The sequence below is a fragment of the Microcebus murinus genome, chromosome 9, assembly GCF_040939455.1.
Source record: "Microcebus murinus isolate Inina chromosome 9, M.murinus_Inina_mat1.0, whole genome shotgun sequence".
Lineage (NCBI taxonomy): Eukaryota > Metazoa > Chordata > Mammalia > Primates > Cheirogaleidae > Microcebus > Microcebus murinus.
In genome coordinates, this window is record NC_134112.1 from 87,097,285 (window position 1) to 87,169,373 (window position 72,089).

Below are 72,089 nucleotides of genomic sequence, written 5' to 3' on the forward strand. Positions count from 1 at the left end.
GGTTTCTTTTTCATAGTGTTCACTATTGGTATACAAAAATGGTATTGATTTTTGTTTGTTGATTTTGTATCCTGCAACTTTACTGAATTTGTTTATCAGTTCTAACATTTTTTTAACAGTCTTTTGGTTTTTCTAAGATTCTATCATCTGCAAACAAGGCTACTCTGACTTCTTTCTTTTCAATTTTGATGCCCTTTATTTTCTTCTCTTGCCTAATTGCTCTGGCTAGGAATTCTAGCACTATGTAGAATATGAGTGGCGAAAATAGGCATCTTTCTATTGTTTTAATTCCCAGAGGAAAGACTGTCAGCTTTTCCCCATTCAGTATGACGTTAGCCATGTGTTTCTCATATACAGCTTTTATTATGTAGAAGTATTTCCTTCCTTACCTAGTTTGTTGAGTATTTTTATTAGGAAGTGATATTGAATTTTTTATTAGGAAGTGATATTGAATTTTATCAAATGCTTTTTCTACATCTATTGAGATGATCACATGATCTTTGTCCTTCGTTCTGTTGGTGTTACATATCTTGTTTATTGATTTACATATTTTGAACTATCCTTGCATCCCTGGACTAAATCATGCTTGATCATGGGGTATTATCTTTTTGATGTGCTGATGGATTAAGTCTGCTAGTATTTTGTTAAGGATTTTTGTGTCTATGACCATCAGGAATATTGGCCTATAGTTTTATTTTTTATTGTGTCCTTGAATAGTTTTGGTATCAGAATCATGCTAACCTCATTGAATGAGTTAGAGAGAATTCTCTCCTCTTCAAATTTTTGGAATAAGTTGAAGAGAATTGGTATTTGTTCTTCTTTATAAGTTTGGTAAAATTTATCAGTGAAGCCATTTGGTCCTGGGTTTTTGTGGAGTGGGGAGGAGATTTTTTTTACTTATTCAATCTGATTACTCTCTATTGGTCTGTTCATGGTTTCTATATCTACCTGATTAAATCTTGGTAGGTTATGTGTATCCAGGAATTTATCCATTTCCTCTAGATTTTCCAGTTTGTTGGTATATAGTTGTACATGATAATCTATGATGATCTTTTGTATTTCTGTGGTATCAGTTGCAATATCTCCTTTTTTTCTTTCTGATTTTGTTTATTTGGTCCTTTTTCTCTTGGTTAGTCTAGCTAGCAGTTTATTGATTTAGTTTATCTTTTCAGAAAACCAACTTTTCCTTCATTTATCCCTTTTATTCTTTTTTAGTCTCTATTTCATTTAGTTATGTCCTAATTTTTACTATTTCTTTTCTTTTACTAATTTTGGGTTTGATATGTTCTTGCTTTTCAAGTTCCTTGAGGTGCATCATTAGATTACTTATTTGATCTTGATAGGCATTTATTACTATAAAATTTGCCTCTTAGAACTCCTTTTGTTGTAACTCATAGGTTTTGGCATGTTGCATTTTCATTTCCACTTGTTTCTTTTTTTGTCTGATTGGGTTATTTCAAAAAAACTTGTCTTTAAGTTCTGAATATATTTTTGCTGGTTAATCTAGTCTATTGTTAAAGGTCCTTATTATATATTTCATTTCATTCATTGAGTTATTAATTTCCAAGTTTATGTTTTTTAATGGTATGTGTCTGATGAATTTCTCATTTATATCCTAAATTATTTTTCTGATTTCTTTGCACTTTTTCTTTGTGTTCTCTTGTATCTCAGTGAGCTTCTTTAATATCCTTATTTTGAATTATTTTTCAAGCATTTTATAAATTTCTTTATCATTGGAATCTGTCACTAGAGAATTATTGTGTTCCTTTGGAGGTGTCATATTTTCTTGCTTTTTCATGTTTCTTGGGTCCTTACTTTGGTATCTGTAAATCTTCCAATATTTTGAATTGGCTTTTGTAGGGGAAGAATTTTTCTTGAAGGTGTATCTATAGTGTTCTTCAGTAGGGCACTTTAGCCGTGATTCTTGGTGCATGCAGTAGTAATCTCCATATGATTTCTTCAGGTGTAAACAGCATTAATTCTGTCTGTGATTTTCTCAGTGGTTTATGCTGTGGTGTTAGTGGAGGCTATGATGAGGTTTTGCTGGGGTTAGGGATGCCAGATGAACCTATCCTTGAACCCCAGTGGTAGCAGCAGCAGGCCAAGCATGCCTGTCCTTAGGCCCCTGGATGGTGTATGCAGGCACCTTGTGGGCCAATTCTTGGGCCACCAGACAGCTTGCTTGGGTGTGGACAGTGGCAGCAATGGGCTGGGTGGATGGATCCTTGCTTTCCTGGGCAGTATGCATGGTGTGAGTGTCCTCTCTGGAACAATGCAATCATTTGACTCCAGGCAGCTCACTATTCTAGTCTCAGAGCCTGTGAGGGTTGAGGGGTTCTCCCATGGCTAGGATTTCAGGAGTCCACAGTGGGAATGTGGACTGCTGGGAATCTCTCACTTACCCTTTCTCCACACTAGGAAGCCTCTCAGGCTCCCAGCTAATCCCTGCTGAGCCAACTACCTTGCTTCCCTCTCCTTTCATGCCTCAAGTGTTTTCTGTTAGCTTTCTGCTGAATTCAGGTGTTCTTTCTTAGATGCCATATTCAAAGTGTGATTAGCTGTTCACTATTTGTGTTCTTCTTTATGGAGGAGGTGAGTGCTAGATGCCTCTACTGAGCCATTTTGAAGCTAATCCTCTCCAATGTATACTTTTAATAGTTTAAAAATGTTTTTTTTTAAATTTTCTTTTCTTTTTTTTTCCATTTTTTATTTCAGCTTATTATGGGGGTATAAATGTTAAGGTTATGTATATTGCCCATGCCCCCACTCCCCCCTCAAGTCAGAGCTTCAAGCGTGACCAGGTATTATTATTAACCCTTAAAATTCCAATTCATCTTAATGAATAATTCTTTCCCCATTAAGCTATAATATTACTTTTATTAAATAACAAACCCACATGGCTTTAGGATATTCTCTTCTGTTCCATTCCTCTGCCTTCTTATTTCTTGCTATGATATTCATTTAAACATTAATAATTTAAACATTCTTTCTAATAAAGTTTAGAATCATTTTATTAAGTTTCAAGTAGTTATCAGGCATTTTAAGTTGAGTGGTAAGCCTATCAATTTGGATAACTAAAACGTTTCAATAGTTAGTCTTATCAATATAGAAAAATGTCATATCTTTATTGTTTCAGTATCTTTAATATCCCTTGGTTAAGTTTTATAATTTTTATTTATTAAAATATTTCACTACTTTGAAATATGTTATTTTCTAAAAGCTTTTACAATTAGGAGTTGATATCGAGTTTAATAAAATGTTTTGAGACAGCATTTCTTGTTGAACTTCATCTTGCAATGCATAATTTTAGTAGATTTCTAAATATTTAATGTTAAATAATCTTCATATATCTGGATGAAACCCTTTCTAATTATGGTATATAATTCTTTTAATATTGCTGGATTATTATTTTTGGTTCATGTTGACTTAAGATTTATGTCATGAGTTAATATTGATTTAGAATACATGTTTTGTGTGAAAAGTATATGTTTTTTATATATCTTATTCAGATTTTGATTTTATACATGTTATAAAATTATTAGGTAGTTTTTAATATTTTTGTTCTGAAACAGTCCACATAGTAAGGGGATTATCTATGCTTTAAAAATTTTCAAGATTATTGCCATGGAACCATTTGGCCTTTGAGGGGGGTATAGTTTTCTGATATTTTTCACTGTGTCAAGTTTTTTTTTTTTTTTTTTTTTTTGTCTTTACTAGTGTCTGTCTTGTGTTACAGTTTGTTTTATTATTATTGCACAATTACAGAATTCTGATTTGATTTCCTATGATGTTTTAGTACATTGTGTCAATTTCAATATTTTCAAATTTAGTATCATATAATTGCTCAGAACATTTTCCTTTTATTTTTTAGATACCTCTGCTATTTTGCTGTAACCACTGCTCATTTTGTGTTTTATTTTTCTCTTTATTACATTTTGTTTATTTTCTGTGATGTTCATGATGAATATTCATTAGTTACTTTATATTTGTTCTTATTTGAAATAATACATATTGTTAGTAGAAAATTTGATATACATTTCATTAGTTGTTCTAAAAAGATACATTTTTATAAATAATTTTTATAATTTATATATATACACACAAATTTAGCTATCAATATGAAACATGTAATTGGCAAAAGGGGACAAATATATGATCATAATTTTTGTAATCCTCCTTTTGTATATAAAATATTTCAAACTTAGAATTAAATATTCTTTTGGATCAGTAATTTTCATAATTTGGATCAGCAAAAATATCTAATTGCTTGAAAGGTTTCTTATTGTTGAATATTTATTTTGCTTTCAAATTTCTATTAATAGCATTGAGAATGCCCTTGATGGTAAATCATCCATGTGGAACCATGCAGGAGAGTGCCATTTCTAAATCAGTCTTTTTATATTGCCTTAAGCTTAATATGGAGGTTTTTGCTTATCTTCGTGTGTGTGCACACGTGCCCTAGACCAAAAATATCCATTCAAAATCACATTATTTCCCACTAAAGAGCTTTTCAGAACAACAAACGAATTTAAGTGGTAATGTCTATATGGTAATGGATTATCCTATTATTATTACTAAGGATTTCTGTATCAACTAGAAATTATATTACTGCTTTCAATTCTGTAGTTTGCACTGGTAGATAATTATTTATTAATTTAATGCAGACCTAACTTCTATATGATGTTGAACCAGGGGTGGAATGTGTTTGGGTAAGTTCCCTCCAACCATAGGGCAACCCAACCTTCATTCCGATTTGGCCAGCCAGTTCTAGTTTACAGTGACCATCCCAGCTTACCTCTTAAATGGCACCCACGTCAGACTTAAATGTGTCCTGGTTCAGACCATAAATGATATGGTCAACCTGGATCATGATTATCATTCAAAGGCAACCATTGGATGTGGCCTGAAGTTTGTCTTAAATTGCTAAGTAATTGTTGAATGTGGCTATGATGTTAATGAGGCTTGAACTTTTAATGCTTTGAAATGTGCTTTAGATTTTCTTATTGGTATAATTTGCATATGAATGATTTTTTAAAAACTATGCGCTCATTGTACCTCTCTGCCAGAGTTATAAAACATTTATCGAACAGGCCACCAGTTTTTGATAACCTAATTTCCAATTAGAATATATGTCGTTTAGTGTGGGCCTTACCTGACTTCTGGCTTTCTTTAGCGGTGAAACACATGCAGGCATTCCATTCTGCTAACATTACAGAGAACCAAGAGCGCACAAAGCATCAAACACTCAGAAAAAAAAAAAAAAAAGAAGGAGGGCATTACTCTGTACCAGAGAAGGCTTAACTTCAGTGCAATTTTTATTATTATTCATTCTTCTAGTCTTTCTTTTCAACTTCAGTCAAACAATTCATTCTTGAAACTGTGCATGAGGAGAGAATAGATTATTTCTACTTATTGTGGAAATTAGATTCTTCTACTCCCACACAACCAACCCTCAGAAGGATTTCCTAAGTGGGCCGCTGCTATATCGGCTCGTAATCTGAGTTAGAAATCTTAGACCTATTATTACTAAATAATAATTACTAAAATTGTTGGTCACTTTATTAATGAATACTTTTCAGATTACAAAAGTGATATATATTTATTGTAGAAAAGGTAGACTATACAGAGAAGTATATAAAGAAAAAATTATGCAGCTTTTACACTGACAAATATTATTTTTGTTTATATATTTCCCAACAGATTATTTTTCTGTACAAAAATACATCTTAAAAGTATTTGAGAGAGTATATTACATTAACATATTTGCACACAGCTTGTTTTGCTAGCTATCCTATGGTGAACAATCATGTCACTAAATTCTGTGAATATATAATTTATTAACAGCTCCGTAATACTGTGTCACATAGCTATACTGTAGTTTAATGATTTCCTATCATTAGACATTTAGGTTTTTCTCTTCTTCTTACTATTACAATTAATGTTGTAATGTACATTTTGTATGTACAATGTCTATTGATTTCTGATTATTTTTGTTAAGATAGTTTTCTATGAGAACTCTGGCGAAAAGGTATATCTTTTAAAGATTCCTAATAGATATTTCCAAATGAAATTGCTGAAAATGTATACCAATTAGACTCTTAATAAGAGTGACCAAAAGCTTGTTTCACTTCATCTTCATCACTCAGTCCTTAGTAGTAAGTACTTTTCTTTAAAATATTTGTCAATTTGGTAGGTATAAACAATTATTTCATTTTAGTTTGAATTTGCATTTATTTGTATATGAAGTTGGGCTTTTAAAATTATTTCTTCTGTGGATTGTCCTATTCAGGTATTTTAGTATATTAGAAATAATAGTGTTTATTATTATCAGTGTTTTTTCTGTAAGAATATTAATTTTATTTCTTTTTTTTTTGCTTGTGTTACATGCCTTTGAATTTTGTTAATGAATTTTTGCATAGATGTTTTAAAAATGTATATATTCAGATGGAATATAGCAAAGCTGTCAACTTCCTGTATAGATCTATAGATTCAATGTAATTCCTATCAAAATCTCAGCAATGTTTCTTTTCAAGATAGACAAGATCATTCAGAAATGCATATGGTAAGAAAAAAGACCTAGAATTGCCAAAATAATTTTGAAAGAGAAGAAAAAAGTAAGAGAAATCACTCTTCCAATGTCAAGGCCTATTAACAAAGCTACAATTTTATCAAGACAGTGTGGTGTTATTGGTAAAGGGTAGAACATAGACCAATAAAATAAAATAGAGAAATCAAAAATAGACCCATACAAATATACCCAATTAATTTTGAGTAAGGAAGCACAAACAATTCAGTGAGAAAGTGAAAATATTTTCAACAAATGATGCTAGAGCAATTAGTCATTGGCCAAAAAATAGGCCTCAATTAAATCTTACATCTTATACAAAAAGCTACTTAACCTGGATCAAGAGCTTACATGTAGAATACATGATATGATATTTCTATCTGACTTAAAATCATTTAAAAAGAGTTAACTGATGTTATAGCATCATTTGGTCTTATTTATTTTGATGCTGCTTTTATTATATATATAAGATTTTTAATTTTAATTTTTCTTTATTTTATTTTTAATTTAATTTAATTTATTTCATTTCAGCATATTATGGGGGTACAAATGTTGTTACGTATATTGCCCTTGCCCCACCTGAGTCAGCTTCAAGCATGTCCATCCCCCAGATGGTGCACACTGTACCCGTTAGGTGTGTATATACCCACCTCCTCCTCCCCCTCCCATCTGCCCGACATCTGATGAATATTACTATTATATGTGCACTTAAGTGTTGATCAGTTAAGGCCAATTTGATGGTGAGTACATGTGGTGCTTGTTTTTCCATTCTTGGGATACTTCACTTAGTAGAATGGATTTCAGATCTATCCAGGATAATACAAGAGGTGCTATATCACTATTGTTTCTTATAGTTGACTAGTACTCTGTGGTATACCTATACCACATTTTATTAATCCACTCGTGTATTGATGGGCACTTGGGTTGTTTCCACATCTTTGCAATTATGAATTGTGCTGCTATAAACATTTGAGTGGAGACATCTTTTTAATATAATGTCTTTTTTTCCTTTGGGTAGATGCCCAGTAATGGGATTGCTGAATCAAATGGTAGTTCTACTTTTAGTTCTTTGATGTATCTCCATATTACTTTCCACAGAGGTTGTACTACTTTACAGTCCCACCAGCAGTGTATGAATGTTCCTGTCTCTCTGCATCCACACCAACATTTATTGTTTTGGAACTTTTTTGATAAAAGCTATTCTCACTAGAGTTAAATGATATCTCATTATGGTTTTGATTTGCATTTCTCTGGTGATTAGAGATGTTGAGCATTTTTTCATGTATTTGTTGGCTATTAGTCTGTCTTCTTTTGACAAGTTTCTGTTCATGTCCTTAGCCCACTTTTTCATGGGGTTGTTAGATTTTTTTCTTGCTGACTTTCCTGAGTTCTATATAGATTCTAGTTATCAGCCCTTTATTGGATATGTAACTTATAGCACTTTACTTTGTCGGGTAGACATAAATCTCATTGCTCATGTTACTTTGAGCTTAATAAATACAGACATCTATTTCTTCTTATATCACTAGGACCTTATAAAATGCTCACACTTAGTTGATGTTTCACACAAACTTCTCCATTGATTGGTGGTGAACAGAAAATAGGAAGTTGTTCTTTATTGTAATTACAGGAAAACATTACCTATGTACTACTTAGCCAATGGCATTCCAGGTTATTCAAATAATTTTTTTTTTATTTCGGCATATTATGGGGGTACAGATTTTAAGGTTTCAATAAATGCCCATTTCCCCCCCTCCCCCCAAAAGTCTGAGTCTCCATCATGACCATCCCCCAGATGGTGCACATCTCACTCATTATGTATGTATATACCCGCCCCCCTCCCCCCTTCCACCTGCCAAATACCCTATTACTGTAGCACCTATGTGTCCACTTAGGTGCTACTCAGTTAATACCAGTTTGCTGGAGAATATATCTGGTGCTTGTTTTTCCATTCTTGGGATACTTCACTTAGTAGTATGGGTTCCAGCTCTAACCAGGAAAATATAAGATGTGCTATATCACCATTGTTTCTTAGAGCTGAATAGTACTCCATGGTATACATATACCACATTTTATTAATCCATTCTTGGATTGATGTCAAATAATTTTTGATCATGAGAGAAGAAGTAGAAAAAATTACTTAAATTGGTAGTGAGAGTAAATCTGAGAAAGGGTATAAGTAAACCCAATATGGAAATAGAGAGTGAGGAACAGCAGTAGTGAAGAACTGGAAAGTTAAAAGTTGAATGATGACATTGTTTTAAGTGTTTGAGATCACAATAGAGGGAATACATAAGAATGTTCCAATATATGGAACTATATGCAATGCCTACAGTTCATTCATTCAGTGAATATTTGTTAAACATATGATATAACAGTGAACAAAGAAGGTCAAATCCTACACTTCTAGAGGGCAGTGGTGGAAGGGCAGGACATAGTACTTCCTAGCACAATAAGTTATATTCTAGAACTTTCAAGGTTAGACATAATAAATTATATGCTAGAAAGTACTATGGGTAAGAAAATAACTAAGAGGGTAAGTGCAGCTGCAGTCCAGATGAATTGCTCTAAAGCAAAATCCATTGCTTCTATCATTATGAGTGACAAGTTGAACAGTTGGGCTTCTCGGAGGCATGGTTAACTGGATTTATACCCATGATTTGACTCAATATAAAAATACTAATTTACTTAAATTAGCATTATATAGATTAAACCAGTTTTTAAAGAAACACATATACCTGGCATAAGTTAGTACTTATTTTACTAATCTTTTATTGTTTACCACATTTACCTAATCTAGTCATAGCTCTATTCCTGTATTTGAATTAATAATGCACCTACAATATTTTTAAATAGGTGATTTTTTTTTTGTTTGGGCTTATTCCTGGCTCTGAGTCCTTTAGCAACCCCTTCTAGGTGTTAAAGCTCCTATACTTTTCCTTTAACTGGAAATATTTTCAAGCTGTCTAATGCTGCTACCCTCTATTCAACGTGCTTACTCTGTATTTATTTGAATCATGGAAAAATTACTTTATGCTCTATTTAGCTCCTCAAAGGCTAGAAAGGAGAGATTACCACCACAGCACTCACACAGGTCAGTATCCCAAATCCAGCCCTAATTGTTCTTTTCTAATCACCAGTGAAAGCTTTCTCCTTCCATCAGGTATTTGTTTTTACTGATTAATTGCTACCATCTATTTAAAACTAATTTCCTTAGAAACTCCTTTAGCTGACTTCTTAATTATGTTTTCCCCAAGTCTGGACACTGTCAGAGAACTTACTTAGTATTAAAGAGCTTATACTTCTTTTCTCATAAATATTTTAATACTTTAAAATGGATCATAATGGACTTTACAGCAGAGATGATAGTTTGAGGTACAAAAAGCAAATTGTGGAGTGGTGGGGGAGACAGAAAAGAAAATTTGAAAGAATGTGGAGAAAATACATGTGTGTTTATATTTCTATAGTAACATCATGGTAAAGTTAACCTGTAAAATTCTTGAAATGAGATAGGTAAATGGGAAGGAATTTTGGATGAGTATTCATTTAGAATGTTGAATTCAGATGATTAAAAAAAATGGAAGGATGAAAAAATGTAAACATGGGTATCTAATGACTTACCCTTCTGTCTATTTTCTTAATTCCTGCTGAGAAAGAAAGTCTTAAGAATGGGTCTCTTTCCTCCACGACACTGCAGGAAGTTTGTAAGCATTGTCTAGTAGAATTTATAATCTTGAGAAATGAGTTTAAGTAGGAGTTTATAATTTACTGATTATTAAACTAAAGGATATTCTAGGGATACCTGGATTTGTTTTTTGTAAGTAAACCTGTACTTTGTGGATTAATGTGATGCAGCTATATGTAAAGGAAGAACTTAGTTATAAAACTAACTAAGAAAGTATAAAAACTTAGAGACTCTCAAAGCAAGTGATTTTCCTACAGTAGCTTACACCCCAACAAAACCAAATCACATCCCAGTGTAGAAATGGCGAATTAGGACCTCCCAAGTATCAATGTGGCATGTGTGGTAGCTCCTTTTTGGCCTTCTTTTTTAATCATTAGCACAATGTGATGTTGGATCATATTTACATTTTATGTGAGTGTCAGTGACAATTTGGCCTTTCGTGTTCATGCACCTGCTCATCCCAGCCCTTGCCCTTTTGTGGGTTATTTTCTTTTACCTCTCCATGAGGAAATGGGTACAGAGACAGTCAGAATATATAGGCAGAGTGACTCAACCTAATTCTTTTGACCTCCTTCTAGATTCTTGAAAAAGTGTAAAATTTTTTTCCAGATACAAATTTATAAGAAGTATAATGTTATTAGCATACGTTTATTATAGAGTTCTAAGTGTTTTAATGGTTTTAAAATATCTTCAAATTCTTCTAATGCCCCTTCCCTTGAATATGGGCCAGACTTAGTGACTCACTTCCAACAGATAGAATGTGGCAAAAATGATGCTATTGATTTCCAAAGCTAGGTCACAGAAGGGATGCAGCTCCGGCTCTTGTTCCTTATTGCACACTAGGTTACCATGCTATAGCAACACACAAGCAGCCCCTTGGAGGGACCCACAGGGAGGAAAACTGGGACCTTCTGCCAAGCAGAAGCCAGCACCAGCATGCCACATGCCACGAGAGTGAGCCACGTTGGAAGCAGACCCTCCAGCCTCAGTCAAGCTGCAGATCACTGCAGCCCCAGCCAGCAACTGACCGCAGCCTTATGACAGGTGTCAAGCCAGAACTGCCCAGTCAAGCTGCTTCTGAATTTCAGACTCTCAGAAACTGTGAAAAACAGTGAGTACACACTGATGCTTTAAGTCATTAAGTTTTGGGGTGACAGCAATAGATAATCAATATGGATTAGATGAGGGGTGCTGTCAGAAGAAAAGGCTAAAAAATGTGTGATTGATGTTGGGCCTGGGGGTAGGCAGATACTGAAAAGCAAAATCTAAAGGCTCTGGAGAGGTTACAGACATCTGAATGCCCCCAAGGAGGCTTTTGGGGAGGGCTTATAGGAAAGTCAGGAAAATTATTTTTTGAAACTAGAAGAAAGGGAATTCTTATCCAGTAGTGGCAAAAAGTTTGGCAACATCATCATCTGTGGTAATATAGAAAAGGTATCTTAATGAATCAGGCTATCTAGTTAAGTAGATTTCTGGGGAGAATGTTAAAGGTACCTCCTGGTTTCTACTTGTTGTTCATAGAAAAGTGAAAGAGGAGAGAGACAAGCTAAAGAAAAATTATAATACATAAGGCAGCTAGGACCTGGTGGGTTTGAAAATTCCTAGCCTCTTTGGGTGGCAAACAATGCTAAAATGAAAACAAAATTGGATTTTGGACAAAGAATAAATCCAGAGTACTCTCAGGAATTTATAATGTAAAGATGAAGATGAAGGTGTGACTATAAAATTCTTTGTGATGAAACCAAGGAGCCATCTGGTGAGAGAAAAAGCCCTGCAAAGAATTTAAGGGTGGACAACCTCATGAGAAACCCTGAGCCAGTACCACTCAGCCAAGCCACTCCTGCATTTTTAAACTACAGAATCCGTGAGAGATAATAAATATTTATTGCTGCTTTAAGCCATTAAGTTTTGGTTTAATTTGCTATGCGGCAATAGATAATGAATACTCAAAGCTGCCATTGACCTTTAATTATTCTAAAATCGATGAGGAGATGTCTGACCTCATTGCAGATTTAACTGACTTGAATAGGCCCTCTTCTCTATTCTAACATAGAGAAATGCTGGGAGAGAATACCAAAAACTTGAAAAAAAGGTCATGCAAGTAGGAGAAAATGGAATCCCTAGATAACAAAAACCTGGAGAGAAATCATAGTCTTATTGGCAAGGGTAAACTAAATTCGCTAACTTGGCTCATTGTGTTTTTTTTTTTTTTTTTTTTTTTTTTTTATGAGATAAAGGATTGTGTGCAGGATGAGACTGAAACATCTAGCAGGGACAAAAGCAGAGAACAGGTCACTGGCATAAAGCCAAGAGCCTGTCAGTGTGTACTCTCTTCACAGAGTTTGAAGTTCTACTTGCCAGCCTAGAGAAGCAACAAAGAAACTTGTAGAATAGTCAAGACTTTTTCATCCGCTGATTATTGTCTCTTCCTTTCTAAAGGAGAGTTCAATGCTGAGGTTGTTTTCTCCAAGTAATAATAAACTTAAGGCAAAGCTTGTTATCACGTGGTGTGTCTTCTATCCACTGACTTCTATCCACTATTATCATGAGAATATGTATTGTTTGTTTAAAGTGAAAAATGGCAGTCATTTGCTCATGGAAAGTAAGTTCGACTTGACTGATGCTTTTGACAATGAGGCAGGGTTGGGACTAGGAAGAGGCAAATGAAGTGCTTGGGGCAGAAAATTTAAGGAACTGTCAGCCTGAGCATGATGCATCTTTAAATATTGCACCTGAAGCACCTGACTTGCCTCACCCCAGTCCCAGATCAACCTTAGTAATAAGGTTACATGGTGGAAATTTTGTATATATTGACTGAGCTAAATAAGCATGTCCACAGTATTGTGATAATATATTAAAAACAAATGATAATACCCCCATAATATGCCGAAATAAAAAAAATAAAAATAAAAAAATAAAAATGATAACAAAGGTGATAAAACAAGAGCATTTTATCAAAAATATTTTATTGACCAAGATTATTAAAATAACAATGTTTCCATTTTTCTAGCCTAGTTTGATTATAATGACATTAAACAAAATGCCAAAACATGAGAAAGAAATACTTATATCTCATGGTCTTTTGAAAATTTTTGATAAAAATCATTTTGACTATCCAGAAGTTGAAAACATGAATGACTCAACTGACTAAGAACTACTTTTGCAAATCAGGTATTTTCCAATTTTAAACAAATTTGAAATCAAGTTTAATACTTTATGGGATTTTGTTACATATAAATTTCAAAGAACTGCATGCCATTGTTCTTAAAATTTTCCTTTATTTTTATCTACTTATTCATAAATAAGCTTTCTTGGGCTTATTTTTGTACAAATGAGTTATAACTCAATGATAACCTAACAGAAACATTCAAGAGCTGGAGTAATTTGGTCATAAGAAATAAAAGTAAGTCCCATTTTATTTACCTATTTTAATTTTTTTAATTTTAATATATTTACATTTTTTGCACAGAAGTATGGCAAGGTAATACATGAAAACCTTGAAACGTAAAAAAAGTTACATGAGCTAAAATGTTGTGGGGCAATTGGAATAGAAATTTGAGTTAATGAAAAAAAAGATGTAAAACTGTGACTATTAAAAATTAAATTTTCCAAATTTTTGAAAAATGCATGATAGTATTATAGTACATATAGTATTATATAGCTATAGTTTAAAAAGTTATATAAAAATTACCTTACAGTTAAAAGGTAACTATAATTATATTTACTTAGTTACTATGTTAAATATTTTAGTAAATTTTATATTGAAGTATACACAGAATAATGTGGAAAAATGTTATGTTCATAGCTCAATGAGTTTTAACTAAATTAACATACTCATATGTTATCAAAGCCCAGATCAAAACCAGCACCTAAGAGACTTCCTCATGCCACTGTCTGGTTATTAATCCCTCTACTACTATTTGACTTTCCTAACTTCTATCTCCATACATTAATTTGGGCTGTAAACTGGTTTTATTTTGTGTCAATGTTTATAAGACATTGAAAATTGCAAACTTTGCAACTCTTTTAGCATATGATGAAAAAATATACCTATCAACTTAAAAGTATCTAAATGTCCCTATATGTTATTTAATTAGGGGTCATCTGAGCCAGTGCAATATGACAAGAAAAAGAAATGAGGTGAAAGGAAGGAAGGAAAAAAAAGAAAAAACACAGAAAGAAGATGTTGGATACAGGTAATATGAATCTATGTCTTAAGTTCAAATCTTGAAACTATTAAAACTAATGAGAAAGTTTAGCAAAGTTGGTAGACATAAGATTAATAAAAAATAGGTAACATTTTATGTATAAGGAACAAATAATTTAAAATAGTCCTAGTGTGGACTAATGAGAGCAATAATAATAAAAAATCTTGGTCACAGAAAAAACACAAATGATAAGATTCTTAAGAATTAATCTAAGAAAGTCACATAATACCTGTATGAATAAAATTGCACATGAAATCAAAGAAGTTCTAAAGAAAGTAAATCATATATTTTAAATATATATATGATATAAAATATATCAATTATCCTCAAATTAATCTATTTAATGCATTTTATAGTCAAATCCCAGTTATAATATTTTTGGTACACAATGAGCCTCTCCTAAAATTCATTTTGAAGCATAAAAAGACAAGAGTTGCCAAAACAATTCTGAAGAAGTAGAATATGTTGGGGTTACTTTTGCTACCCGATAATGAGATATATTATAAAGCCATAATAATCATACTAAACAGAGTGGCATTAGACAAAGAAATAAAGTAGAGAATACAGAAACAGATCTATAAATGTAACAGTTGTGAGGTTAAAAAACACTGTTGAAAAGGCAGTCTATGCAATGAATTGCTTTAGACTACTGGCTATTCATATAGAAAAAGATAAATTTAGATCACTTATTTAATAATATAGATAAAATAAATTTCATGTAGAGAATACATTTTTAAAAAAGATTCCAAAGAATTATAAGCCATAAACACAAATCAATAAACTCAACTACATTAAAAGTGAACACTTTTATAACAACAAAATAAATCTTGATGAAAGTCTAAAAACAAGTGCAGATCAGAATATAACATTTACAAGCATGGGCAAATGATATTAATAAGAAAGCTACAGAAGAGAAAAAAAAGTGTAATAAACATATAAAACATTTAATATCATTATTAATCATGAAATAAAAATTAGAACAATGAAATACATGTTTACTCTCAAATGAGTGACAGCATTAAAAAGTCTGAAAATATCAACTGATGATGGGAATATGTAGAAGTACAAACTTTTATACATTCCTTGTGGGTGGGGAAATTGGTTCTATCAATTTGGATAACAATTTGAAAGTATTATTTATATATTATAAATATATGTGTGCATATATACAATATAGATATGTGATATATGCATGTCTCATGTGTAATATATATATATATGAATATGTGGGCACATTTTATATGCAATGCAGTTATGAAATATAAGGAAACATTATCACTAGATTCAGTAAAGTCATATTCCTGGGGAGGAAAGGAGTCAAATGGTTTTTAGAAAGGATGAAAAGATACTCCATGGCCTCTATAATGTTTTAGTTTTTGTAAAAGATTCTGAAATAGAAAATGCAAAATGTTGACATTTAGTATTCTGGTTATTTGGGTGTTATTTTATTCTCTGTACTTTTTAATGAGTTGGAAATATTTTATTAAAGAAAACAAGTTTCTTTTAGTCTTTATTTTATTAACAAAAAGTCTGTGTTGATGTTTTATTTATAAACATAAAAATGAAACATATCTCAATTTCAGCATACAACTTATTCTTGGTAATTCTTAGAGTTGTCTAATACCCGTAAAATCATGATATACATAATTTCTAACAGAAACAATTATACTGATATAATTGTTAATTAAACTGATCCAGAATCTTGAAAGATGGATAAGAGGAAAAACTTCTTTCTATATCAAATTGCGATCAGTATATAACTACTGTTCTTATTATGAATATTAAAGTTAGAAGAGAAAAACTCAAAACTTATAGTAAGCATTACATCTATAACCTATAAAATGACATATTAATGACACAACCCAGTTGCTAACATAGCATAATTATTTGTATAATTTTTATCTAAGCAGAAATAAAATAGCTTGTGGTTTTTAAAGAACAATTTGCCTGCCAATAAACATTCATTTAGCTCATGGTTCTGTTATGTTCTGCTGATTTGGCCTGAGATAGGCTTGTCTTTGCTGGGCTTGCTCATGTATTTATGGTCAGCTGAAGATTGGCTAGGTGGCTCTGCTGAACGTGGCTGGGCACCCTCACATATCTGGGTATCTAGGGGTTGGCTGGCTATGGGCTGATTGATCTAGGCTGGCTTTGGCTGGGACATGGGAACAACTCTGCTGTGCTCCAAGCATTTCATCCTCCAGCTGGCTGGCCTACAAATATTATTTTGGTAGTGGTGGAGGTTTAAGAGCTCAGGAGTTTTAAATTAAACAAAACAAAATAAACACAGTGGAGGGTATAACCACCCTAATCAAAGATTCAGCTAAGTTTAACTATATATGTAGATATGACAGAGGAAGATTTATTCTAAAGTCTGCCAAAAACAAAGTTAAACTGACAGCACAAGTTAATGAGTCGTCAGTCTCTAAGGCACTACGATTTGGGGTATGACATATTTGAGTTTTTTTAATTAAATTTTTAAAAGTATTTAAAGAATGATATTTAAGACAATCTTAATTTAGTATACTTTGGGAAAAATATCCACAGCCCTTTCATGACCTGTGACATGTGATTTGAAAAAGGCAATAATTCATTTCACTGATGAGAAGACTGAGACCTAAAAAGATCAAGTGACTTGCTCAAATGCTACACTTTCAAAGCTGAAGATTCACGACGAGAATCCCAGTCTGCTGTGGCCCATTTGGTCTTTTTCTATCACACCATAAAATGTATCTATTGGTAATCCCCAAGAGCTTTTCTGTTTAAATAAATATATAAAGTTGTATAACACCTAGAAATAACTTGTTAAAGTAAACAGAAGGGTTGAAAACAAATACAAAAACTTTCTTGTGAAAGTGTATAAATGTCTGATGAACATACCCTTTTGGAAGAAGGATATGTCCTGTGCTTTATGAGTGGCTTAGATTATTATATTGGTAGTACAATATTCTGCAAGCTACTCAAGTCTTATGTGTACCTACATTTATCACCACATGAATTTGATCATGTTTGAACACTGGAATATACTCACTGATGTGTTGGTGGATATTTAACAACTGTTTCTCTGAAAACCCAAAGTAGCCATTATTTATAATGTTCATTGATTTTTATAATGTAAATACTTCCATTATGGCTGATTTCAAACTATCAGCATGATGACAATGAACACAGAGTTGGGAAGAGATGCACATAGTAGGCTCTGTGGGCCAGTTACAGCCCCTCCAGCATACCACTCAGTCTTTTTCCTGAGTGGTTTGTTTTAATGCATGCCAATCTACACAATTTCATCAGCAATTCAGATTTGTTTATGTGCATAGAAAACTTGACTGATTTAGAGCTTTTTCGCTAAGATTCTTGGTTGTGTTGTTATTGTCATCATGATACTATCTCCAGCTCGCTCGCTCGCTCGCTCTCTCTCTCTCTCTCTCTCTCTCTCTCTCTCTCTCTCTCTCTCTCCTTACAAGGCAGTAAGCATATAGTTCTGGTAATATAACTCCTGAGACTATTTCCATATGTGGATCTAGAATAATAATACCTACCTTTTCTACTTCATGATGTATTGAACATAAAATGCTTTACAAATAATGATTAATTTCCTCTTTCTTAATATTTACTTTTTTCCTCTGGCATAATAAGTTTAATTCAGAGCCTTAAATTTTCTTCTTTCCAACTCTGTGTTCAGTGTCATCATGTCGATATGTTACACGCAGAGATATTTGAGTTTAATGAGATCTGGCTAATGAAGACACAACTCACCTTTGATGAGCTGGTAAAACCTTTTGTCTAATTCTCAAAACCACAGGGTTGCTGTCAGTTAACCATGTCCTAACCTTCAGCTTTGTGGGTTGAATGCTTCAGTTGCTTTTCTTTCCAAGTCAGTGGAGCCAATTGGTCCACTGACCTTTATGAAAATGAAAATAACAAAGGGAGTTGCATTTTCTGTTTTTCCTTTTACCTATTTGAACATTTATCAAAACTGACTCCAGTGTATTTTTAGTGAGGTATCCACAGGTGTGTGGGTATGTTTCGATTTATGTGTTTGAGAGGAGGATGGAGTCTGAGAGAAGACTCTATGCCAAAAAAGTAAACTATGGAAGAAAATTATCATATTTCTAGAAGCTAATTCTTACTTGCATGCTATGGACAATGAAAATATTTAGGCCTATTTCACTGACCTCACTTACCATATGCTTTTTTTCTTTGTGGCATTTGGTGTCATCATTGGTTCCTTGAAACATTCTTCTCTATAGTTTTCTTGACACTGTCTCCATAACTCTCCTCTTGTCTCCAGTTTGTCCTTATCAATTGCTTTATTGGATACTTCTTTCTTTGCCTGCCCTTAAAATTCTGTAATTTCTTGGACACCATTCTTAACCTACTTTTCCCCTCCCTGTTTTACAGACCTTTGTCATCCGTACATGGTCTCACCACCTCTATGCTTTGGGGACCCTGTGGTCCTCAAGATCACTTACCTTTCCTAATTTTCTGTTGCTCGTGATATAATGTGCTAGGAGGAGAAAAATGGATCTGCTAATTCTCTACTGCGACTGTACCATAATTCTTTGGTCCATAAATTGGAAATCAGAAATAAAGTTACCTTTAACAAAGATTAAAACAAATTCTACTGAGAAAGAATGGTTTTGCTAACTTATCGTAGTAGTCTTTATTATGGTTTATTTAACTTTAGGTTATTGAACTATTACAAAACTTATTTTTTCCCTATTTTTAATGGCTAGCACATGTAGAATAAAACAACCCTATGCTTGACAGGTGTGGAGAGAGAAGAAGGACTTTTGTGAAGGGATTTTGGTGTGAGGGGAAAAAAATTTGGAAGCTCATTCTGCTACATCTTCTTATCTCGGCCCCTCTCTCCCATGTCTTCTTGGAGAGTTAGGCCAAAGGTTTGTTTAGTTTTCTTTTTTTCCCAAATGTCACTTGAAATTCATGAAACTTCAAAATACAGCTTATGTTTTTAGGAAGGGTGAAAGCAGTTTGGAAATTCTGTCTTCTTCCTAGTCAGCGAGGGTTAAAATTTTTCATGAAATATTATGTGTGATTATGAAAAACTTGTGTTTGAAAACATTTTTATAATATTATATCATCAATTGACTGAAAGTTCTATCTTACTTAAAATTACATAACATCCAACTCCTCTTCTTGGGACTATCATTTTGGGGTTTTGTTTTTTCTTGTCTTTTTTTGGTAATATTCATTTGTATCTTAAGTGTGATTGAAAACTAATAATATTATAACAGGTAAACTTACTTGTTTGTGTTTTGACCTTGCCTTTTCATTCTCCCATTAGGGGAAAGCTTTCTTCATTTCTTAGTTTCTATTAGTTTCCTGTCTTGCTCTCTCAAACATTCTCAGGACTTAGAGGTTTATTATTAGAGGTGCATTATTCTAATTTGAAATCTGCTATCATCCAGTTTCATTCCCCAAATACCACCTTCTCACCTTCCCCTAAGACTGGAGTTCTGAATCCTCTCAATTCAGCCCACAGATTTTCATTCAGTATGCACATTGAATATCTTCCTTATGTTAGTCACCGTGGTAGGTGCTTAGAATACAAAGATGTACAAGTCGTGGTCCCTCTCCTCAAAAGGACCTCATCATCCAGTAGGGGAGACAGGCACAAAAACAGGAAATTATATTACAGAATGCTAAGTATCTTTGGAAAGGAGAGCACAGGGAACAGTGATCCAAGGAAGAGAAATTAATTCTGCCTATGGACTAGGGGGAGCTTCTTCCTTAAGGAAGGCAGTGCTTGAATGATTCCTTGAATGGTGAGTAGATTTAGTAATCTCTGTTTATGAGAGTTTTTTTTTTTTCCAATTAATGAGTCAATGCAGAAGCAGGCAACAAGTCTCCTCCCTCCCCTGCCTGCTTCAACGGAGGACATGACAAAGACATTAAGCTATTCTTAAGAGTCATCTTAAATTACGTTTGTATTCCCCAACTGTACACACATGGGTTTCTATTTCCCCACTCTCCACATATGGGTTTTCTTTTATCACTCAATCACTATTCTCTTAATGCTTTTTTTTAAAGGTTGTTTTAGTAGACAGAATAATGACCACCCCCCCAAGATATTGCTAATTATCTGAATTTGTGATTGTCCTTAACTGGATGGGCCCCATGTGATCACAAAGGTTCTTAAATGTGGAAGAGGGAGGTGAATGGTATCATGTAAGAAAGACTCATCTGGTTGTTGCTGGCCTTGAGGACGGGTGAAGTCAAAGAATGCTGGAGGCTTCTAGAAGCTGGAAAGGTAAGGAAGAGGGTTCCACAGTGGAGCCTCCAGAAGGAACACAGCCCTGTCAACACCTTGACTTTGACCTCTAAGACCGAAAGACAATAACTCTGTGTCATTTTAAGCCATCCCGTTTGTGCCAATTTGTTACAGCAGCAACTGGAAATAAATGTGGTTGTGAAAGTCCCCTCCCCCCAATGACTCGTCTCATGCATTGTCCATGCTCCATTCTGCCCCGTGATTTCACAGAACTCCCAGCGGCTTCATAGCTTCAACAACCTATCAGGCATTTAGTTCGTTAGCCCAGTTCTCCAGAGTCATTTGTTAATTAAAGAATCTTTGCCTAATTTCTATCTCAGACTGTCTCAAAACAACATCCGACATCCCACATTTATATTTTCTCCTATTTCCTTCCAAATTTGCCATCAGACCTCACTGACCAAATAGTATAAATCTTGGTTCTTGACAGTCTCCCTCCACCTCATGAATACACTCATCTTTCTTACTACCCACCCATCTCGTTTTTCTTAAAAAGGCTCTGTTAGATGAAACATAAAGTGGTACATCAGGAGTATCTGTTAGTGGAACTGGGTGACTAACCCAAGGTTTGAGATTATTTCTAGGCTACTGCAAAATGAAAAAGTTCCTTGTAAAGTGGTGGTAGAGATCAGGAAGAGTGGGCAAGGGCATGTATTGTTACATAGGAACAGACTTTATTTGTTCTTTAGTCTGCAGAAATTTGTTAACATTGAAACACATTGATTAGTCTTCTATCCCATTAGCATCCATCAAAGTGCCTACAACAGAAAGCACTTTCAGTCACATTTGTGGATTTCAATTTTGATGGCACCTGGGGAGCACAGAACATATTTCTAAATTACTAAAAGGGCATGGTCACCTGTCCAGGTTACTGTTCTCACAGGCAGTTTCCGTCATCTCCCAGCCCCTGCCCAGTAGACGGCGTGTACCATGGCGCAGCGGTGGGTGTGCCCATTAGGAGATGAGTAGTCTGAGAAACACTGCTGTCTGGGACAAGTGGGTAAAAGTTCAGATGACAGGAAACTGAAGGAGAAAATCAGTTCTTTGGGGGGCATTTTTAGATCACAGACTCGGCCATTCTGGGATCTGAAAACTCTACTAATGCATTATTCATGAGTGAATCAAAGTAGCTCATTGCTCTGCAAAACTCTTAGAAATAATGTGCTCTCCACAAATTGCATCTTCTCCATAGTTCTCCACCCACACGGACATGTTACTGCAAGTTAAAACTCACCAGGAAGTACCTTCCAAGAAAGTGCCGGTGGGAGAAACTCAGGATCTGAGTCAGAGCAACCCTCAGACAAAACGTTCATCGGCATGTTGAACTTACGGTAGTCCATCCATGTTGCTTTCCTGCTGACATGTTTTCGAGGGAATCTAAAATACAGTCCTTGCCTTCTTATCCTTATCTTGCAGTAAGTATCCTATTCAGTTTCTTTATTTCAGTATTTGAGTTACCTCAACTTTATATTTTAATTTCCAGTTTGGGAGAACATCTCATATCCTAAAAAGTGATTTTAAACGTGAGAATTCCCTGGAGTCCTCTGTTAAAATATCAATGGAGAGTACTAAGAAATTTTTAAAAGTATAGTAGCAGTGGGGTTTTTCTTTTTTAAAAAAGTCAGTTCTACATTTCAAAAACATGAATAAAATATATAAGGGGACATAGTTTCCTGGCTCTAGTAGGAGTTGAAAGCTGGTGGCTGGGGTAGGTATGGGCACCTAGTGACTGAGGAAAGAAGCCACTGAAGGAAGCACTGAAGCAGAGAGGGTGAGCTAGAAACATCACAGCAGGGACTGAAGGACAAAGTGCCCTTCCTCCAGAATGACGTATGTTACAGGCTGGGAAAAGAAGAGAGACAAAAAAGAAATTTATCCATCATGGGAACTGAAGATGGGTGACCAGATGCTCACTTGTCCGATGAGTATAATTCTGGCCAAGTCAATCTTCCCCTAAAACTCAGACCTGGGAATAATATTGCTATAAGCATGTCAGGCACTGGCCTATAGGATATATATTTAATCCTCTAAACACCCTTATGAAGTAGATAATATTATTATCACCTACATTGTATAGCTGAGAATATTGAAGCATGATTACTTGTCAAAGATACCAATGCTTATAAGTACTGAACTTGAGATTCGAATCCAGACCATCCAGTTCCAAAGCAAGTAACTTTCATCGCTGCATCTTCTGCCTTGGGAGGGGCCTTTGGACAAGGAGGAGTGACTATGGTTTGTTCTAAGAATGAACTGATACATCAAAGATTGAGCTGTCCTCTGTCACGGCAGCAATGGGATGAGAATGAGGAGCAAACTTTGTTTTGTCACAGCAAGGTAGCAGTGATGAAAAAGGATAAAGACAGCCCATCAGTATTTGCAATGTGGACCTCCATCCTAATTTTCCAGTGGTTTTAACCATCTCTATGATGCAAGATTAGTGGGTAGAACTTGGGGCTGAGAGAAGAAGGGAGCTTGGAGCAAGACTTCAGAACCAGAGGTTCTCAGAGATTGGAGATGGGATCTGAATGGAGACTTGGAGTCCAAGAATGAGGTCCAGGACCGCGGTGTGAACAGTAGGAGTGATTACCATAAGTGATTTTTATCTTCTTGAGGCTTGTAAATAATGAAAGTAACCTTGTGTATATAACCTTGTGCTATGAATCTTTCCAGCACAGGCAATCTTGGGGCTGCTGAGTTGCAGGATGGGGTTTGCTTTTCCCATAGAACATTAACTCCCTGGAGTTGTGCATAATTGGCCCTGCTGACTTTTGTGTGTCAGGGCAGAGCAGCCTGCAGAGTTGGCAGCGACTTCACTTCCCCTATTGACTTTGTGAAATAGGGCTGCATGGAGTCCTTATGCTTTGTATATCTCAGAACTCTTCCGAGTTGATAAGGACTTTCCAATCAGCCTTTTTCATTATCTCCTGCCTGCTTTAACTTCAGACATACTGACATTCATATGTCTTGTCTTATCTGAACAAATGAGTAGGGACTAGTACCAGGCACAATGGAAGAGGTAATATTCAAAGGCTTTAATTATAGTCACAGTTGAGGAGCCTCCAGAAAGAACAGTTTGCAAGTTATAAACTATCAGAGCTAGAGCTGCCACACACCTGTTTCTAACTTACTGCTGAGGGGCCAGTTTTGGACACGGGATGCCTTTGTGAGCATCCATCAGATGTTCTCTTTGCAGCATCACAGTCCTGGCTCTCTGAAAAGAGATGTGCTAGCCTGGTTACTTTTGGCAGAGTTATAAGGAATAAACAACATCAGTTGGATGCCCCAAACATTCACTGAGCACCTTCTATGTGCCAACTTCTATTGGGGATATTAGGGATGAGAGAAAAATGATCTCAGATTTTAGGAACTCACAGTGAAGCATGGAGGAGTAATTAGTAAGCTGATCAATGTAAATCAGCATGAGAGGTGCTACACAGAAGGTACTTTAAGGGGACAGAGAAAGATGTGGTCAACATGATTTGGGGGGCTCTGAGAGGCCTCCCAGAGGAGTGGGTCTTCAGCTGAGTTCCTCTGGTTCCAGCCTTGTACATCTCTCCATCCATGTGGGATCCCTCCCTCAGAGGGTCTCCACCTTGACTGCACTTCGGAATCATCTGGAAAGCTTTGAAAAATCCCAACACCCAGACTGCAGCCCAGACCAACAACTCCACTCTCTGGAAGTGGGACCAAGGCATCAGTATTTTTTAAGGTTCTTCATGAGATTTCAATATACAGCCACATTTGGAAATTACTGTCGTAAAATAAGAACTCAGTAATTCAAAAAGAAGAGTTAGGTAGAAGGACTGGATCATTGTTTGGAGACTCTGTTACTATAGTCTGAGAGGGCTGGTGGGAAAAAGAAAGACGAATATTGTTCAGTAGGGATCAATAGTTATATCTAGCCAGGTTCAAATGCAGGAGCATCATAGAAGTTTACTAATACAGTTGCCCCTCCATTATCTGTGGGTTCCATGTTCACAGATTGAACCAATTGTGGACCAAAAATATTTGTTAAAAAACCCAATAAAAATAACAATACAAACAATAAAAAATACAAACAAAAACAGCACAGTATAACAAATATTTACATAGCATTTATACTGTATTAAGTATCTTAAGTAATCTGGAGATGGTTTAAAATATACAACAGAATATACATAGGTTAAATGTGAGCATTGTGCCATTTTATGTCAAGGACTTGAGCATTTGAGGATTTTAGTATCCTCTGGGGGGCCTGGAAATAGTTCCTTGTGGATTCTGAGGATGACTGTACAGAAAAATTGGGGAAATAACATGAGGAACAAGGCATGAAATATGAGCTGTGAAGCAACCTTAAGATAGTGATCCTTTTATAATTTTTGTACCTCTAGCTCCTGGAAAACCTTGGGAAGGATTACATGTTAAAGTATACTTAAGGAGAAACTAGAGAATTTTATCAGAGAAGGGAGAGAAAGTACATACATTCAGGTATCAACCTTAACATTATGGAATGTGCTTGCAGATTGTATCATCCTACAAATTCATTTAAGATATTTTACTTCTTTAGTTTTCTAAAGCTACAAATTCAGTGAAAATAGCCCATCCAGAGTTCACACCGGCATGACTGCTTCAATTAATAATAATGATGATATCGATCATATTATATTTATAGATGCCTACATATACCATTACTTAATATATGTTATTTTATTTAATTCCCACAACAGTTTTGTAAAGTAGGTAACTGAGTATTCCCATTACCCAGGTGAGCCTGTGAGGCACAGAGAGGTTAAGTAAGTGGCCTGGGGTCCCACGTGGCCTGAGTTGGGATATACGCTCAGTTCGTCTGATTCCTCACCGATCCCTCTCCTACACTCTCCATAGCTTGGGTTAGTTGGAAAACAACTGGGTTGGGTATAAGAAGAAAAGGATTCCATGCCTAACTGAAATGCTCTGTGATCTTAAGTTAGTCACTCAATTTTCTGGACTTAGTGTCTTCTTTAGAGAGATCAGACATATGATGGCACAGTTTTTCTTCTAGTAATGATTTGCAATGAGACTGCATGTTGAAAATAACTTCAGAATCTCACAGACATGTCATCCTTTTGAAGGGCATTGAGATACGGGTGTGTAGTATATATATTCACAGATGCATATGTATCTTTTCCCAGAACAAAGAGTAAGGAGATTTGCTTTGCTTTTTGTGACAGTGTTATAGAAGAGATAACTTTTTTCTTCTATCAGAAAATACCACCCCACTTCCCCATCCTCCTAGCAGTTGTGGAAATCTCGTATGAAAGGCAGGTGCAGCCAGCCTTGTTTAACTTTTTTTTTTCTTAAACACTAACCTGCATCCTACAGAGAATGCTCCATTTGGCTCCCTGATCCTTTGCGATCTAGATGGGTCTTTTTAGCTCTTGATCTGAAGCAGGATAGTTTTGAAACAGGCAGCTTAGTCCCTTTGGGAAATTAATCAGGCAGAGGAGGCAGTTCTGCGTCTCTAACAGGTACATTAAGGAGAGTTCTGAAGCTTGTCTGCTTGACAGGAAATTGCCTGGGGGAGTCTAAGAAATCCAGACAGGCTGGGCCAAGGCAGGCATTGAAGTTTGCAGTTGCATAGTAGAAACTTTCATCCCAGAAGAGGCAATCCATTTGGTATATGGTATTGATCATACAGCAAATAACAAATGAGCTGAGCACTGGGAGGCCCCCAGTTTGGCCCTACCTTCTTGCAGAGTCCTTCATGCTCTTTCCCAACCTTCCCTCCAAGCTGAACAAGACTTGTTAGACAAGTTTGGATGGAAAGCAAGAATGGACCCATGGCTCTTGACGAGTTGCGTTACATGACTGTCTCAGGTACCTGGTAGGAGGGTAGTGAGTGGGTGCTGTCCTGGAGGGGCCACGGCTGTGCCATAGGGGAGTGGTGCTGCTACTTCCCCCCCTCCCTTCAGCTCCAGGTCCCATGGTCTTCATGTCTTCATATCATTGTCACCATCTCTCACCTGGGCAAGTGCCACAGACTCTTGATGGTTCTGCAGGCTGTCCTTGATCCTTCCTTGTGTCAGTCCAACCTCCCCACCATGGCCAGAGCTGTCTTGCCAAACACCAAGTTGGTCACCACCAGCCCCCATGGGTTTAGATAAAATCTAAACTCCTTAGCAGAGCATGTCAGACATGCAAGTCCTTTAGCATCTGACTCCAATCTGCCATGACCCCCAAGAGGGGCTGGGTCTTGTGACAGTCTTGGATTAGTCCAGTCTCCCACCTGGATTGATTGCTGATCTGCCTGTAAGGAGCTGGGAAACACAAAAACACAGGGGATCTGAGCTGCAATGGAGACTAATCAGGATCTTGCCTCTTTTTGTTCTACCTCCCCTTTATCTGCTGCAACACCTGTCTGCAGTAGCTCCCACCTTCTCTTAATCATGAAGGCATTTACTTCTCTAAAGTCCACAAGTCCTGCAATGCTCTCTCACTCTCTAGTCTGTAGAGCCACACAGATCAAGACAATTTTGTAAAATATGACCTTCTGTAATTTGTGTTTAAAAAATTCTGAATGTGAGTTTTCAAACCACTGTATATACTTCCCACTTCCCAAGGATAATCTGAAATAACTCTTATGTCCTTCTTCTGTAAGAGTCTCTACTGTCAGGAAACATCAATAGGTTGTAATGATAAATTAACCCATCAAAGATATTAATTAAACTCCTAGGATAAAGCTCGAGTTAAACTCAGATCCACACTATCTTCTTCACACAGATTGTGTTTCGTGTTTGCCTCTCTTTGCTCTGTTGGCTGTCATCCCTGGCCCCAACCGGAGGGAGATTTACAATGAGGCTAATGGAGCTTATGTTTTAAGGCCTCTTACCAGACTGTATCCTTCCCAAATCTCTGCAAAGAGCCCTGGCAAGGTGATACATGGTTACAGGTGTTTGTGAAGTTGGTAAGAGTGAGATGTTTTAGCTGCAGTTAGGACAATTGTCTCTGATTTCCCTTCTGTGTCACCTCCTTTGGTGTCAGGCAGTGCTGAAGTAGGCATTTTGGGGGCTCAGCTGAAGGGAAGTTTAATTGAGGATATGTTTTCTGAGGTCAGTGGGATTTATTCATGCACTTTGCAATCACTCTTGTGATTACTGTACTGTATAAGTTACTGTATATGGGCCCATAACATTTTTACAGAGGGTCCAGAACCAGAATCTCTTGGGACAGAGCTAGAGAAGGCATGCTCTGTAGGGTCCGGGACTTTGGGTTTCAGCCATGCGTGTTTGTGTCTGTCTGCTCGCCATCGATTTTTCAGGACTGCCTTGGTTTGCAGTAGGTGTTTAATAAATACTCACTAAATGAGTTTTTTTAATACACATGAAGACTTGAGAATCACTGCCTTTACCTATTGAATATCTTCTCATATAGCAAGACTACAGATCAAGATTTTCTAATATGGTGCTGATTTTTTTTACTTGGAAACCATCTAATTCAGTGGCTTTCAAATGGAAGGTAAGGAAGGATGAAAGAATTTGATGGAGTGCTTTTATGAACTACATTTGCCCAGCTATTCCATCTTCTGCAAGCTTTCATGTGAAGGTACAGAGGTCAGGTAGTGTCTGAATGTTCTAGGCCAGGGGTTGGGAACCTGCAGCCTTAAGGCCACATGTGGCCTTCTAGGTCCTTAAGTGCAGCCTTTGGACTGAATCCAAATTTTACAGAACAAATCCTTTATTTTTATTAATACATTTCTATTCATCTTTTATATTTTTATTTTTAAAGTTAATATATTCAAAATACAAAAGAATAAAATAAGTTTCAATGAAATAATCCTCCCAGACTGACTGGCACAATTACAACATTAGGAAGCCATAGGGCTAAACTGACAGCTGTTACACTAATGATTTAGTTCTAACTTCCCCTGCCTGACTGGCACCACTACTGCACAAGGCTGGTTGGCGAGAGTTTATGGAAGTTAAGTACACCATCTGCTATCAGCTTTGACAATGGTGCACTGTGTTTCTGTTTGGAGTGGAATTTGTGAACAGTTGCACAACTCAATCATATTTTTTAATTCTGTCTGCTTAACAGCCCATCATCTTAAAGAAGACCAAGAGAATGCTGAAGAAAGAAAACAGATTTGTTGATGAGGATTGGGAATTGCAATATGATCTTGTTTCTGCTAAAGATAAGATGATTTGCTTGTTTTGTGATACTGCAATATCAAAATCAAAGAAATTCAATGCTCATCAGCATTGTAACACTCAAAACGACCACAAATATTTTAAATTAGAGGGAGAGTCATGAAAGATTGTATTGCTGAAATTAATAGATGAAAAGCAAAAGCAAAGACAACTCTTTCAAGTAGCAATAAGACCTGGAAATAATGCTACTGAAGCAACTTATACAGTAGTTTATATACTCAGGATAAAAGGGAAGCTATTCAGTGCTATAGAAATTGTGAAAGAATGCATGTCAAAGTTGTAGGATGCTTAGATGCCAGTAACATTTCAAAGTATGAATATGTGCCTCTTTCAAGAAGAACCATAACTGATTGGCAGCATGAATTAGTCTTCATCTTAACAGAACAATTTCATGCAATACTTCAAAAGGAAAATATATATTTTTCAGTTGATTTGGATGAATCAACTGATACTACTGACTCAGAGCAGGTTTTATACTTCATCCAGGTCATAACAGAAGATTTTCTTTGCTAGGAAGAGTTACTCACTTTGGGCACTCTTGCAAACAAGGACACAGGGAATAGATATCTTCAACAGCTTTTAAGGTAAATGTCGTGAAGTTGGACTGAATTTGGTAAATTTAGTGAGTGTATGTACAGATGATGCACCTTCCATGACAGGAAAACATAAAAGGTTTATTGCACAGAATAAAAAAAAGTATTAACAGATCCAGATGGTCTCATTTCTTTTCATTGTGTCTTGCATCAGCAAAATTCTGTGCTAAAGCTACTATTTTAAGTGACATTTTGCAACAAGTTATGAGTGTTGTTAACTATATTCATGCAAATGCAACATGGGCATTGTCAGTTTTATAACATGCTAAACTTGAAGCTGAGGGTAGTCCATGTGGATTTGCTGTATCATTCTGAAGTGTGTTGGCTATTGCAGGGAACTTTATCTCTGTGAGAACAGATAGTAAAATTTTATGAAGAACAGAATCAGCAATGTGAATTATTAAAAGAAGATTTCGATAGGAATACAGCATTTCTGTGTGATAGCATGTCAAATCAAAACTCGACTATTTCTTTGGAAGGTGAAACTAAGTCTATATATGATATGTGGCAAAAAATCCAAGCATTTCAAAAAAAGCTGTCTTTTTTCAAAACAATTCTTCTTCAAAAGGAAATTTTGGATGAATAATTTCCCCAGTTGGCAGAGGTCACTGTTGAGCAAGATGATGTACGCAAATCATTTGAAGAATATGCAGTTGTTATAGACCTATTATTTGGCGAATACAATGAAAGGTTCACTGACTTTGTGAATCATGATATCAAACTCTAATTAGCACTTCACCTTCACCTAGTTGATATCATCAAGGCGCCTAAAGAACTACAGATGGAATTGATGGAGCTCTCAGTGGATGACATTTTAAAGTCATTGTTTGATGCTAAGAAAGATCCAACTGAAATATGGAAAAATGCAGTAGAATACCCATACCTCAGCAACATGCTGGAAAAAAAATGCTTTCTTGCTTTTTAATCACTTACTGCTGCAAATATACATTCTCCTACCTAACCCACATCAAGATGCCCTTAAGGTCACAAAAGGCTGATACCCATCTAGAGGATCAACTGTGGACCTCCATGCTGCAACCAGATATTCAGATGCTGTCCAACAGAAAGCAGACACAACAAAGTCACTAAAAGGTCAGTTAACTTTAAAATTAACAAGTACTTTTCCTAAGATGTGCAACATTTGAGGGATGGACATGCTTGAAGCTCTTACTTGAGGGGGGAGGGGGGCATGGGCAATATATGTCACCTTAACACTTGTACCCCCATAATACACTAAAATAAAATAAAACATAAAAAAAAGAAATGATTAACTATGTAGTAGTTAGATTTTTACCAAATAATGTACATTTTAAAGTATATCTGATTGAAGTTTCTTGAATGTGGCCTTATTTGAATATAGCTAAATTAATGTGGCTTTCCAACATGAAATAGTTCCCCACCCCTGTTCTAAGCAATGAGAAGGATGGTGTGAGTTTGGAAATTCTTTTTTCTTTCTTTTTTCTATTTCAATAAATTTTATTTGGTCTTTTATCAAATAAGCCTGTGAGTGTTTATACTGCTATGCTGTTTTCTCATGTTTTTGATTTTTATTTATTTATTGTTTCAGAATATTATGGAGGTACAAACATTTTGGTTACATAAATTGCTTTTATACCATTTGAGTGGAAGTTATGTGTGCCCATCTCCCAGATAGTATACATTGTACACATTAGGTGTGAATTTACCCATCCCCTTCTCTCCTCTCCCACCTGCTTGATTTCCAATTAATGTTATTTCCGTATGTGCACATAAATGTTGATCAATTAGTTCTGATTTAATGGTGAGTACATGTGGTGTTTGTTTTTCCATTCTTGTGACACTTCACTTAGAAGAATGGTCTCTGGTTCTATCCAGGATCATACAGGAGATATTAGTTCACCGTACTCCATGGTATACATATACCACATTTTATTAATCCACTCATGTATTGATGGGAATTTTTTTTTTTTTTTTTTTTTTTTTTAGATAGGGTCTCTCTCTGTCACCCTGGCTATAGTGCAGTGGTGTCATTAATAGCTCACTGCAACCTTGAACTCCTGGGCTCAAGTGATCCTCCTGCCTCAGCTTTCTAAGTTGCTGGGACAACGGGCATGGGCCACCACACCCAGCTAATTGTTTTCCATTTTTAGTAGAGATGGGGTCTTGCTCTTGCTCAGGCTGGTCTCGAACTCCTAACCTCAAGGGATCCTCCCACCTTGGCCTCTCAGAATATTGGGGTTACAGGGGTGATTCACCATTCCTGGCCTGGAAATTCTTCGTGATGCTTCTGAGTCTCCTATCTCCAGTTAAGAACACTGATTTAATTCAATCTCTCTCTGATTTATTTATTATTTATTTTTATTTCAAGGGCTGTGAGACATAGAGCAGTGAGGGTGAGGGCTCATATGCAGTTGGGGAGCAGAGTCAGGGCTATAACTCAGTTCTTACAAACTCCAAGTGCAGTGTTCTTTCTACTGTGTTGTGACTTACTTCTGCTTACATACAGCTTCCTTTTAAAGAAATTCTCCAATATTTAGAGGGCACATCACAACTTTTCCACTTGTTCTATATTGTTTTATATTGCTTCTCATGGATTCTTCTACATAAATATGGTATTTTCTTATATTTTAAATTTGCTAAGAACAGGCCACATTTTCAACTTCCTTTGCATTTCTGCAGTGAACTACCACAATGATGAGCTGATATTATGAGAGCAAAAACAATTGATGTTTAGTTTATTAATAGCTCAAAGTGATCCACTTGTGGTAAGATGCTATGAGGTACAACATTTCAAGTACAAATGAAATTCTTATTAGAAATATTTCCCACATTATGAAATACATGTTGACTACAGATTAACATGGGCTCTGAGTGTTAAGAATGGTATAGCTACAGCATATCAAAGCCCAGAGAAATAGTTGCCCTTGGACATCCAAGATAAAGAGGCAAAGTGTCCAACAGGGCTTGGAGAATTGTAGGGCAGCCAGTACTCAAAAGTCAAAGCTTGTTTGTGGATGACTTCAGGAAGCCCTGTTGGTTGATAACCAAGTCCTCCCCATACCGTGGGTAACATGGAAGCTACCTGAGCAGGTAAGGGTTAAGACAGAGGACCAGTGACCAGAACTGGGGTTTTGAACATGGAGCATATATAATTTATCAAGAGCTTGGTTAATTTGTTTTTCATTTAATGCTTTTATATTTCTTTTTTTCTCTTGCATTTTCATACAATGATGTGTTTATAATTTATAGCTAGAATTTTAGATTACCGCCAGACAAATGTAGTCAATTTAATTAGACAAATTAAAATGAAAATTATTTTTTAGAGGCTGTTAAAATTTAAAAGATGTTAACTCAATATTTCAATGTGATTTTATTATTATTATAAATGTTGCTTAATCATTAGCCTTGTGCTAATGATTAGTTTGGGGAATGATTTACATGTTTAAAACTGCAGGAGAAATCATTTTGGCTACAGCTCAATCTTTTTATTTACTTGTATTTTTTTCCCTATTGCAGGGAAAAAAATTTATGTTTGTCTTTTACAACCACATAAATTATGATTAGGACCTGAGATAATTTCATAAAATAAAATGATACTTTTTTTTTATCCTGCTCAGTCTTTATATCATAACCTTCACGTTTCAGTGCTTAAAGGATAGAAAAGAAAACAGGCACTGTTGGGTACTGTGGAGTATTGTCCCCTGTGTTGCTCTACCATTATTTACATTCACATTTTATCTATACTTACTCATCTTCTTGAAAACTATACTCTAAAGTACACAAGGGAAGGAACTATATCCTGTTAATTCGACATCTTATATTAGTAGTTTCCAAACTAGCTACCTCAGAATCACCCAAAGTGCCTTTTACAAAACCTAGAATCTGGGCCCCAGCTCGGGGACTCTGATGTAGAAGTTTTAAGGAGGGTCTCAAGAATCTGATATTCTTAAGCTCAGCCAGATACTTTTTCTGAACAGTTGGCTTCAACAATCACTGGCCTATAGCCTGAAACACTGCCTTGAATTCAGTAAGTGCTCAAAGTGTTCCTTTCTTTATTCCGAAGCCTGCATCACTCAGGAGAACAACATAAACTGGATCCAGTGTGTTTATTTTTTTCTCTTTGTGCTTTGCCGTGCTTCACTGACTACCTCACAAAACCCACTTCAGATGTACTCTTTTCTTTTTTATGGTGCATTATGATAATCAAATAACCAAGACTTTTTATTGCCTTTTCAAAACTACTTGAGAAATCCAATAGTGCTTTTTAAAATGTGCAAATGGCAGAAGGCCACCGTGTTGACCACGCTCCACAGCTAGGAGTGTTGGATATGGCTGGGAAGACGGATGCCAGATAAATGACTATTGTACATTGTGTAGGTAAAAAAACTGTCCTCGGATCCCCGCAGCCGCTGCTAATTTTCAGAATCTTCTGCTGCTATAAACATACTCTATATTTGTATTTATTCCAGAAAGCCATCTTATCTCTGTTTACTCTCTGCTGCCCAGCCTTCTGATCACTTCTTTTCACAATTACCTTTTTTCAGATCATCATATAGTGGTCATCCATTTTCAGTACACAGCCAATTCAGAGAAACTATGATGGAAAACTCTGCAGTTGTCAGCTGAATGAATGATTTGCTTTAGCGTTGACTAGTTCAATCTCATTCCCATATTTTGTTGTGGGTGCCCCTGTATTGCAATTTAAACTGCAATAAGCATTGTTGGTGACATTGAGGAAACTTTTCAAGAAGCTTAACGTGTTGGTTGCTTGGTGTATTTATCACAGGTTCCTAGAGCTGTTCAGAAATGTGTTCCTCACTTATACATCACAGATCAGGAGTAGAGTGGTCAGAAAAAAAAATCAAAGAATAAGAGAAATGGGTTGATAGAGGATAAGGTGAGAAAAATAACAGCCAGAAGAGAAGAGTAAAGAGAGATGTGTGTGTATGAGAGAGGGAGAGAGAGAGAGGGAGAGAGAGAGAGAAGAATAAGAGAGAGAGAGAGTAAGAAGAGATGGAAAGGTAAAACAAAACAAAATGTAGTAACACATAGTAATCTAGAGAGATTCTCTTAGTAGGTTTTGTGATAAAGGTATAATTCACTGCAAATGTTTCGAAGATTATATCTGATGTGTGAGCATTTATTCCAATAGCCTTTTGCAGATTTGGGCTGTGGCTCTCAGTACATCCTCCCCCCACCCCACCTCTACCATTCTGAGCTATACCCTTTGAAATGTTATGATTATTCCATTTACAACCATTTTTTTCCCTAATTAGTTTAATGTGGGGATTTTTAATATATGACATGTACATTCATGAGTTGGGAATTGGTTCATAAATCCCCCAGAATTGTTTGTAAAATTTGTATCTTATCTGTATTTTTCTCCTCCAGGGAGAAGTTCAGAAATTTATCAGGTTCTCAAAGTGATCACTGCCCAGAAAATATTTCTGTTTTTTTTTTTAAGTTAAAATTTTAGAAATTCAACTAGTAGTGGCCCCAAAACATGGCACCTATCACTCTGTCAAATGTTCTCTGGATGGCAGCGAGCAAAGCTCTGTGAATTAGCCTGATGACTGTAGACGGTCCCCAGGCAGATGCTTCCATCCCTTATTACTGAGCTGGTTTGCAGCTTGATCAATTCTCAGTGTTACCTTATGACTGTCCTCTTCCCAGAGGAGTCTTAAAACTTTGGATGTAATTTTCCACTTTTCTAGTAACAAAAACATCACTGACTTTTTTATTTTTCCTTTTTCTTCTTTTCCTCATAGGCATCTGACATCAGAGACTCTCTCTGTCTGGGTCTGAATTATAGGTGCCGATCGTTTGTTGTATTTAGGGTTTCTCTCCTGCAAGCTGGCAAATATATCTATATTTTCATTCTTAGCATTTTTAAGCCTGTTGCATTAGTTGATTTGTGAAGTACTTTTATAACAACTTGAATATAAACATTTTTGCAGGGTCAGCTTTAAGAGTACAACTTTGAGTGCATAGCCATCATTAGATGACTATGGTTATCATTAGGACTTTGGATAATGTTTATAGTTTCCTGCTTGGAAGAGTTTTACTGATGACAGGTAGGATATTCTGTTATGGCTTTCAGTCCTCTGATAACAGCTTGAACATAGCCACATAATCTGTCTCGCATGCGAATTTGTCAGTCTGTGACAGAAACAGGATTTCCATCAGTGTGGCAAAAACTTCTGAGCTGATAAAGTCATTGGCTCTGAGTTTTTTCTCAAATGGGTGATGGCTGTCCATTCCCAAGCCCTGAGTTCTTGGAGAGAACCAGCAGACACTAAAAGTTGGGGGAAAAAAGATCTCTTAAGCAATCTTCGCTTAATGACAGTGGTGTTGCATGATGGATCAGAGAAGGAACAACCAGAGCTTACACTAATCACAGCCATAAGTAATCATAACATCATAGAGAAGTTTTTGTGTGTCCTTTAAGTGGATTTTATTCCAGAGTTCATTGCCCCAAAGATTTGCATCTTTCTTACTTTATTGATTTATATATTTATTTCAGCAAAGCAATATGAAAACCTCTATTTTGCAGAATATGTAATTGTTTGGAGTAAAGTTTTTAAAAATTTACTTCCAGACCCTGGTTAATACTCATTAATTCTTTGTCTTCAGATTACTTAATATCGTTTTCCTGTTTCATATCTCAACTTCAATTATGATTTAGATTTGCCTAATAGTAACCATTTCATCCCCTAACGTAGTAGAGAATATTTATATGCATTTATGTTTATATCTGTTGCTACCTCTTAGCAAATATCCACAAACCCATAGCAATGAATAATCCCTTGAGACCCATAAATTCTTCTCTTTGTGTTTATCAGTGCAGGGATTAGGGTATCATTTGAGTAGGGCCTGAAAATTGTCCCGGCAAGGGACATCCATGGATGAGGGCAGCACAACAGGTTTAGGACCTTAGCAGGGACATGCAGGAGCACAGGAGAAACAAAGGCCAAAGCAGCCCAGCTGGAATAGAGTCTGGAGGAACAGATGGCAAGAATTCTGGACCCTGGGAAACAAACGCATACACAGGTCAGATTGAATGACAAAGGTTAGGAAACTGGTCCGGACGGTAAGGCAGAAGAAATCAGCTCTCAGACCCGGTGTCTGGACAGCAGATTCAATTAGAAAATATACGGTGAGGAAAAATGACCTTGCTGACGTGTACTGTGAGCCTTGGAAGGGCTATGATATGCTCTCTGCACTGGACCAGGACGAGGTCAGCATGTGGCAGTACTGAGCCCAGAGGCAGAGAAAAATAGGAGGGGACGCAGGTGCAGCGGAAGCTAGGCAGCATTTCATCCGGACCTAGGCGGGTTGCCTATGTCTGCATTTTCTGGACATCCTTTATCTTTTCGGTTCATTTGTCAATATCATCTATATTGCACCACAGAGCTCAAGCTTCCAACTGTTTTGTACTTTTTTATTTAGAAAAACAAGGTAAAACTCTATTGGTATGCTTTTACTGTCTGCCATTTCCTGATTCTTTTCAACTTTATTTAATTTATCCAAGACCAAATAAAATGCAGCATTCTTGTCCCATTTTTAGGAGATGTCAGGTTGACGCTTTGCTGCTGTTATCCCATGAATAAAAAGGAGTGAAAAGAATTGCTGTAAATTGGGCTTTTAGTGCCAATTTTTTTACCTCTCGGTTCTTGCTGCTTTTGGAAACAGCCTCGCCTGACCCCCTCCTTTGAAGATAAGAGCATTCAGATGGGCCAAGTGCAAATCTAGGCATTGCTTTGGAGTTTGAAGTGCAGACTTTCCCTGTTGGATTGAAGATATATACAATGAGGGTGGCTGTGAGTAATAAGCCAGTGTTCACATTACTACGTGCTCCTCTGTCAGAGTTATACATGGTAGGCTTCCGCTGCTAATTCGATTTATCTTCTGAAAAGGTTCAAGTGAGGAACAGCTGATCTTACTGATTCCCCTCCCATGGTGGTTGAAACGGGATCTCGAACAGTTCACGCCAGAGTGAAGGGCTGGGAGGACTTCAGGAATGGACAAGGAGCTGGCAAAGAGCCAACTGCAAGAGTCCTGAGTAGCAAATTCTGTTATTTATGTGCTGCTCTCACCTGCAGAAGAATCAGATTTTTTGTTAGAAAGATACAAAAACTGGATAGACACCCAGACAGAAAGATGCTCTGGCACACGAGTGACCCTGGAAGGGGGCAGGTGTGGGAGGCTGGTGTGGGCAGCCACGGAAGAGGTAAAAGCAGCATGGCTAGGTGCCTCCCTGGTGAGAAAGATGAAAGTCTCCCAATTTCCTTAGACCTTGGCTGGTTTTAAAACTAAACAGTCTCTTTCAGCATCTTCTTCCTGTCATCATTGCTCCGTCCTTGCTCAGGCCCCTGTTTGTGGCATTGGCTCTCTTGCCTCTGGTCAGCCTTTGGACCTTGCTTCTTTCCTTTGGTTTTTGGCTGGAGGACATGATGATGGTGCCTCAAAACCTGGCTCACTCCATCAGGTCATCCTGGATGTTGTGGGGTTGTCTGCCACCCCTCATCCGTGTATGTCCCTGACCGACTAATTTTCCATGAAAGTAGATTATTGTTTTCTGTAGCTCCACTCCCTCACTTTTCTCCCCTGCCCCATAGCTGACAGCCCAGCTGGGTGCAGCCAACCCAAACCCTTTGCAATTTTTCTCTTCAGTGATCCACAGTATATGCCCTCTCTGGTTTGGCAGCAACTTAACATTACGTTTGCACTTTTAATTTAATATTGCATCATTGGCTCTGAGTTGGGGAGTGGGTATTATGCCAAAATACTTATTGTTCCCATTTTGTGTCTAGCAAGGTGCGAATTGGATAGATGGCTATTTTATACAAACTACAGGGAGAAACTAAATGAACTTTAGGATTAGCTTGGGAAGGAAGAGAAGGAAATAATTATTTGAATTAAAGCAAGAGAACCTTATGTGTCCTACTCCAGTTATACTGAGGCTAACAAGTTAGCTGATTTGTAGCCCTCCAAATATAATAAATAAAATATCCAAACATTGGAAACCTTCTTTGGGGCCCTCCAATCAGTTGGATGGAGGCTCACAGGGGCTGTGGCTACCCCGGGGATTAGCAAGTTATAATCCCTCATAGGATTATGTAAAGCACTATGCAGGTATTTATGATTATATCGTGAGAGAGAAATTGGATGTATGGGCACAGGGTTGAAGTAGGAGAAAGTGCAAAGGCACAGTAAGAGTAAGAGGTTTTGCTGTGATTCTCTTTGGTAAAACCTCTTCTGAACGAAGATTTCCTCAAAGAAACAGGAGCAAAATATAATCAGCTTGAGGGCTCTGAGCATAGCATTGTGCTATATGGATCAAAAGGAAGTCTAAGCTTTTGATCCGTTTTCTCAGGTGGGGAATGGGATTTAGAGGGATGTCAGCATCTACAAATTCAGTTCTAAGATGTTGGGAAGAAGCTTTGAAGCCAATAAAAAGCGTAAGGCAGGATTTCATTAAAAATAGTTATTGGGGAACATACAGCAATGGTGTGTGGTGTATTGGGCTAGTGCTGGAACATGGCATTATGAACATACCCTGAGACGCCTCTGCATTGGCCACACCACAAGCTCTGAAGCTCAGTTGCAAGGGGGATGTCAAGCAATGACTTCATGATCTGGGGAGCATGGGCACAATTCAGTGCTATGATGGGTGATCAAGGACTGATGGCTGCAGTCCCAACAGTTGTGTCTTTAGAGAGGAATGAGCTCATTTCATACAAAGCCATCACAGAATCCATGGGGTGATGATGTAGACAGTCCTAAAGCCTAAAAATAGTAATAGAGACATCTATTAAAAGGTTGATCCCATGTTTTTGTTGCATTGAAAGGGCTATAAACTTGGCATGATCACCATACCATAGGGTGGTCTCCATATACCTGGCATTTGGATTACTAACAGCTGTTTACTTAACCCTCAATAATTTTGAGATAGTATTTATATAAATTACCAATGCTTTATCAAAAGTCATAATTGTAATACCTTTAACAATTTCTAGTTCAGGGAGCACTTTCTCATATATTAATTTATGAAAGAAAGAGCTTCTCTGTAAACTAAGACAAATGGATGGTATTCGGCAGTTGTTGTAGCTTGAATTGTCTCCTCCTAAAATTCCTGTGTTGAAATCCTAACCACCAGTACTTCTGAATGTGACTGTATTTGTAAATAGGGTTGTTGGAGATATAATTATTAATAGTTCATTTAAAATGAGGTCATTAGGGTGGGACCTAATAGAATATGACTGATGTTCTCATAAAAAGTGGAGATTTGGGCACAGACACATGCACACAGGCATGTGAATGTGAAGATGGAGATCAGGGTGATGTGTCTACAAGCCAAAGAACACCAAAGACCCCCCGCAAACCATAGAAGCTGGAAGAATGGCATGGAACAGATTCTTCTTCAGAGTCTTCAGAAGGAACCAATCCTGCTGACACCTTGATCTTGGACTTCTACCCTTCACAATTGTGAGACAACAAATTTCTATTTGTGGTATTTTTTTATGGAAGCCTGCAGCTTTGAGTATTACCTTTCTTTTTCCACTTTGCTCTGAATCCATTTGAATTTGGAGTTTGATTTCCTTGGAGAAGGTGTGAGTGCCAGGTTGTTGGTGGAGGAGCAAAGACTATCACAAGGGGCATGCAGAGGGGGACATCACAGCCAGCAGAGGACAGTGAATGACAGCCTGGAGGGAAGAGGCCACAGAGTTTACATGCTGGGACTCCTTAAGGCATCACACTACACCCCCTTTTCCTTCAGCCTACACCTTCTCCCTCTCTGCTGTCATGGCATCAATCCCCATGCATTCATTGATAGGGCCCAAATCTCCAGCTCTCATCCATACCCAGGTCCTGAGCTTTTATTTCATACATACAACTGACTGTTAACCTCCTTCCTAAGAGGCCCACAGGCATTTCAGACTCAGCAAATGAAAAATTAAGTCTATTGTCCTCTACCCAAACTTATACCTCCCTTTCTATTTATAATATTGTTCAATGGTACCTCAATTTACTCATATCACAAGTCAACCAATACAGGGTCCCAGGTGTCATTTAGACCCCTGCTGTTCCCTTGACAACTGCATCCAGATGATTATGAATAGCTATTAATTCTGCGTCCCTAATGTCTCTCATATCCATCCCTTTCTTGACATTTTCGGGTCCTACCTTAATCTGGACACACATCGTTTCTCAGTAACTTTCTCATTGAGTTCCTCATATTGCACCTCTTTCCCTCTTGGCTGCCACCACCATCTTTCTAAAATACATGTCATCTCACTTTCTTGCTCAAGGCTTCAGTGGCTTCCCAGAACATACAGGATTATGTTTAAATTCCTTGACATGTCCCCCTTCTCATTTTTGGGTTCCTTCTTGCTTATACAATTTTTCCCTCTTTCAGCTTTATTGAGATATAAATAACAAATAAAAAATTGTATATATTTAGGATGCACGACGTGGAGTTTTGATGTGTATACACATTGGCCTGACACGGAAAAACAAATACTGCCTCATCTCACATACATGTGGAATCTAAAAAGGTGGAACTCATGGATCCAAAGAGAAGTCTGCTTTTCCAATTTTATCACCTACCTCCTATTTCCTTTTGAGCTCTAGCCCCGAGGAGCTATCAAGTAACTAGTTTCCTGAATGCATCATGCTCTTCCATGTGGATGTGAAATTCTGTTTCCTTTTCCCTCTTTCTACAATGCCATTTCCTCTTTGCTTTTTTTTGCTGAAGTCCACCCATCTTTTAAGACACCCTTAAATATGGTATCTTTTTCCCTTTGACTTAATGCTGGGCATATAATGGTGAGAAAGATAGTCACAGTCTGGTGGGGGATGTGTGACTCAAGGAAATCATCATGATTATTTTATTTTCATTATTGTCGTCACTATAATGGTGAGTGTCCAACAGGTAGGATGCCCTGAAATGATGAAAGCGAGCAGACTTCCTGGAGAAGCGCTATTTAAGGCAAGAGGTGAAGAATATGTTGGGGTTCCCCAGGCAGAGAGTGGGCTAAATTTCCTCCAGGAAAGGGAACAGTATATTTGAGGACCCCAAGGGAGGAAGAAGCTTCCAATTATGGCCTCACATGATGTCTTGAAAATGTCTGTGGGTAAAACCATCATATGGCTATAATAATTCTCTGGTTTATGAATCCTTGGAAAGCAGATTCTAGGTAGGTTCTATTCATATTCATCTTCCCAGCATCTGACATGGTACCCATACATATACATAATTAGCACTTATTTTAATGTTTGTGAGCAACTGATTGAATGAAATAATGATAGATGAATAGATGAGCTCAATTTTTAAAAAGACAGTATTATGGGTATTACCAAGTTAATGGAGAAAACCAAGGTAATAAGTATCAGCAGAGGAAGTGAGCAAATGACACAATCCACCAGATGAAGTAGGCTCATATCCAGGGTCATGAATGCAATCAGAAATCTCAACTCTGGCTGATCCATGCAAGGGTCAAGCTGACAATTCAGAAATTTTCTTGAAGGAATAACACTGAAGCTCAATCTTTGGGCTGTTGGTCTGCACAATAGAACAACTAGAGTAGATTATTAGAATGGAACAGGGTTGGGAAATTATGGCTTATGCATCAAATCCAGCCGTCTGCCTACTTTTGCTCACAAAGTTTTATGGGAAGACAGTCACACTCATTTGTCATTCATCTCTGGCCTCTTTTCATGCTGTAATGTCGGAGTTGAGTAGTTGCTGTAGAAACCATGTGGCCTGTAAAGCCTAAAATATTTACTATATGGTCTTTTACAGAAAAGTTTGCTGATCCTTGTTCTCTAGAACATTAGCTGTTTTCTGTATGCCTATCTTTAGCAATACTGTTATTGAGGATTACTAAGGATTAGGTGCTATCCTAAATTCTTTATATGTGTTAACTCATTCAAACCTTATAACCATCATGTGAAGCAGGTGTTGTAACCATCTCCATTTTATGGAAGAGAAACTCCAGGCACAGAAAAGTTAAATTATTTGTCCAGGATCACACAGCTGATGTGCTATGCCTTTAATCACTGCACTATACTGCCTCTATCTGGAAGCATCCTCTTTGTTATTCACAGGAATGGGTATAAGAGGTGGGGGGTTCTCAGCTTGAAAGGTGTCACATCATTGTTGCCTTAAACACAGGCTGAGGACTAGATGGCCAGTATGTTCTTCTTGCTTTCCCAGATAAATCTGAAAATCCTTGGGAAGACATATATAGAATTTGGTGACCATTTGTTCCTTTACCCAGGACTGACGGCCATGCACCTAAGATATCATTTGTTTCTTATTTAATACACTGGTTTCCCAAAGAGAACTGTATCATTTTCTTATCCCAGTGAGGTGTAAGTATGGATGGTGTATTAGCTTTCCATCCAACTGAATATATGCTAAATAACTATTATAGGAACTGGGATTTCTTAACATTGAGTAAGTCAGTGGAGAGAGTGTAGTTGTAAGGCCTCTAGAATTTCACCAAGTTTTCTTTTTTGATAATATGAACCTGTCTAAAGAGAATCTAAAGATTTGGACTGAAAGTTAATAGTAGTGGTCATGATTATAATAATACCACACATTTACTTAGATCTTTGGACTTGATAAAAAAAAGAGTTGAAAGATGGTAACAAATGTGGATTATCCCTTCAGAGAGAAAATAAAGGAGATATGGATTATACTTCACAAATGCTCCAAGGTCATCCTTTCTCCCTGTCTTGCTAAAGCAGGAAATAAGGGACATGACAGATAGCTGTCAGAGCTGTGATTGTCTCCTGTTCTACTGGAAACAGAACACGGAGGCCAGGCTAACACTGATAGAGATGTGTTGTGACAGGAGTTGGCACAGTGTAATAGTGATCATTGCCATGGCCGGGATGTGTTCTTGTACAATCTTTCCTATAACAGGAACATTAGTTTCTGCTGGCAGAGTCTTTTCTTCCTCGCAATGCCTGTCTTGTTATGTCACTGTTCCAATTGCCTTAAGTGGTCCCCTAGCACCTCTGCAGATGGAGGTGAGAGGGAGACAGCCATCTGTGTTGATGGCTCGGAGGTTCACCTGCCTGGGGGGAGAGAGTCTGGAACAGATGATGGCTCTCAGGCCTGGAGTCCAGGATCCCTGCCTGGGATGACGGATCAGGCCTGTAATGCCGATGGTCATTTCTTCTGCATATTTTGGACAGCAGCTATTAAACTGCTGGGTTCTCAGTCACTGCTACCTAATTAGGGAAAGGAGATCACCTGCTCACTATCCTCAAATGGCCCCAGTATCCACTTCTCCCATCCCTGTCTCTCTGAGTCTTGGGGCTCACAGCCTGTGCTGTCCCAGAAGTCCACATTTGCCAGCTTGCACATGGTTGATGTAATTTTATTGCCAAGTCAAGGGGGAGTACTTGCAGGCTAAAGATTCACTTGTCATCTGAGGAATTCAGAGCAGTTCAAAAATAATTTATATTAAATGGAGTAGGAAATTTAAACAACTTTGTTGGAAAATGGACCATATAATATATTTTTTAGAGATTCTTTTATGTGACTACAGAATGGCATCATGTGAACATTATCTGTTTTCTGTTTATGCTATTTACCATGCCAGGTTACTTTTTATTACCATATATCTTTAATTTTGACAGTGAACAGATTTACTAAAAATAGAACTACAGCATCATTTTAATTACAGCCATTTCAGTTGCTCATCAACATAACAATGAAAAATGGAAGGGTTGCCACAACGTTGCTGAGTTGTCATCTCTTTTAATAGCTTTCTGTGAGTGTAGCATGTACTACCAGCTAATTATGAAGATTAACTCTTGCAGATGGGATGCGTGTACCTATTTTTAATGATCTTTAAGCACCGAAGAAGGATGAAGGATTGAAAATATAAGAATCTTAACCTTAGTTTAATATATTTCACCCCAACTACCCTTTTATCCCTGTTGAACTGTTGGGTATTTAGTTTGCTTTTTTTTCCCTTCAATTCCTTAGTTTTCCTCAATATTTGGTTATGTTGGAGGAGAGACTAGGGATAGCAAAGGAAGCAAGCAATTAAATTTTTGCAAGAGTCACAGCCAAGACTGTTTAGAACAAACTGAAGTCCCTAGGAAAGATTTTCCAAATCTCCCAAACTCCACACAGCTTATTTAATGCTGCACAGAAAGTGAGTTATTGATCCGTGTGCATAGTGGTTGGCAGTGAGGGAGAGCAGTATATTCCAGGAGTATATTCCAGCAGTATATTCAGTCTGCCGAGTTACTCTAAGCAGGAAAGACCCACGATCCCCTGTAGTGTCTTCAACTGCCTCTATTAATCCATTGTCCCCGTCATGGCAACAGGCCACCGGCAAATGTCAGTTTCGTATTGTCTTGCTTAGGGACATGACCACAAGCAAGTGCCAGAAGACTTCCCTCATACGGTTGGCTTTTATAAGCAATACATCATGTGTAGGTGCACTTAACTTCATGAATATGCCTTTAAAAGTGTGATGTCTAAATTATGTCATGGAATCATTCCCAATGTATAGACCTTAAAATTTCTAGAATAGAGAGCAATATTTACTCCTACTAGCATTCTCCACATTAAGAAATTCTTTCACTATCAGGATATGATTTTGGCTTAGAGAAGCCTATCTTGGGATATCTAGCTATGAGATGCATTTTGATTAAATTCACTGGTAGTTGAGTCAGTATGTAAATGTTACCAAATGACCAACTAGCCAATCTGTGTGAGTGAATCAACTCACCAAAGCCTAAGAAACTGCTGATTAGGAGCAGTTTCAGGTTGTGTGGAATCTGAGGCTTTTACAATTTGGGGGCTTTTCTTTAAGAAAAAGAATATAAAGTTGCAAAAGCTAAATTAAATGTGAAAATGAGTATGTATTTAGAATGAGAAATCATACCAGTTAAGCATTTATAAAAGTATACAGATACCAAATTGTCACAAAATTTTGAAAAATAACATATTTTTATTAATTAATTTTCTGATATAGTTCTTTAATTGCTACATTTTTAGTTGCATTCTTTTGCCTCTTCAAATACTAAAAGTTTTAAATATAATTTTCTATATATAGAAATATAATTTTCTATAGAGTTAAAATTCAAATAGTAGTCTTTCCCCTATCATAGTTGATTCAAAATTGATTAGTATAACTGATAGTTTGGAAACATTTATTTCAGCTTGGCATCCCTCTATTGGTAATATCATACAAATATTTAGGATTTTTGTCAAATTACAAAACACCTCAAAAACTTTGCATTGTATAGTAACTTTATGGTTTTAGGCATTTTAAGTTTTTTTGGGGAGTATATATTCTGAAATATTTGATCTGATAGCACTCATTGAACATTGTGACCAAGATCCTCATACAAATTGTTTTTCTCTACTACAACATTCTTCTGCCTTTTACTTTTTTATTTCTGGTTTTTTACAGTCCTAGTATAATTGCTTTTCTCATATTCATGATGCTGGTCCATAAGTTTTAGTTTCCACTGTGCTATAATAACAGTTCTGGGGATATTGAAACTTCTGCTAGTCTTCTTTTTCAGTTTCCATTTTGGCTTCTTCCTTCTTATCACCTTTGAATTTTAGTCTTATCAATAATTCTGAAAAATAACAAATGGGTACAAAATTAAAACATAAAGAATGGCATAGTTTAATGCATTTTAAATTGCTACTATGCTTTATTCAGCTAACAGTGTTATAATTAAATTAACCTTATACAACATACAGTGACTTTTAAAAACACTAGCTTGTAAGCCGCCGGGGAGTTCGAGTCTTAAATGTTAGCTGCCTGTTCTCCTTGCCTGGTGCCATGAAGTAAAGATACCTCTTTCTCCTGCTGCAGCTCTTGGCTTTAGTGTTTGGCTTTGCAGTGCTGGGAGAATGGAGCCCAGTTTGGTTCAGTAACAATTTCATTACTTCAGTGAGAGAGATGACACAGACTCATTTTGGGAAAGAAGGGCCATGGGCCAATGCAACGATGCTCTATAAATGGCACAGACTTGACATTTCTCATGTTTTTAAGAAGCAGCAACTTCCCATTTGCTAAGTGACTATTAATTGTGCTCATCAACTCTTGCTACCATTTTCTGTAGGAAATATGGATAATATTTCCACCTCGGGAAGTGACAAAACAGTCAGGCCAAATAGACTTTTCGAGTTTATACCCTGCTTTAATGGCCTCAACATTTGGGAAATGCTCCATGAAACAGTTTTATTTAATTTAGTACTTGATTTTCTGGAGTCTTTGAGATGTTAACATGAACATCAAAGGTGCTTCAAGCAGGGATTAGGGTATGCAATAATTCTTTAAACTTATTTGATCAAGAATCTCTCTCTCTTGCTCTCTCTCTTTTTTTTTTTTTTTCAATCCACAGGCTCTCCTGTGGAACTGACTTTGCAGAGAAATACCATGCTTGTATTTCCATTAGCTGTGACCAGGCGAGGAGTCAGAACTGACATTCCTGTTTGAGCCAACTGAGATGATACATTAAATAAACACTTATGGTACAATGGCAATAGTTTTATTGAAACCAATAGTTGTCCCCAGTCCTATTTCCTGCTGGACTCCTTATTTAGATTTGTCTAGAAATCAAGATTTCTAGATGTCTAGAAATCAATAGGCAAACTGCTATTGAGAAGTTGAGCCAGTCTGCTTCCTGTGTTATCTGAGTCTCATCGATTGCAGATAGCCGCAGTATAAGGTACAGTATATGTTCACTTGTCTATGGGCAATCATGCCACTGACCCACCTTCCTTTCCTAATGTCGTTCTTCCATTAAGACTCTCCTCTTCTTTGGCACAATTGGTGCTTGGCGCAAGGCTTCTGGATGTCTTTCTGAAAATCAAAGCCTACTGCTGTAGAATGGGATAAAAAGAGACAGAACTGGTGAAGAAAGAAAGATAAAGGTACTAAAAATACCTATCCTATATGTCTTGGTGAAAAATTGTAATATGGGGCTTTCTAGCTAAAATTAAGAGTAAAGAGAGGAATGAATGGAATCACAGGTTCAAGGAATGTCATTAGGAGACCAACTTCAGAGTCATTAAATTATGGGTTCAAGTTTCGCTCTACCACTTTCTGGCTCTGTTAATATGTAAAATAGTAAAATAGGATTAGTAACAGGATGCACCTCATAGAGTGGTTGTGAGAATTAAATGTTTTATGTACTTAGTGTTTACTAAATGTTAGCTAATTTTTTTGTTCTTGATAATAGCTTAATCAATAAAAGTTATGATTGAAGTTAGAAAAGTTAGAGGGTAAGAAAAAAATGAAGAATAATCCTTCATCTTTTTCCACATTGATTGACTTATTGAAAAGTTAATTGTTAACACTTTTTTGAGTACCTATTAGATTATTGGACAGATACTTCAAAACAGAGGACACCCTTGGGAAGTGTAAAATCTAGAAACTTAGAGAAAGCAGCTACTTTAAATCCTTTCTCTTTTGAGTAAGAGCATTTAAATCAGTTGAATAATCCATCAACATATTAAAATTTCAAAGTTTAGAGCTGAATAAAAACTCATAGGTCATTTACCCAAACCCTTTTATTTTATAGATGCCCAAGCCAAGTTGCATCATTCATTCATTTAGGCAACTCATTTATTTAATGATGTTTATTTAGTGCTACCTGTTTTTCAGGCTATCAGTAGATAGTATTGTCAATTACTGTATTTATTGAATCTAAAATAGCTATTGAATTTTAGGTGATATCATCATTATATGTAATATTAAAAGCAATGCTTCCCAATCAGACTATCACACCATGTTTCTTCCATCTTAAAATTTTTATTTTATGTTATCAAGACACTTTTAAGCTTAGGTTTTTCTTTTATCATTTACTGTCTTTGTGCATATATAAGGGAAATACAAGTAAAATAAATTGGTTATTATTGCAGGAAGATGTGGAATTGTAGTCATTCTTCCCATGAAGTATTTTGTTCCGCTGTTATTAAATTTATACTGTGTTGCTTAGTATCCATATCTTTGTGCATCTACATCACATTTTTTTAATGCCAAGTATTAATGCAAAATTTTAAAGAATGCAGTGAAACTCATCATTTGTAGAACCAACAATGTAAATAACTAAAGTGACAACCATGCAATGATCTATGACCAAATTTGCACACATGTGCAGGTTATTACAACTTCGTCACAACTGCAACCTGGGTGACAGTATTTTAAGATGCCATCAATTAGAAATTTAGGCCAAGCATGGTGGCTCATGCCTGTAATCCTAGCACTCTGGGAGGACGAGGCGGGAGGATGGCTCAAGGTCAGGAGTTCGAAACCAGCCTGAGCAAGAGTGAGGCCCCATCTCTACTAAAAATAGAAAGAAATTAATTGGCCAACTAAAAATATATAGAAAAAATTAGCTGCGCATGGTAGTGCATGCCTGTAGTCCCAGCTACTCGGGAGGCTGAAGCTGGAAGATCGCTTGAGCCAAGGAGTTTGAGGTTGGTGTGAGCTAGGCAGATGCCATGGCACTCTAGCCCAGGCAAAAGAGTGAGACTCTGTCTAAGAAAAAAAAGAAAAAGAAAATGTATTTCAGTTTCAGAGATGCTTAATATGTGGGGGAAATGGGCAACCACCTTTTGATAAAATATAGTGATTACAGAAATATAATGTGACAAATACCTGTAATATTATCTAATGCTGTGGGTCAAAAGTGGAGAAATTGTCAGTATATTCAATTTTAGTCTCCTCATGAATATATCCCTAATTGTAAATGAACTCTGGCACATAGGAAGGGCAAAGTATGAGCCTCTTTAGGGAATGAATAGATAAATACGATTGCCTTTTCTTCTCTGAAGGAGAAGGCAGGTTCTTATCATTATTAATTTTGACAAAAGAAAGATCACCAATGACCACCATTGTAATGATTACTTTTTTATATACTCCATCCTAATGTTCATCTATATACATTTTTAGTTTTATAGTTGTAATCATAATGATGAATATAACATTTTTATACATTTTCATTGAATTATAATTTTATGGCTGTATAATATTCCATTGAATTACATAGAGAAATTTATTTAAAGAGTCCTTATTTTTATACATTTAGATTACTTCTTATGCTTTGCTATTTTGGACACAGCTGTAAATAATATTACTGTTTATTGATTTTTTTCCTTCTGTTGAATTATATCCTTAAGAAACATTCCCAGGAGTGGAATATTTTGGGTCAAAGGGAATGATAGATTTTTATGGCCCTTATGGTATAAATTGCCATAAGAATAGGTTCTAATAAAAGTTCAGTGGCAGTTTCTCCTTAAAGATTCTGAAGGACAGAGGAATGTTTAGTCACTTTACAATACTTGTCTACTCTGTTTTCTGGGATGTTCATGTCATTGGAGGCATGGATTAAGAAGAAAAGAAAAAAAACAAAACAAATAAAATACATCGCTGTGGCTTAGTCCCTGCAGTGCCCTCCTGACTTTCTTATAGCCTGGAAGTTGTAGTTCAATTTTTGGCTCTGATTTTTCACTTCTCAGCTCTATGCAATCAAATATAAGAGTGTAGTGGTATTTTTCTTAAGGAAAATCAGGCATTCTTAGGTAGGACATAGAGCAAGATTCCTTTTGACCCCTTCAGAATTGGACAGGAAAAGATAAGATTTCGTTAAGGAGGGTGGATTGGTTACAATGTAATTTGCATAGTTACTCAGCGGAATTACTCCAATTCAGAGGGTCAAAATGATATTTATTAGGTCGGATTCAAGATAACTTATATAGGCACAGATTTTGAAAAACAACAGTTCCAGCCACCAAGCGTAGACTGCAGCTGAAAGTTAAGGGCATGTGAAGGCTGTGTATGAATTTAGGGCAGAAATACATGCCTCAAGGAGGTGTGTGCCATTTCACAGCCCTTTAGGTCATGTCTGGGTTTCTACATTATCCTCCCCATCACACGGAGAAGACAAATGAGAAGACAGAGATATTTATCTCCTGTGATACTTGAAGGAAAAACTTAGGCAGGTATTACAATTCACATAATTCTTATATGAGCTGTGTCCTCTATATAGGAGGATGGCCTTGACCTGTCCTAAGTAGAGCCTATCTTTGTTTTCCAATAAATAGTTTAGTTTATCCACATTATCTCTCTCCTTCCAGTTACAAAAGGCCTTAAGCATCTTTTTGAGAAAAGGCAAGCTAGGGCCAGGGATCCCATCTGTGGCTTTGGGAAAGCAAAATGAAACAAAATTTTATCTCCAGAGGATGCCATTGTGGTTATCAGAACGTAGAAATTGTTATTTGCTAACCTGTGTTAGGATTGTCATGACACTAAACCTCAGAGAAAGTCTCAAGACACCATGTGATGCTATGAGACCAGAGAGGGCAACTCGTATGAAGTTTGAGTTCAGATTTCAATCACTGTGTTTTTATAGCATTTATTACAGAAATAGGTAACTTATCAAGTCTGGGTCTTTCTAGCATTTTGATTAAACACTTTGTGCTTATAACCATGGAAACATATTTATGTTATATAAGTCAGGACACGTTCAGGTGGGAGTGACAAATACAGTATAAATAAAAAAAGGAACTCGTTCATGTTATCGGGAAGCAGATAGTTTTGAGTACAACTGGATCCAGGGGCTTGAATAATGTCATCACATTTCTATTTTAATCTCTGTTTCATGGTTCTGTACTTTCTGTGTGTGGCTTCTTTTTATACAGCATCTAGCCACATGTTAGGAAAGATGGACAATGGTAGCCCAAATTATGCACTCATCATTTGTCACCTCCCAAAAAGAGAGATCCTGTCTCTGTCAGCACCAAATCTCAAGATAGACTTTAATTGGCCGTGCTGGTGTTCATAAGCCCATCCCTGAAAAAATTACTCTAGTTAGGAAAATAATATCCTCTGACTGGTGAACTTGAGTAATACTTCATCCCTTTGGCAGGTGGGGCTGGGCATCAAGATTGATTATTCCACAGAAAAATGTGGGGTTTAAGAGGGGGAGTACAACAGGGAAAGTCAGGGTTCTCCAACCAGAAGAGGAGGAAGGTGTTCTGGTCAAATCCAGCAAGTGCTCATTCATTACAGGCGCAGTTCTAAATGCCAACAAGATCAGCTAAAAAATTTTTGGCATTGAGAAGCCCTTTCCCAGTATTTTTCTTTTCTTTTGGCTATGCATTCTGTGATCTCCTATGTGATCTGACATTTCAGGGTGTGTGTTTAGAAGAATACATTAACTGTGTACTCTTTCTTGTGCATAAATAAATATGAGCTTTAGCTCAAAGGACATAAAACCTATTATTATCTCTTTTTGGTGTTTGGACCGATTTCCTAGTTTTTCTAATAGCCTTGATTAGTGGGCTTTGATGTAATGGGTTTCATGTCCTCCCAATACTTCATTCTGTAACTTTGTAGTTGGTTGATGTTCAGTGGTTGGTCTCAACACCTGAACTAATAATGGTTTTCTTTTCTTGTCCCAACTTCTGCTCTACATACCAGCATAATTAACAGAGAGACATACCAAGTGCTCCAACTTCAAGGATTTTCCTCTTGAGAGAGATTTAGATACTATATGAACCTTTTTATGTACTTATTCTTAAACGTGGATGCATGAGGCCAAGTGACTCTCTCTAAATTTTCCCTAAGGAGTCATCATCTTGTAGCTTACCAAGTAGCAAATTTTTTTTGTTAGGATTAACTTCTCTGTTCTTTCAATAGTATGCTTTATTGTTCCTTCAAAAACATCTTGATTATAGCACATTAATTAGACACTTATAAATGACTGTAAGTTTATTCTAGCACCAGGCTGATGAAATGTAGAAAGAGGCATATTTTCTGAAGTTAGTGACTTCTAAATACTCAGCCTGCAGAGAGTCCCTCCAGACTTACTCTAGTTTTCTTGTGGTCATGTTGAGGATTTGGACTAAAGCATGATTATTCTGTAACCCAGGGAAAGAAAAAGTTCATATGACTTGGGAATGAATGTCTGATCTGTGTATATACAGGGAACACTTCAGTTTTTTTACATATATTACCTGAAGTTGAGTTCATCCCCTCCCTCCCTCCCTCCCTCCCTTCCTTCCTTCCTTCCTTCCTTCCTTCCTTCCTTCCTTCCTTTCTTCCACTGAAGTAATGAATAGCTCACAAGCTGAACTGGTTTAAGTGTAAATGGGTTTAAAATGAGAATTAATCAATGTCTGAGAACAGTATCTTTTTGTCTAAGATCAATAATGCTTTGTGTAAAGGAGTAGATCTTTCCACAGTTCATGGAGCCGTGATATTTATATAAAATTTATTTTTAAAATGAGCTGAAATTTTAAAATGTGGATTTCAAAAAATGTTTTAGATGAAGGGCTGTCTATAGAAGAAAAAGAATTTGCCAATGTTTTCCATTAAGATTAAAGTCTCAGGGAAGGGATGAACTAAAGAAGATTTCTTTTTAATTTGGAAGATGTTTCTCTTTTAAAATTCATAATGAATCATCCTACCCCAAATTCTGCCTGAACTGAAATGAAGAGGAGAAAAGAGGATAATATGGTTGTGACTCAACTCCTACCTCTTTCACAACTGTTCTTTTCCAGAGAGCAACTGGCTTGTCCTGGACCAATATGTCTACTTGCAGGGCAGGGCTGAGAGCTTATATTTTTATTTTTTTTGTTATTTTATTTTTCTTTCTCTTTTTTTTTTTTTTTTTTTTGAGACAGAGTTTCACTGTGTTGCCCAGGCTAGAGTGAGTGCCATGGCGTCAGCCTAGCTCACAGCAACCTCAAACTCCTGGGCTCAAGCAATCCTCCTGCCTCAGCCTCCCAAGTAGCTGGGACTACAGGCATGTGCCACCATGCCCGGCTAATTTTTTCTATATATATTAGTTGGCCAATTAATTTCTTTCTATTTATAGTAGAGACGGGATCTCGTTCTTGCTCAGGCTGGTTTCGAACTCCTGACCTGGAGCAATCCGCCCGCCTCAGCCTTCCAGAGTGCTATGATTACAGGTGTGAGCCACCGCGCCCGGCTGGCTGAGAGCTTATAGATGAAAGTCTGACACCTACTTTTTATTCTTCAGAGGGGTTATGCACATGTGGTTTTGTTCATCCGTTTGTTTATCACTCACAGCTCAGTTGTTTCCATTCTGGAGAATTCCTTATAGACACACACACACACTCTTACCTTAAACCTCTTTCTTCTTAGTTTTTTTCCAAAGATATCTGTCATCTTTTTACTCTATTACTGCCTTATCCTTGTTCTGTTTATGAGCTAATAAATAACTATTATCATGGAAGATGTCGGTAAGAATAGTTTTGGCTGTCTATGCATATCAAGAAAAAGAGTAAATCTTAAGTTCTAACAGGAAATAAGGCATGAAAAAGTAGTATCACCTCCTAAAACTTTATATTCTAAATGTTCTCGATCTAATGTTATTTGCTCCTTGTATTAAACCTACTTTTCATTGAGCAATGTTTGAGATAGATAAAAACAGTCTCGTATCAATTGCATTTTTCATCCTTGCATTATAAAAAGTTGCTTTATTTTATACATTTGATTCATTCAAAATTTAAAAAGTGGGTAAAGCAGATGTGCAGAAATGAATTAGCAAAAGCATTAACTGGTAGCTGATTTATAAAAGCAAGCTTTCTAATTAAAAATTATGTATGGTAAGTCACTTAAATGTGTTTACTTAATAAATTATTTTTAGACTCTACGACCATGGTTAATAATTACACATGACATATATTCTTACTGAACAAACATAGGGTGCTAATTATAATTCTTATTATTTGGGGAAGTAGAATATTAAAAGTTAAAGTGTTTTTTACAGCAGCCACTTCAAGTGAAAAGCTCTGACTGGTGCCTGTGAAATTACTCAAACAGGAAGATCCAGCTCACCTAAGAAAATGCCACAAGCAGCATATTCTTTCTTTTACTCTCCCTTTTTTGAAGTAAATAAGCAAGACGAGAAAAAAGAGAAAGCAGGTTAAAAGCTCAACTTCTTCGTTAATGTATTCTTCACTCACCACGTTCACTTATTTATTAGAAATAGATTGTATTGGTGCTGGTGGTCGTGTTGAACAAGAGGAGGGGAGTCCCAGCCCTGAGGAGCTTGCAGCCTGTAAAGGAAAGTGGGTTTGGAGTGAGTCATGGTGAGTGTCGTGAAGGGTGTTATCATGGGTGTGGATAACCTGGGGAACAGAACCCAGCTGGTGTGGGAGAGTGAAAGTCAAGGGCAGTTGCGTGAGTGCTAGTTAGGTGCAACAAAGGATAGACAGAACATTCCTGGTGAGGGTTATGAGGGCCTAAGGTGGGCAGGAGAATTTGAGGACAGGATCATTTAATATGCCTGGACTGTGGGGACTTGAGGTGAGGGGAGAGCCAGTGACAAGAGTTTAAGTCAGTAAGATAAGCAGGCTGGCCCTCTGGGTCACGTTATGAATTTTTGACTTTGACTCGTAACCCAAAAGAAAGCAACGGAAGGATTCTTCAATGTCAGGAAACTTTGAATAAGAGATAAGGGCAATTATTCCTTCTCAGTGTCTTTATAGAGTAGCATAGAGTGGCATCCATTTTGAAAGGGGAGTGGTCCAAGGTAAAGAAATAAGTAGTAATGTAAATTGCCTTGTGGGATAGGACTCCTTATTTATTAAATTTACACCACAGGTTATTTTACAATTGGTTTCTGAGAACATGAATAAAATGACATTACCATCAACCTAAAGAAGTGAACCTCTGGGATGGGAAGGTTTTGAGTATTAGATCTGATTTGGAACAGATATTTGCAGGTTTTTTCCTTAATTCTTTCAATATTCTTGTTTGAAGGAATTTCCTGAGAGCAGCCATATTTATGTTTGTTTTCATCAATAACCCCATATTTGGATGCCCAAGCCTCTTAGTATATACCTGTCCTTGGTGTTAATATGCTTCTATACAGAAACATAAAGAGGCTCATTGCTAATATCTGCTCAACTACAGAAAATTATAGATTTGCAATTATGTCCATGGCATCAGCTATACCAGAGGGCATTGATGTTGAGTTTCCAGCAGAATGCACAACTATTTCAAAAATGACCTGTGAACTAAGGACAATGCCTTTATTTTAAACATCGTCTGACATTACACTCTGAAAAAAATTTTAAATCAACTTCTGATGAAATAAAAACACAATTATGTCATTACTTTGGAAACCAGTCATTCAAACAACAAACATTTATTGGGCACTTTATTTGTTAAGCAGTTTACGTATGTAACTTTTAATACCCAAACAGGTCTGCAAATTAGATATTTGGAGTATCTTCACTTTATTAATCAAACTCAGGATCAGAGAGGCAAATTTTTCCTGGGACACAAAGCTAATAAGCAGTGAAAATATATTTTAAATTCAGTCCTGGCTCTTTCAGGAGGTAGGGTCATTTTTTCACCACCATGCATTGCCTCCTAAGGGTTTATTTAATATTTATTAAGTTACTTACATGGGCTAGTTGTTTTGCAGATCATGAAGCTGTACCACAGGTCATGGGGAAAATGTTACGGAGTTGTAGATTATTAAGACTTTGCTCTGAGGAAGTATTATTTGCCATCTTGGAACAGGGTCTATTCTAGCTCAACTGACTGTGCAAAAAGAGTCATGGGGTGGTGGACTTCTTATTTTGTCTAATTGTTAGTCTCTGGTAGAAAAGGGACATTTTCATGCTTGTTTAATTGCTTGTCATTTGTCTGAAAATAATTATACCCAAATGGACAGGATTAATGAAAATTCAGTCTTCATCCTAAGATTTCATTCAAATATGATTGATAACAGTGATAAATCTACACAATTATTCCTAAACATTTATTTTTTTACAAAAAGAAATACTAGCACTTCTCAAATTATGTTTGGCTGAAGATTAATGTTTTGTTAGATGTTAATAAGTGATCTGCCAAAAAATGGCCTCATGGTGAAATAAATTTTGGCAATTCTTGGTTATACATGGTCAAACTTGATCTTTGTAACCAGATTTCTTAGAATATTTAATAGGCACATTGTAATTACGGGTACCCAGGTACCACCCCAAACTCATTAAATCAGAACTTCTGAGGGTAGTACCCAGGTATCAGTAGTTTTTAAAGTTTTCTGGGTGATTCTGGTATGCAGACTTACTGCTGTAATGAGACATTTTCCTTAGCACATGTTCTCAATCTAAAAGGCCAGTTGTTTTTCTTATTTCACCCCCCACCCCCAATTTGTTGCAATAAGGGAAAATTATGATAAATGACACAGTAGGAAGGCTTTTGTAGTTTGTCATATATTTAGTTCTTTATTCAATAAAAGTTAATTTTGATCAGATAAACATTCAATGAATCACTCAAGGAAGGAAATGAACTAAAAATAAACCAAATTCCACTCTGTATCTTCTGATTTCTGTCCGCAAGGCTTCTGGCTGTCCTAGAGGGTGCAGCTGGGACCATCTCTGTGACAGAGTGTCCTCTGCCCCTGGCCCCTCTGTGCCCTGGGGCAGCCCCTGCTGCAGCCCTGCTGAGAGCTGAGGCCTGGATTTCATCTTTCATCTTTTTACTTTAGTCCCTTGATTCTGGCAGAGGTGTCAGGTTCTATGAAGTGGTCTCTTATTCTCTTTTAATTTGTTCAATGTGTCTGAAATTTTGTGAGATGAAGTTAATAAGAATTAGAGTTGTCTGTATTACTGCCCTTCTGAATTCCTTCCTGGGAGCCCAGTGACTTCAGGGTTCAGGCCAATCCAGGAGAGAAGACACTCCCAGAGGATGTCCCTGAGGTTACTCACATCTCTAGTCATGTCTCACAACTGTTTTGGGCGAGACTTCCCTGCCTATGGATCCATGAGCACCACGTTTTCTCTTTGCTGCAGAGTTTTAGCACATTTTCCTCCCTGCAAGCATGTCCTTGTGTGTTTTCTGGCTAGTGCCTATCTGATATGTCCTTCACAACACAGCTCAAAGATTGCCTTTCCTGACAATGCATCCTTCCTCACTCACATGCTCATCTGGGGTAAGGGCCCCTCAGGCCTGCTACAAGTAGCACCTACCACGTGGTGTCACGATGGTAAGTCACATATGTTTCTCCCCACCTGGGCTGTAGATTCATTGAGAGCAGAGTGTGTGTCTTGTTTCCCTACCTAGCATATAAAAAATACTTAACCAATGTTTATGAGTAAAGAAAAAATCTCTCTTCACTTGCTCTCGCACACCTGTTCACACACCCACATCTTTACCTCCTTTTAGGACTATTTCTCTTCTTTTCTAAACCACCTTTTCTATTCATCAGCTGTGGCTCTGGTTGTGCCTCCTCAATATTGACATATTAATTTTGACTTAATAATTTATTTTTACTTTGTACTATGTAATTTACAAATATATCTAAATGTTTTATATCCTCAAATATTAACAGATTATAAATTTTTTAAGGTCACCTGTATTCTTTCACTCCCAACTTATAAGTATTGAATGGCTGCACAATTCTGATGATATAACTCAGGTCTACATATTAACTTTATTATTCATCTTCATATACAATTTCTCTCTTTGAGCCCTCATTTATGGTTCTGGCAATTAACTTTCTGCCTGCAGAAGTTCTTCATTCTTTATTTTAATAAATTAATTTCTTCTTCTTCTTCTTTTTTTTTTTTTTTTTTTTTTTGAGACAGAGTCTCACTTTGTTGTCCAGGCTAGAGTGAGTGCCGTGGCGTCAGCCTAGCTCACAGCAACCTCAAACTCCTGGGCTCGAGCGATCCTTCTGCCTCAGCCTCCCGAGTAGCTGGGACTACAGGCATGCGCCACCATGCCCGGCTAATTTTTTTTTTATATATATATCAGTTGGCCAATTAATTTCTTTCTGTTTATAGTAGAGACGGGGTCTCGCTCTTGCTCAGGCTGGTTTTGAACTCCTGACCTTGAGCAATCCGCCCGCCTCGGCCTCCCAAGAGCTAGGATTACAGGCGTGAGCCACCGCGCCCGGCCTCTTCTTTTGATATATGTTTACTGAGCACCTCTTCTAGGTGCTGAGGATACAACAGTAAATAAATCAAACAGTCCTGCTCTGCTGAGTGGAGGCAGAAAATAAACAAGATAAACAAGTAAAATATGTAGTTTTTCATGATAATAAAGATATTAGAGAAAAAATAGATAATGGAAGAATAGAGGATACTGTGGGAGTTGCAATGTGAAATAGGAAGACTTCACTGATAATATGAACTTTAAGCAGAGTCCTGAAGGACTGAGCTATTTGGATATCGGGGGAATAAATTTCCAGAAAGAAGCAAAATAGGCAAAAGCCCTGGTGGGAGCATGCTTAGTGTGTTGGAAGAAAAGCAAGACATCTGTGTGGCTGGGGCAGGATACATGGGAGAAGTGTGGTAGAAGAAGTTGGAAAGGCATTGGGGGCAGATATTACGGGGCCTGAGGGTCATGATAAAAGTGCGAGGAAAGTCCCCTCCAACTTGGAAGAGAAGAAACTCAGATCCCAAGTGCTGAAGCTGAGTATATCCACTCACATGCACTCTTGGTGGGAGTGTAAACTGATACAACCTTTTTTCCTCCCTGACAGCACAATCTAGCAAAATGTATAAAATTTTCAAATATATATGCTCTTTGACCCAGAAGTTGCTCCTCTAGGGTTTTTTTCCTCCCTAAGGAAATAATTAAGTATGTAAAGATGTATAAGCAAGTGTGTTTATAATATACTGTTTGCAATAGTGTTAAATGAAATATTCTGCAATGGGCTTAGAGAAATGATGTAATGTGATACATCCAATTAATGAAAGATTTTGTGGCTATTCAAACTGATGATATAGTTATTTATATAAAAAGGTGATCGTGATATATACTTAAGTGGAATGAAGTTATAAAGCAAGCAAAGGAGAAATTTGTATTTATAAAATTTTAAAAGTATGTGATTTATATGTCACATAAAGATGGAAATCTTAGATGGATATAAACCAAGGTGTTTGCAGTACTAATATATGCATAGTGGAAGTTGGAGTGATTTTTACTTTCTTTATTATACCTCTCTGTTTGGTCTATGTCAATGAGAATACACTTCTGTTGTAATCAGAAAATTACTATTTTCAGTTTGCAAAAAGGAAAGAAAAAAATAAATGCTTAGCTGGTGGCAAATCCTGTAGTCAGCATACTGACTGTCACCTGATCTCCCAGGGTGGCCTTCTGGGTCTGCACCTAAACAGACTACTTGCCATTTATCAATCTACTATCAATCTACTTTTCTTTGTCTGCCTGTCTAAGGCCACATCACTCTGACCCTCACTCTCCTCCATCCTGTCCTAAATTGCTTTTGACACCACTTACTCCAAAGCGAAAATGACAGAGCTGGAAATACCACAAAACAGAAGCTAGATTTATCAGCAGAGCCTGCGTAACTGGGCTTATATGTCATGTGCCTCATTTGGGACGTTTTGGTGGTTGATTAGAAAATGCTTCTGGATTCCCAAGAACACTTATTACTCATGGTTGTTACATTTATTTATTTATTTATTTAAATACAAAACAGAATCTTTAATCTCAAACACCATGTTACTTTTTTGAATATCACTGGTGCCTATTCAGGATTTGATTGAAGAGTTTTAGAAATGGATTTGTCCTGCCCCTTGCCTGTCCCTTATATATAGTCCTGACTCAGTCAAGCAGAAAAAAATTAATAGAGTTCTGAAAGGACTAAATGAAAGCTATAGTTTCCAACCGATCCCCTTGTGGGGGCTGGAGATATCTGGGCTATGGTTAGGAGCCATTAATTCTACTTGCTTTGACTTTGCCCACTGTGTTTTATTTCTTTTTTTCCTCCCTCGCTGAGCACTTCATTGTAGAATTTTGTATATAAAGAAAACGCTCAGCATGTATCGCAGTTTCCCGCATGTGCTCAGGTAGCGAATGCCAACAAAAGCACTCGGCGGAATACCAAAACGGCTCTCATCAATGAGACTTTTTTTATTATGGACTTCCTAGCTCCCCGATAGGCTGCACCTTTGATTTGGAATTTCAAAAAGAATTTAATCATGAAAGAAAGTTCTGTGTGCTGGGTGAATCCGCTTGAAAGCAATTGCCTTTTATATCTTCAGGTTCTTAATCGCTTCTTCACTCTGCTGTTTTATTCTCTTTCATGTTTGGATCGACATGTAAATACCTGAGGATGATGGCTGATTTTACTTAAGGCAAATGAAAAGGCAGAAATGAAATCCAGGTCAATGGAGAAGGTGAGAGAGGCCATTGGGAGAACTGAAGAGATAGGGGGCTGATCCAATGCATCAGAGGATAGCTTTTAATGCCTAAGATTTTGCATCAGAAATATGAGACTATTTCCTATTCATTTTCTTCAAAGTGAGTTGCAGAGAATAGTACTGCAATGAGGTGTTCTAGCATAAGTGTTCCAAGGTAAGATATGGTTGGGAAGCACTATGTACTGTATGCTATCAGTTATTTATTAGATGTATTAGTGCTGAGAAGACTTGCCTTAAGTTTTTATTTTTTCGTACCTGTCATTTTCCTAACTTGTTTGCCTACTCAACTCTTTTAGCAAAACTGCTTATCACCACCTGAGTTTTTGTTCCTTTCTTCCTTTTGGGAAAGTAAAAAGATTCATGAATTCTCTATACTCAAAACAACAAGACCAGTACGCTGGAGCCCAAAGTTAGGATACAAAAGTAATATATTAGGAGTTTTCAACTTTATTTCTAATTTTATAAATTTAAAAAGATACACAGAGCAAATATGAAAAAATGTTAACAGTTGTTATTTTCGAAAAGAGATTATGGGTTATGCTCTTGTTATTGTATGCTCAACTTCTGACAACATCCGTTGAGATTTACGGAAAATATAAACATTTGTGGTATATAAGATATTGAAATGATAACGATTCATCTGTTCAGTTATTCAACAAATGTTTATTGAGCACTGAAAATATGCCATGCACCATTTTTGGCACTTGTGATATACAAGTAAATAAACAGAGAAAGATCTCTGTCCTTGAGGTAACAGAATAAGGTTTTCATTCAATAAATATTTATGGATTGTCAAGGCTTGCTTCAAATAATGTCTGAGTTACTCCTCTCTGACTGATCCTTCGGTAGTTAACAACCATAAATTTTAGACAAAAACAAAACAAAAACATTGGCCAGAGGTTCTGGACAGCAGCAAAATACAGGCAGAATTTTGTAGAAATTTCCAGAAAGGAAGGGAACCAACGCTTAGAGGAAGGGGAAGACACTAGGTGAGTGTCATTTTCAAGGCTTGTAACTGAGTGAGGGCCCCAGTTTGTCTTATATAGTTGTAGAATAATAAAACTGTGATAGGAAATCTGAATTCTTTTCTGGTCTGAAGAATCAAAGAACAAAGTTCTGGACAATACAGCCTCCAGAAAGTGGTGAAACCTGAGAAATGGAGCCTAAAATTTTGTGTGTAAACATATCTAAGCTGTCTGACTGAACCCTGAAGCATGGATATTCAGGCAGATGCCAAGGAGCCCACCTGAGGATGACATTTAGACTGTTGTCCAAGAGATTGCGTTTGAAGTTTGAGGCCCACCATGCTGATTGCCTGCTGACATGAACAGACTCAACAACCAGAACACTCTTTAGAGGAATAAAACAGAATCTAGCAAACCACAATCCAAAATTACTTCACATACAAAATAATCAGGAAAATTTGATTTATTTTCAAGAGAAAGAAAGTAAATGAAGACAAACTCCAAGACAAGCCAGATGTTGGAATTAGCAAGCAAGAATTTTAAAGTAGGTGTTATAATGGTGCTTGGTGGCATAAAGAAAATAGGCTCATAATGAATTATAGGAGAGTAATTTGTAGCCGAGATGTGAAAAGGATGACAAAGAGTGAAATGGAAATTCTAGACCTAAAACATGCAATATTTAATTTTACTCTGCATATTTGAAGTGTTTTGTGATAAATATTGTGAAAATTATTTATGAACCACTCGATATGAACTGGCATTGTGTAAGGGCCTTCGTTTCCCAAATGAAGAATAAGTGGTTTTTAATTCTCAAAGATCTCTTAGTCTGGGGAGAGAAACAGACATATAAACCATAAAAACACTATACTCTAAATCCAATAGAGATAAATGTGAATTATTACTGCAACATAGACAAAGGTCTCGTTATTCAGACCATGGGTGGTCATGGGTGGTGGGGGCAGGTGTCTGACATTAGCCAGTGCTTGTGCTGAGTCCTTAGGGATGAGCAGCAGTTATCCAGGCGAGCTGGGGAACGCTGGCGACAGGAGGAAAGGGCATTCCAGGTAAAGGAGAGAGCGTGGGCAAAGACCAAAAGAGGAAAGACAGCACACGGTGTGCAAACACTTGCATTTTGGTGTAACTAAAGTTTGAATTATAAAAAGAAGTTGGTGGGATATTAGATGTAATCAGAGACCAGACTTTGCAGTTTGGGCTCATCTATAGGGAGCTATAGAAGGGTTTTAAATAAGGAAATAACATGAACACATTTGACTCTTAGACCGACTACGCTGGCAGCTGTGAAAAATAGAATTGAAGTCTTGCCTCTAGAAGGGTAATTAGAAGCCTGTTACAGTAATGAGACTTGATGAAAGTCTGAATGAGGACATATATTTTAAGAATGGGGAAGAAGGAGGGCTTCATTTAAGACATAGGAAGAAGGCAAGGTTGGATATGGGTTTAGGATGACCATACAATTTATCTTTTACAAAGGGCACTTTAGAGAGTGAAAGTTGGCGTTTTAATACTTATGCCAGGGCAATGGGCAATGAATGGTACAGGCCAGGACAAATGGATGTATTGTCATCCAAAATATGGGGGAGCACGAACTGGAGGCAGGAGCATAGATTCTCTCTGAGACTACTGGGTTGGATGGCAGAGATAGGAACAGGCGTAAAAGTAAAGATGAAGAGTTACAATGAAACTTATGATTTATTTGTTCCTGCTCTGAGCAATTTACAATCTAGAGAAAACTGAACTGATTGTTGGCTGCAGTAGTCAAGGACAGAGGTGGCATCTGAGCTGGACTATGAGGAATGTAGGATTTAGATCTCCCAAAAGACAGGAGACTTAAGGCCAAGGTGACCTCTGTGCCTTTAGCTCTGAAAATAGTATTTTTAAATAGACCTATGTTTTGGATTAACTAAAAATTTCTAAGATGGAAATAACTCAAGTACCCATTGTTATAGTTTTAGGAGTCCAAGTGAGAAATAGACACAAAAAGAGTCACTATATCTACTTTGTTCTTACTAGATCTGTACTGGAGTGCGTGCCTGGACCTGCAACCACAATTGTGCTTTCTTTCTTTTTATTTATTTATTCATTTATTTATTTTCTTTTTTTAAATTTCAGAATATTATGAGGGTGCACTGAGCTTTCTAAAACCTGCTCAATGAATTTGGATCTTGGAGAGGAGTCTCTAAGGAAGGCAATTATCACTCTCCCTGATATCCTTGTTGTCAGAAGCATTCTATATAACTTCTAGATGGAATTCCTATTCAGACAGAAAATCATCCATTCACAAGAGGAATCACTCCCTCATCTGTATCAAGCCATGAGAAAGGGGTCAAACAGTTGACTGTTATGTCATTATATTGTTCTTATTAGAAAAGGAAATTATTATAATTGATGTCAGGTTCTTTATACCAGTTGGATAACTCACTCCTCTTTCCATGTGAAGGAGTGAATGAGTGGTGGGAGAGGAGATAGAAGTTTTACTGACATGCTATCCCCTCCTGGAGCTGACGTTATATCATGAAAATATGAAGGTAGGAGAGTTGAGTCACTCCCAACACCCTTTCTCTGTCATATCTGTCATATGATCGTATCTCTGTCATAACTCAAGTCCAATTTTGCCGTACATTTCAGAAATGCACTAAGTATGTTCTCATGTGGCAAGAGCACATGTTATAGAACACCCTCACTGTGATAGCTTGCCTGCAAGAATTCTCTCTTTTTTATTCACACAAGTGGTTTCAGGATATTGCTATCCTCACATTTGTAGATTTATATTCCATTGCAAATTCTTTAAACTGTAATTTTATTTTGCTTCCATTTTTGTCTGATTGATTTCTTTTGAACAAGATGCATCTTTTGATCACTGTCTTTGTGATGAATTCTATACCACCAGGTCTCAGGAATATTTATGAGTTAAATTGATCTTTTCTGCTAAGTCTGAAGTTCATCTTGACTTTTTTCCCCTATCCTATATTATATGCATTGGTATATTTGCTAAAATAGTGACAGATTTTTGTACTTTTGAATATGCTCTCCTTTGAATTACTGGACACCTCATCCACTGTTAATTTTTTTTTCTGTCAGAAGTAATGTTGACTGTCTTTATATTTTTCCCATTTTAACTGGGAATATTTCATCTTTTTAATTTCAAGTCCTCTCAGTCAGAAGAACAAATTATTTTCTTCTCAGTTGTCATGATATGCTTTTTGCCAGGGGCATTCTATAAGCTTTAGGTGGAACTCAAGAATTCATGCCCTCTGCCCTCTGCCCTCTGCCCTCTGCCCTCTTCCCAAAGGCAAGGAAGAATGCTCTAATGTATATCTTCCCATAGAATTAGTGGCTTTTTGTGGGGAGAGGAAAATCTCACCCTCGGGATTGGATGACATCATTGGAGCCCTTTTTTCTCCTTTATTCCCTGCCAGATGGGCTGGGATTCCCACACTTCTATCTGGAACGAGTTCCTGATCATGGAAGGCCTGGAAGTGTTGAGTAGAAGAGAGACCAGAAAGCCCGGCAAGGACAGCTTAAGGAAGCTTGGCTCTGGGGCTCCGGAAAAAAAGCTTTGTCTTCCATACTGTCATTAAGAGAATATGAAGTTTTACAGAGCCAAAAAAGAACACATTTGGCCTCATTTTATTTAAAGCCTAAAGCTAAAGGGTTAGAAGTGATGCCCATAGCTCATCCAGCCCAGCGTTAGGGAAAATATCACAGAGCTGTCCTTATATTTACATAGGGAGGTTTCTGTTCCATTCTTCAGGAGGAAATGGTGTCAGAGAAGCTTTTAGCCAACTTCTTCTTCCCACAAGGAGAGTGAGGCTAATTCAGTTGGTGACATAAGAGCACACTTGGAAGCTGCTTGAATCCCATTAACAGCACAGCCACTGCACTGTGGCTCTCGTGATACGGGGCCTCTCTTGCATGCTCTGTCACACACACACACACACACACACACACACACACACACACACACACACACACTCAGTGACTTGGAGTTCTCTACTCTCTGAATTTCAGTTTCTTCAAGGCTGTGACTGCATGAGTACATCAGGCTGCCTACTTCCCAGTGGGTCTCAGTAACTAGGAGGTGTCAGCCTGTTCTTCTGTTAAACTAAATCAGACCTCCTGAGACAGCTCTCTGCTAAGCTACCCAAAGGGACATGGAAGTGAATCTCCAGGACCAGACTCTGTGAGCACGATTATTCATCTCACATGAACTTATAGGAACGGATAGGAGGTACAGCGAAACTTCTAGAAACATTTGTCTGAAGTCAGTCTCCAGTTCTTTACCTTCTCACCCCACTCTAGTAGAACACCTTTGCCCACCACGCTGTGGAAACTTACCTTGTCAAGATCATTATTAACTTCTGTATTGCAAGATCCAAAGATTGCTTCTCTGTATTCTTTTTAATCACTGTGCAGCATATATATGTAGCTGATGGACCTGTCTTTCTTAATGCACTGTCTTTTCTTGGCTTTTTGGATATTACATTTTCTATACTTCCTTTCTACTTCACTGGTTACTCTTCCCATATTGCCTGTGGCCTCCTTCAGAGCAGCCTGTAAATTTCAGAGTGCCACACAGTTGGCTCTTCTCTATTTTTCTCTTTCTCCATAACTAATCTCATTTAGTTCTTTGGTTTAGATGACATTTGTAGTCAATGATTCTAAAACGTATAACTCCAGCTCTGGCCTTTTATCTGAGATTCAGAGCCTTATGTACAACCACTTTTTTGAAGTCTGTGTTTGGATGTTTAATAGTCATCTCCAGTTTAACTTCACAAGGCAGAAGTAAACCTGCTTTCCCCCCAATTTTCATTCTCTTACCTTATTGCACCATCCTCCCAGCTGGCTAAGTAAAAGTCACTTCCTGTATTTCTCTTTCTCACAAGCTCCAGATCTGAACCATAACAAAACACAGCCCAAACCAAACAGCTTCTTCCCTTCTCTACTAACCCAGATCATGTCTGGCTGGACTACCGCAACAGTCCACTGACTGTTCTCCTCTTCTCTGGTTACAACCTCTGCTCCAGGAAACAACCGGGTTCTGTTTAAAAGGTAAACCTGATCAAGTCTTTCCTCTGCTAAGAATCTTTAATAAAAACCAAAGTTCTTACATTATTTCCACCCTCCCACCCACTCTCCAGTCTCATCTTCTGTCACTTTCCCCCTCTTTCCTTTGTTTCAGCTACATTGCTTGTGCTTATTGTAGGACTTGTTGCACCAGCTGTTTCTTGTCTCTCAAATGTTTTTCCCTCCAAGGTCTTTGCATCTCCAGTTCTATTTCTGAGCTTCAGCTCAAAAGTCATCTTCTCAGCCCTTCCCTTAACTAATTACCATTTCACTCACCACCCATAAACACTGTTTTTCTTGTTCTTATTTTCTTCCTAGCTCTTGCCACGATGATGTGTGTGCATGTTTGTGTGTTTATTGTGTGTCTCTCACTGGAAAGTTAGTTTCTGATACCTGGGATCTTGCTTGTCTAGTTGCCTTTCACATCATTTAGAGAAGTGCTTATCAGACAATTGGCTCTCAGTAAACACGTGTTGAAAATGAATGGATAATATACCACAAAGAGCTTTTTCTTTTTTTTCCCTAAATTTCTGTCCCAGGTATATTGTTCACTTTCTACTCAGCCTTGTTCGTTTCATAAGCAGTCCAGTCTTCAGCAGCGAGTCACCAACTACCATGATGTGTCTCTTCTTTCTGAGGCAGTTGCTTGGTTTTCTGACTCTTGTGAAACTGCAGATCTTCCTTAATATAGAGACATGGGCTGCTTCTTCCCTACGGGGTAACTCTAGACACTTTTTCCTGAGTCACAGTCTTCTACCAACCTCCTCTTGATCCCCTTGTACTTCTTTAGAATATTTTCCTTTAGGATTCTCTTTGATTATGATATATCCATATGTGTGATAACTAGTCTGTGAACTGTTGACTAAACATCTGGGACAGTTCCAGTTCACACCTGTGGTCTCAGCATAATTATTAAAAACACTCCTTTTTTGTTATCAAAATTGTCTCAGTTTGGACAATATATCTTGTGGTCATCCTCACCACGTAGAGTTAGTTATTCCTGCTATTTGGTCATTGAACCTCTGTTCCCCCAGTTTTTCTCACTCTGGCGAGGGGTCTCAGGTGGCATTGTACTGTCAGTGCATCCCCAGGGAGCCCTAGCATGGACTGTCACATCTGGCCATCGAACTCCAATTCCAGCTTTGTGGCCACTATCTTCTTCTACCTGAGCAGACAGACTCATTTATCTAGGTGAGACGAATTAGCAATTAACAATTAGCCTCCCCTTGGAAATGCTGAGCTGGGCTTTGCATAGGGAATTGCTTGCTGCAGAAAGCTGAGTCATCAGCAAAGAACCCATAGCCTTCAATATTTAAAAACTCTTCATCTCTTTCTGCTTCCTCCTCTTCTGCTAAATGAATTGCTTAGTGTTTGTTAACAGGGCCTGCTAATCAAAACTAAAATGAAATGAAATTTGTTTCTCATTCATTCTTTCCTTTTTCATTTTATTTTATATTCCTTGGTGCCCTTGTGCCTCACTGACTTACTCTTCATGGATCAATGGCAAATGATTTTACTCATTGATTATATTTGGTTAGCAAAATCCTTTCATGGCTATACTGTGTTAGCCATTGATTTGTGTAACTTAAAATGCTATAGTATACTCCTTTTATATAGTCTATAATTCAGATTTCTACCACTGAATTATATTAGTCTTCATCCAAATTAGTTACAATTTGTCTCATTTCATAAGGAACTGCTATAACATGGGGTGATGTTTCACTGTAGCAACTGTGATTTTGGCTCAATCTGTCTCAATACAGTCAGCCCTCCATATATCCATGGGTCCTATAGCCACAGATTCAACCAATGGAGGGTTGAAAATATTCAGAAAACAAATAATAAAAAATAATACAATATAAAAATATTAATACAAATACAATATAATGATGATTTATATAACATTTACATTGTATTAGGTATTGTGAGTAATCCAGAGATGATTTAAACCATCCTGGAGGCTGTGTGTAGTTTATATGCAAATACTATATCATTTTATATCAGGAACTTGAGCACCTTTTGGTATCTGCTCCTGGAACAAATCCCCTGCAGATACTGAGGGATGACTATATATTTTTTTGTGTATTCTGACACCATTTTGCCAACATTCTCTCTCTGTGGTGTGCACTAATATTTTTGCTCTGATGTAGCCTATTTAGTATGGCATTAGTTGACTTTTGGAGGCTTTTCTTTAATCTCTGAAGACTGTTACCAACTCCGTTGGTGCTTTGACCTGCAAATGTTAATTCTATTCGTTTGTGATTAAGTCTTTAGATTCTTAGTTCTGAGGTTTTTGTTGTATTGCTTAGCTTTTTCTGTGTAACAACTTGTCTCAAAACTCGATTGCTTAAAACAGTAATCATAATTGAGCTCACACTTCGCTTCCATGAGTTGGCAGTTTGGGTTAAACTCAGCTGGGGATCGTGTGCTGATCTTGGCTGGGCTCACTTGTGTAAATGTAGTCACATCAGGTGTCTCTGCTTCTGGGGCTTGGTTGGCAACTGGCTGGGGTGAGGGGGCAGCTGGGCATGTGTTCCTCATCATCCAGCACCCTGGGCTTATTCACATCATTGCAAAGCTTCCAAGAACATCAAAAAGACAAGCTCCAATGCACAAGTGATTTTTAAGCTTCTGCTTACGGCACATTTACTAATATCTAACTGGCCAGGGAAATTTATGTGGGTAAGACTAGTATCAGTTGGGAAGGGCACTGCAGGGTTATTGGGATCTTGGAATCTTTTATTGAAAACAATTTATCAAAAGATTTTACATGGAAGTATTGCCATAATTATGTTTTGTGTGTGGAATTCAACGAAAGTTACACATAAAACCTAAGGAGCTTTAGTTACAAAAGCATGAAAAGAACCCTGTTGTTAAGTTTTACCCAGTTATATTCTTTCTATGACATAATCCTAGGGAACAACAGTTTAGGTGAGATTCTAATATATATTAGTCAGTGTTACGGACTCAATTGTGTTGCCCGCTACATTTGTATGTTGAAGTCTTAACACCCCAACCCCATAGCTCAAAATGTGATCATATTTGGAAACAGACCTTTAAAGAGGTAATTAGGATAAAATGAGATCATCTGGGTAAGCCCTAATGCAAAATGACTGGTGTCCTCATAAGAAGAGGAGAGTAGGATGCAAGCAAGTGTGCACACAGAGGAAAAGCTACGTGAGGACGAGAAGGCAGCCGGCTGCGAGCCAAGGAGAGAGGCCTTTGCAGGTACCAAACCCACTGACATCGGAATCTTGGACTTCTAGACTCCAGAACTGTGAGTCAATAAATTTCTGTTGTTTAAGGCATCTGGTATGTGGAATTTTGTTATAATAACCTTAGCAAGCTAATACAGTAAATATATTTAAGTTAAAAGTCAATTAAACTATATGTCCCATAACATATCCAGTAAAGAAATGCTTATTCTCTTTCTAGCATTATATTAAGATGTTAAGAATAATGCAAAAGAGAAATGTGTTTTATCTATTTCTTTAAAAATCATTTTTGAGTTCTGACTCTTTTCAAGAAAACTATTTTAGTATTTTTGTTATCCCAGTACAAAAATAGATTTTAATACAGTTGGAAAGGTGGGATTGAGACTTTGGGGGGGAGAACACATTCTTATATAACAATGTGCATCAACTTCTCATAAAACCTATTTCTTTCAATTATTATTGCTTTTTAGTATGAATTCACACAAGTCTATGTGTTCCTTTAGGATGAACAGTGTCTCCTTTGTCTCTGCTGTCTAGTACCTAACAATTGACAAATATTTCCAATTAAATGTTGCGTATAGTATGAACTAGAACAAAGACAGAAAGGTTTCAGGCTTAGTCTGTGAAAGGGAGACAACCTCAAGGTTGACTGGGACCAGGCACAGCTGAAACGAGTGGGCATAGGAGCTATTCTGCTGAGCTCTGCAACTAGGACATCCAGGCAGGAACTTCTCTTTGGCCATTCCAGAAAACAGATGCTCCTGGCAAGTAGAAGCAGGTTTTATCTCAGAGCTATTCATTCCATATTTCTTAGTAGGTCCAATTTGTTTTTCTCAGGAGGGGAGCTATCTTTGTGACCTCATGTTTTCATCCCTTATTATCCTAAGGGTTATGGATTCCTTAAGGAATGCTGTATGTAAGAATGTGATATTCTGGGTCAGATGATGTTGTGGACTGCAGGTTTATGTGCCTCCCAAATTTATATGTTGAAATCTTAACCCCCCAGGGTGATGGTATTAGGAAGTGGGGACTTGGGAGGCAATTAGCTCCCAAGGGTGGTGCCCTCATGAATGGGATTTGTGCTGTTTCAAAAGGAGCCCCAGAAAGCTCTTTCTCACCTTTTCTGCCGTGGAAGGCCTAGCAGAAGGCCCTCACCAGAACCCAACCATACTGGCACACAGATCTTGGGACTTCCGCATTCCAGACAGTGAGAAATGAGAAATAAGTTTCTGTTGTTTGCTAGCCACTCACACTATGGTGCTTTGTTATAGTAGCCCAAACTGACTAAAACAGATGGTATCCAGAAATCCACCCCCTCAAAAAAAAATTCCAAATAGGGAATAGTAGCTTGGAAATGTATTTATTTTAAGGTCTTGTGGGAAAGGTGAGCCGTAATTATTCCAGCTATGAACATAAACGCTTGCAGGGAGTGCAGCTCAACTTTGCACATGGAGGCAGTACTCGTTCACAATTTATGCAAGGAAAGGAGATTGCCTTTAGGTTTTCCACAGGAGAGCCAGGCGTCAAGATTATCACATCACTATCCCACACCTCATGGTGTCTGCTCTTAACAACCTTGCAGTGGTGGCAGCATGTCAACTTCTGGGCCATTTCCAGCAGGAATTAAGGCTGGGGTGGGACTTTTGGAATTAAAGCCAATAGCTAGGGGAAGGACCTCTCCTGAAACTGACAGAGGCTCAGGTGTGTAGAGAACATGAAATAAAAAGTGGGAGTAGAAAGTGCAAATAGAAGGATTAAGCAAAAAGTCCTAAACCTCAAACTATAGGAAATACTGCAACTTAGAAAAAACGGTATCACTGAATTTTTTTCTTTCTTTGGTGGATTTAGTTTTTAGCCAAGCTAAAGGGCTATACATAGCTACCAAATAATTTTACATAGACATAGATTGTTGTTGCATTATTTTCAAGAGCATTAAGTAAACAGCATGGAATCGTGGACGTATGTAGATTTAAGAAATGCTATATGAAACTGATGCCATGTGAATGCTATATGAAAATAGATGTTGATGAGATAAAGTCAACATCTCTGAAAACTATGCATTTCACTGAAGAATACTCTATAGGCAAATGATACTGATTTTTAAATGGAAAGAGCATGGGTGGG